General features: G+C 30.1%; 2 protein-coding genes across 3 annotated transcripts; one reads left to right on the forward strand and one right to left on the reverse strand.

The window, feature by feature from the left end:
* Nucleotides 1-2,280: 2,280 nt before the first annotated feature.
* Nucleotides 2,281-7,061, forward strand: LOC131849506 (uncharacterized). The gene is made up of 5 exons (XM_059199585.1): nucleotides 2,281-2,333; nucleotides 2,676-2,723; nucleotides 4,182-4,301; nucleotides 5,044-5,271; nucleotides 6,973-7,061. Exons 1-5 carry the CDS (start codon nucleotides 2,286-2,288, stop codon nucleotides 7,051-7,053), a joined length of 525 nt encoding a protein of 174 aa, XP_059055568.1. The 5' UTR covers nucleotides 2,281-2,285; the 3' UTR covers nucleotides 7,054-7,061.
* A 9,653-nt stretch (nucleotides 7,062-16,714) lies between these two features.
* LOC131849499 (uncharacterized) lies at nucleotides 16,715-31,615 on the reverse strand. Of its 2 annotated transcripts, none has more exons than XM_059199580.1 (5): nucleotides 31,468-31,615; nucleotides 19,639-19,689; nucleotides 18,638-18,763; nucleotides 17,763-17,990; nucleotides 16,715-16,869 (listed from the first exon to the last, which is right to left on the reverse strand). In XM_059199580.1, the coding sequence occupies exons 2-5, from the start codon at nucleotides 19,645-19,647 to the stop codon at nucleotides 16,789-16,791; spliced, it is 444 nt and encodes a 147-aa protein (XP_059055563.1). In that variant the 5' UTR covers nucleotides 19,648-19,689; nucleotides 31,468-31,615; the 3' UTR covers nucleotides 16,715-16,788. The 2 variants fall into 2 exon arrangements, with proteins under 2 accessions (XP_059055563.1, XP_059055562.1); XM_059199579.1 differs by lacking the exon at nucleotides 31,468-31,615 and adding an exon at nucleotides 30,425-30,499.
* Between the last annotated feature and the right edge of the window lie 40,474 nt (nucleotides 31,616-72,089).

Genomic DNA, 72,089 nt, shown 5'->3' on the forward strand with positions numbered 1-72,089 from the left:
TAAATTTAACAATTGTAAATTTTAAAATTATTATTAAATAAAAATAACTTCAGTGAGTTCTTCCAACCACCATAAATTTTGCCTAAGTTTTTGTATCTGGTAGGGGACACTTAAACGAAAAGGATAAAATTAGTAACTTCTGCATTTGCCAGCTGTCAGTGGCATTTTTTAAACTGAGAATTACAAATTTATAAACTGGCAACCCGTTTCGGCTTCGCTGAGTAACAAGTTGGTTTTTACTAAGCGCTGATGCGAACTTTTCCTCTACTTAATTTATTGATCTGTTACTTTCTTACAACGTCACTTTTTATACACTACCTATATAACTAAAATATGTATATTTTTAGTAAGACTGAAAATAAAAATTTTGTTTATATCTGTCTGTTACCTTTTCTGTTTTAAAAAAAAGTAGATATATTATAACGAGGAGGGACATACGCTTGCTTACCTTTATAAGAAACAGGCGAATACACGAGTAACTATCTAGTCATAAATAAATATTTGTCATTATCATCACTATTATCATTATTTCAGCCCTTTTCAGTCTCTCTATAAAATGCCGTAAGGCGTTAAGTCCGCCATATGTGCCTTGTACCTTAGTATTATGTAGATTGAAGTTATATATAATAATAGTCTACTCACATTAACTGAGATGACCATACTTGAGGTTTATCTAGTTAGAATGAGTGGGGTGCTTTCCCCTCTAGGCCTATATGTCGCCATTCAAGATTATCCTTCACTAACGGTATTGCGGTACAGAATGTACATGGCGCAGTGGTATATCCGCTTGTCAATCATCGATTATTCAAATTATATAATTTAAAAAACTAGAAATTTAGAATTGTTATTTCTAAATCAGAAATATTATTTAAAGTTAGAAACATAATACTTAATCAAGTTCTCAACTAAATCGAATTCTCAGTAAAGTCGAGTTATAACGACATGAGTGAATCGCCACCTTTAAGATCATTCGACGAAACGACGTCATATTCTCGATTCGAGAAATTCGATTTTATGACATCATCCCGTTATCTTCCCGTGGCAGGCTCAAAATGTAGAATTTCATAAATCTTTGTTACAATTTATCTAAAAATGTATAAATTTAATATGGTTCTAAAATAATTTTACATGTCAACTAACATGCAAATTACCCGTTATATTATTCATATAATACAGCCGTTAAATTTCAGATAGATTTGTAGATACAAATATTAGATGTCAAAGAAGCGAATATAACTGACTTTTTAATAGCAAGATTTTCAAATAATTACTAACAGAAGGAGGTTATATACATATATATATTTTTTTAATTGTAGGTATTTTATATTAAATTGACAAAAAAAATTAGGTCATATTTTTTTATTACAGATATTTTATAGTAATTTGTCGGAAAAAAATGTGTTACTACTTCTGTTTACTTCCACAATGTTAGACTAAAATAACAAAACCCATCAAAGTTTGAACATAATGGAAATAATGAATTGTCATTATGACACGTTTTTTTTTGGCTTAATTTGAACAGATTTAGTTGATTATTTTTGCAATGTATAGGGTTGACTCATATATTACTCTTGTATAAACTAATTTTGTCACAATTCACAATAGGATTTTTTTTTTGTAAAATAAAATACTACCGTATGCTATAGTTGTTAAAATAACAATGTTTGTGTGGCCTTACAGTTGTTGCTTATTCAAACAACATATAGTATAATTTGAGCTTCCGTTACAAAGGTGTTATGTATGGACGAAATTGCACAATTTTCTCTAATGATTGAACAGGATCATTTAAATATTTGATATAATTCATACTAACAACATTATGCGGTTTTGCTTGCGAAATTCTTGAATGTATCAAATAAAGTAATAAATATAGTGTTAGATATGTTAGTAGGTAGGTAGTATCTACAATAAATTAGAAATTAGAAACAGACATAAACAGGTATAAATAATAGTATAAAACAATTAAGAATTTGGAGCACAAGTAATTTAGTATGTCTGCGGAAAAAGTGTTTTATGGTCTTTTTATTTTCCCGCGCAAATGTAATGCGCCACAGATGCACAATATTGCGCGGCGTGCAGACGCAGTAGGATGACGATCGCGTCATAGCTGTATACGATATTAACACTAGTAAAAATCTTAAATTACTCATTCAACATTACATTCGAACACTTTAAATGTATAGACAAACAAACAATCTGAACATTTATCTATTTAGATTCTAAGTGCAATGGGTATAAAATGCTTGTAACATGAACAGATTTATCAGATATACTGTACATACATCATGTATTGTGCGTTGTTGATTGTGACAATCGCCCTCGCCGGGGTATGGGTAAGCATATTTTAAAATTTCTTAAAGCATATTTTAAAGTCAACTTAATAATGCAATTAACTATTTAAAAAATCATTGTATAATAATTAACTAACTAAATTTATTTATAAATTGAATAGTCTTAAATCTTGGTCACTATAACAAATGTTTTAAAATATATTCTATTTTTATTTATAATACGATTTTTATTCCTTTCGTAATTATTGTAAATTAAATTAGATATTCTAAAGTTTGAATAAATTATAGGGACAATATAAAATTATAGCTAAATAAAACCGACCAACAGCCGTAATGGCACTATAAATATAATATTTATTAAATAATATTTTATTTAAAATTTAGGCCGATGCTGATGAAGATAAATCAAAATGTATACAAGCGTTGAATCCTGTAAGTAACTTCATGTAATTTTTTTATTCCAATAATATTAAATATCTGTTTGACAACATTACAGTCAAAAGTCAATAAATGCCTTTTATAATAATGTCTAGAAAGCTAATCTGCCCGTCTACTACAGTAGTTTTCGTACTTTTGTTGTACTCTTATATTAACCACTAGTCAAAATTGTCTAATATATTTATATCATTTAACAGTTTACTTTACAAACTATGAGTAAGATGTTGTTGTAAAAATACAGGATACAGGGGTAATCCTATGGAATGACAATGCCTGAAAAATACATTGATTTTATTGGATTACCTGCTGTCCTGCTGTTCATGCTAATAGGATCAGTTCCAGCAGTAAAATTACAGGGTAAAAAATATAACATTGTAGTCCTCTGGAATGTTACCATCAGGTGAGATGTCAGCTTGTTTGCTATTCAAATTACTTAAAAAGCATATAAATTACAGGTAACATCATTTTAAGTTCTCCACTAAGATGGATATTATTGCAATGAGTGTGTGACATTTTTTTTTTCGAGTTCATTTCCGAATTATTATTTTTTTTATTACTTGTCAAGTATTACTTGCGTCTACTTGTGTTTTCAATTGTTTTTAGCCTAATTTCGTTTCAATTCCAGCTGTTTTACGTGAAACCTTAATATACAAAAATTTAAATAGCGAAATACCTTTTAGCTATCCACGCCTCTTCGATTTGTTTATATGTAAAGATAATGTCTTTAATTCAAACATTTATGTCCGTCGGTATAATATATATCAATGATATTCATTAATAATAAAGATATATTTGTATAAAATAAGGATTAAATGCAATACGGATATTAAATAACATGGTATTGAGTGATGGTTCCCTGAGGAACAAAGCCTCTATTACATAAAAATAATTATCGAACAGTCGAACCATTTTGACAATACGGTATGTATACAATTAAATAAATATACATATATTCTGATGGGACTGTATATTTAAAGGGTTCCCTAGACTATGCCTGTAATTCACATAGGTCCTTGTGTAATTAACAATGTTGGCCAAATTATACTGCATGAAAGCAAATTGTCAATCAGATGCCTGTAGTGATCAATTGAGCATACCTATTCGAATAAGGATTCAAATCATCCTAAATTTATCATTACATATTATATACCTGTATCTAAAATATAAAATTCTCCTGTCACGGTATTTGTTACCAAACTTCTCTAAAAAGACTAATGAAATTTTGGGTGCATATCAGATAGGTCTGAGAATCGTATCAACGTCTATTATTATTCGTACCCCTAAGTATTTATTTTATTTTTATTTCATTATATTTTGGTATAATCAGGATGGGTAAAGGTTATCTTTTATTTCAATAAAGATATGAAATCACAAATAACGGAATGTTTTTCATAAATTTAAAACTTACATCAGTAATGCATAATTTTTCAGTTACTTACTAATATTTTCCAGGGTACTTTCCGTTGTTGCAACAAAGGACCTAACAACATGGGCTTGCCTATATCACCAGAAGCACTTCATCGGGATGAGGCTCTTAAAGAATGTTTCCAATTACCTGAAATGATGGAGTCTGTAAGTTAAGAAGTATAAAGTTGCCACTAGTCTAACACACCATCTTACTTCCGACAGTCACGAGTTCAGTTCATCGCATCATTCAATCATTTTCATTTTTAATCATCATTAGGTTTGTTTGTACTGGCATGGTTGTTTTATATTTTATGTAAGGATATATTAAAAGAAATATCTATTTATGTTAGATGTATAATGAGTATTACTACTTATACAATAAGTTGAGCTTAATTTAAGATAAGGTGGCGCTGTATGATTTGTTAAAAAATATTTATTGTGTTAAATAACTTTATTTTTAAAGAACAGATATATTTAAAACTAAAAGTAGTTCATTCATAGGAAGTATGGCGTCATCTAATGGAGGACTTAATTAAATAAATTAGTTATAATTAAAATCTTGATTATTAAAGTTTTGCCTGATTTTGCCTCATTATTAAGTATTAATTTATTAGTCCTTTCACGTGTCATACTGGTAAACTGACGTTATCTGTCGTTTGATCTAGTTTTTGAAACTTATCGTACTATCTTCATGTTAAAATAACATTTGACTTATGATAAAGTAAAGATTTCATTTAACGCAGGTAATAACCTTTTAATTTTTTTAGCTTTCTGAGTTTATGAATTCAATATCAGTTGTATAAATAGAGTAAAATTCATTTCAGAATTTATATATATATTTCTAGGATTATTTACTACTAGAAATCTTTACAGACCTTTCAAATGAGCGTCATTTTTATAATTTCAGTGTGCACGAGAAATATGCATTGGAAACAAAAGAGGAATTGTGTCACTGGATGGTAATGTCGATTTGGCTTCCGTGAAATCGAATGTTGAGAGAGATTTTAAAGAATCACCGGAACTTGTTACTAAAATTGTACAAAACTGTATTAATAATGGTTTCTCAAAATTTGGATCGGATGATATGTGTGACATAATGAAGCTGAAACAATGTCTCGAGCTGCAGATACTGAGTGTAAGTACTGAGAATGTTAATCACTGTGATATAGACTCGAAAACAAATACTATCGATTGTAAAATGGTTTGTAGAAATCTGATAAATAAAAATTCCACGGCCTCGATGATCCAGCGGTTTAGCACATCGTATTACTTTACGATGATCGCGGGTTCGATTATTTGCATAATTCAAACACTTGTATCAATGAGTATGATTATTTGTATTGGTCTGGATGTCTTCTATGTATCTATTTACAAAACAAATGTATTTAAGTATTTATATCAGTTCTCCAGTACCCATAACAATAACAACATACAAGCTTGAGACTAGATGGCTCTGTAAGGATTGTGCAGGGTTGTTAATGTTATTGTTATTATTCAGAATTCGCAAAGATATGTTTTCTTAAATATATTTTTAAACATATTTAAGGTATTTGTAGGGTATTTTATATTTAAAATTAAATAATGACAATATCTACAATCTTAGTTACAATAATGACTAACCGAGTCCACGTATGTATGTTAGACCCATATAATTATTTATGTGAACGGATTAGAATAAATTTGAAGTGAAGCTTGCCACTATATATTTAGAGATGAAATTAGCGCTCATAATCGCAGAACATGTACAGATTTTTTATTATATAAAGTACAGTAAAATAAACATACCTTCACAATTGCAATCCAAAAAAGAATAGTCATCAGTTTCAGTTTTCGGTATTTCGAATAGGTTCGGTTTAGTAGAAGCATAAATACATGAAGTTTGATATCAAAGTAGTGATAAAAGTACATCGCTCTCTGTATAATATAAATTAAATCTTAAGACATTCAGTAATAAATACAAATTAGGAAGGTAAAAATCACAATTGAAACCAACCAAATAATAACTTCACTATTTTTCTTTCTGTCTATTCCTCAATCTCTTGCATTAACTTTGTACAGTGTAAAGAAATCTTAGAAATATTTTATACCTCATTGACAAGAATGAATAAAGCCTTCGCAGAATTACAATAGCAATGATATTCCAATAAGGTCGTTATGCATTATATTTTGATTTTCGCTTTTGTTTTTCAACAACACAACAATTTGTTTATAATTTTAATGAATTACAATAGTATGTAAATTATAACTTTAATAGCAATAATAATATACTAAATATTGGTGTCATACAAAGAGTTTTAGCCCATCCTTCGAATAGGGGTCTGAGGCAATTGGCTCTATGAAGTGATGAAGCTATTAGTTTTAAGGTACAACGGGACTGGCATGTGCTTTTAATTTGTACGAAAGTCCCTAAATATCAAACAAACATAAAAAAAATTGCAGTAATATATATTTTTAAGCGTTATTTATTTCGTTGTATGTTATGCTTATTATAATTCACGTTTACTAGTTTAATGGTTTACTCGTGGTATCTCGAATTCTCGGCACACATTCTTTCTCCATTTTGTACATTCATATTTCTTCGTGCAAACCAGCAGTAAATAAATTAACCCAGATAACTTAGTTTTACTTAGTTAATGAAGAGTGCAGTTCATATTTTTAAAATATTCAAGTATAACTTGGCACCTTTTTAAAAATGATAGTTAGTGCGCAGACAGATATTCTTTAGTTTTCCACCACTTGGACTTAGAGTTGTGAAAACTAATTAACATATTATTACCATTTATGTTATTTCAATCTATGTGGATATTTTAATAATTACTGATTTATTTATTTTCAGATGTGTACAGAATGGAACAATGAACCACCATGTACAGGATCAAAAGATATTATCGATAAGTGTTCTGAAATATATGCGTAATTTCTATTAGACTGTATCTTGTAATTACTTGGACAAACTTTCAAATTTTATTAAACTATTCCCGCATAATGTATATTTTTATTTAAACGTAAATTATGTTAAAATATATTATATAAATAAAGTTATGTGGAACTGTAGGCACTGGGTACGGTACACCTACAATGGTGTTAAAGCTTAGAAGTATAAGAAATATACTATTGTATACATAAAAGAACAAATCAGAGGAGACTTTACTGCAATTATAATTTAAAATGGTATATAAATAAAGGAAAATATGAGTAAGTAAATCTCTGAGGAGATTTCTTCTAGCCAACGCAACTCAGTGACTTAGTGGGTAATTAGCGAGCAAAAGTAGTACTATAGTCAAGTCTATATATATACTAATAATATAAAGTTGAAGTGTTTGTTTGGTCGCGCTAATCTTAGGAACTAATAGTTGGAATGAAAAAATATTTTTGTATTGGATAGTCCAGTAGTCGAGAAAGGCTAACTTTATAACAGCTATATAGCTAACAATACGCTACGACCAATAGGAGTGGAGCTGCAATGAAAAATATTGCAAAAAGATGGGAAATGAAATGCAGACGGAATTATATATAAAATAAATATAAAAGTATAAATACTGAAATAAAATAGAGATATGTCTAAATAAAACTATAATGAGAAACAGAATACGAATAAAGTGTAAAGTATCATACCAGGCAACAATTCTAATTCCTGAAAATATGTACTACCTTCATACCTATCTATAATAGTCCAAATTAACCTCTTTACATTAGTTTGTTTTTTCTAAGGGCATAAAGCTATCGAGAAGTTTATTTAAAAAAAGACACATACAAAGCCTATAACACTGCGCTGCAATATTTTAAACAAAATGTTGTTACTTTTTTTCTTCAAATAAAAAAATTACAATTTGTAATAAAATCCTACCACTTTTTTATTTTTATACTACATTTTTTTAGGCGCAAGTAACACATTTGTATATTTAATTTATGTGTACCTGAAAAAAAGACTGTATGTGACTGACACGTAAATTTAAATTTACCCTAAAACAAGATTCCAAAATAACGCAGGAAACTTAACCTTCCACCTCTCAAAATGAAGGTCTGAGTGACGTTCTTTGAATAATTTAGACCAAACCATTCAGGTTATTTCGACCACACGTCATGTGAAAACTTTTGTACCCGCCTCGCCTCAAACGAGTTAAGTTTGCCGCTCAGAAACACTTCATTTTATGGCATTTCCCAATGACATCTTGTGTAGTTCTCGTTCTTATTAAGAACTTGGTTTATATATAAGTTTATTATTGCACGGTGACTTGCGAGTGCTCGAGACAAGATTCATTAATAGAAAATTCCTGAAGTATCCACATTCCAACAATGACGTTCTCATAAACTGAAAATAAGTTTTAATTATATGAGTATATTTTTTAAAATTATTGATCAAAGAGATCGCCTGTATATAGCCCCAAATTGAAACTACAGTTTATATATGTATATCTATCAGTTATATATCTATATTAAAAACATACTAATCAGATCTAATAATATAAATATGAAAGTACTGCATCTGTTTATTACGTTTTCACCACAAAACGGTTAAACTTTGTTTTATTTTATACGTTAAACTTTCACACTTTACAATGGATATAAGGAACCCTTCAGTGAAAAAAAGATCTTATTTAGTTGATTCTATTGTATTCATATTTAGTTGGGTAAATAGTTATCTATAACATTGACATTAAAATTAACCCCTAACAAGATCATTTCCAGTAATACAAAACATTTTTCCTTTGAGTCGTAATTTTAATTTAGTGTCATTCGCTCCAGTGGCTCCAAATACACAATTATATTCGATCAGCTATCAGGTCAGCCGTAGCATAAAGATCATGCCATAGTACTTGGGGAGTATTTCTCCGAATACCCCTCCTGTAATGCTTTAGGAATGTGATGTTGAATGAAAATGATCTCGCTTTCAGAATATAAGGTATCGTGCAGACCAAATTTATAATATTCTTAATTATTATTATTAGATTTTTATATATAAATATTATCTAATGATATATACCGCGATATAATGAAGTATACCTACTGTAGTAGGCATACTTCATTATATCTGTCTAGTCTGTATGATCGTCAACGTAAAGACTAGTAAAGGTACAGTTGGCGGCAAATACCTACCAACAATCTACAATGAAAAATCATAAAACATGTTTAATATACTATATTATATGAAAAATTGTTTACAGCGCAGATATAATTGGTAATAAGGCATGTTCAAGTTATCATTTCCATTGGCATTTCTTACTTTCAAGGGGCCGGAAACAGTGTACTAAGCAATTTCAATGTAGCTTATCCTTAGAACACAGTATGCAAGCAAGCCGCTTAGCATAAGAATTGAGGTAGATGTTCATACAGAAGACTTTGCATGAACACTTTATCCATATGGCATATTACGATCTTTATCCTCATAAAATAAGGGTAATCACACATTACACACACCGAGTATATCTTATTTGAATTACCGACCGGACTTATCAATTCCAATCGGGAAGAGTATGGTGGCTCATCCTTTTTCTAAAAGATTCCAGTGTTTACAATTACAATTGCCTTCTTAAGAACACAATAGAATCAGCTAATCTATGACTGCCTTAAAATATCACTTTTTCCGATATAGTTTGTGTACTTTTTGAAATTAAATTGAAAATACATAAATATTTCTTGCCATAGTAGAAGATAACAGCTGACAATTTATTAGCTTATAATAAAGACAATAAAATCAGTCAGTGTGACCGAAGCCTACTCTCTACTTATTGTGAAGCCCCAAGTTAACGCCTCATACCCCTAAGCATTTCATTGTAAAGCTGATCTTTTGTTGTTATCCCCTAAATAAGAAATACAAATATAAGCAGACAAATAATACGTAAATAAATAAACATGTTATGTACGATTATGATTCATTATATAATATGTTTAGATAAAAAGAGAATGCGAGAAGAGAGGGAAGTACATGATATTTTTCATTTTATTAGAGACATACAGGTTCTTTCTCTCATCTGCTCACATATCGCATTATCATATGACGTCCGTGATACTACTCTTGCGTTGCCATTATGAAGGACTAAGATGTCTGCCTCTTCCTGAAATTTCACTGCGTTATAGCTTTAAACGAAACACATTTTACAGAGCAAGCTACTTAGTAGCTCAAATAGACCAGGCTGAGGTGCAGATCATATTTGTACCTAGTCCAACTCGGTAAATTATCAGTTTTTTTTATAGTTCCGTTTACAGTGGCAGTACACATAAATACTCTTAGGGTGGTGTCCTTAACATAACGCCATAATACTAAGCCAGAAGATGACTTTATTATGTTCTAGTGTTCCTCTTCAGCTTTGCTGTAATGGTCTTAACTTTGTTTTTAATATATAGCTGGTACCATTACATAATGCCCTTTTTGAAATGATAGAGTCTCTCACTACAGTACATTACCTCCGAAGTTTAGTTTCCTCATACCAAAAACCGTTCTCTTTTTAGAATAAATTTGTATAAGTAATTAGTATTATAATTCTTTATTTGTATATATTACTAATATTTTAAACTCGAATGTTTGTGAGTATTGATGGATAGATGCATAAATGGAGGGAATACGGTTAGATGTTTACTCTTTCACGCAAAAACAACTTTTGTAACGGATTTTGATGAAATCAGAATAACAAATAGGTCTAAATAATTTAAAAACATATTACGTAAATTAGGCGAGATATACTTAATGATAAGTGACAAGTAAGTATGATGCAGTACCACATAAATTACATATAAAGGAATAAGAGCAAAATATAACAATTAAATTAACACTAGGTTTTAATTATATAGTAGAAAATTGGGTACTCCAATGTTCCTCACATAGAGTTCCTCCTGTGTTTACCTATAGGTGTTACTCCTTTACTTAGTACCAGTAACGTGTAACAAGTGATTATTTCTCAACCTATTTGCCTACCTAGTATCATAATAAATTAAGCTTATACAATAAATATTTACTACTCTTTCCGTTATTATTTTTCCAACTAATAATTGAATACGTAATTAGCATATCATTAAAGACGGTATTGTTATACGCAAGATGCAATATCCGGTTTTAATATAAAATTCTTTATCATTCTTGTAGCATTAGAAGTTCTTTATATTTTCTCATAGTACATATTTATTACACTCATAATAAAAATGGGATGTAATACAATACAGATTACTACAATAAAGATGCATTTGCAATTAAGTTGCATTTCATTGTACAAAAAAATATAATAATATACCGGCTATATTCCAGGCAAATCCACTAATAAATCCGATTCAATTAAGCAGCATTTATAATTCTAGACATGTAGCAATATATCCAGTTTTACCAATGTTGTAGTTGCTTCAGAATCAGTGCAATTTTGATAATATATATATTATTATATATATTGATATTCATCATAAACTAAATCCAAAATGATGTGAAAATAAAGTATTGCCAGAATTATCTGCATTATCCTTTTTAGGACAAAGAAATGCCTACTATTATTTTATTTCCCATTTGACCCTTTGTTCTATTGAAAAGTTTTAGCTCCAAATATTTTGAGCGTGCTACCACCATTCTCTATTGCCATTTAGGCGCGGGACACTTAAAATAATTGCATTTTAATGAACGAGACTAGAACATGCTAAGTACTCATTAAACTGCCAAGCATCCATTAAGACCCGTTCCCTATTCAGCTCAATGCAAACGAAACAATGGCTTATCACTTTCGGTTTGTTTCATTGTTTATTCTTGAGCGGCCTAACTAAAACATTAACGCGAAAACGTGCCGAGAAACAGAATGGAGAATATTTTGATTAACCTAAATAAATACAATTTTATTTTGAAAAACAACGACTTTTACGTAGACCCGTAATCAATTAAAGCCTGAAGTTCTATTTTAATTACTGCATGTTCATTTAAAATAATTAATGGTATTTTAATATAGTTATATCAAACTCGTTTAAATTCGATATTTAACTGTATTCCATTTCCCAAATTTACTATATTTAGTTATTTATTATATTCAGTTTAGAGAGTAAATACTCTGTTTCGCTTTCGTTTGAAATTTGGAAGTGAAGTCTTCTGGTGTGTTGCGAACGCATGAGTGGTATCACGGGTCACATGATAACCTGATGCCGGTAGTGCAGTTAATTTATATAGACTACGTTTACCGTTTAACTTTAGATAGGCCTTTAACTCATTTACCACTACAATTACCAAATACATATTGCATTATTATTTATATTAGGAAGATATGCGGTATTTTTACATGTAACTTATTACATAGATTATCCTATGTTAATTATATTATTATTAAAAATATTTTGCTCATGAAATATATATTTTTTTAAAGTAATGTACGTAAAAGTATATAAGCAAACAAATTCATGATTCATCATCATCATCATCTCAGCCCGGAAGACGTCCACTGCTGGACAAAGACCTCCCCCAAAGATCTCCACGACGGCGACGATCGGTCTTGCGCCGCTCGCATCCATCGCCTACCAGCGATCTTGAACAGATCGTGAGTCCACCTTGCTGCGTTTTCCGGTCCGTAGTCGCCACTCTAGCCCACATATTATTGCCTCAACGGCCATCTGTCCTACGAGCTATGAGCCCTGCCCATTGCCATTTAATGAATATATATGTAATAATATATCAATAGACACAATATTATATAAGTAATTATTATTATTATGAAGTACCCGAACAGAATAAAGTGATTAAATATTATGTCATCCACACTTATTCTGAATTTAGGCAATATTATTCTAGTAGTATTGGAATAAATCTGTCTATCTAAAATATAATTTGATTAAAAATAGCTACAACATTTTCAATATCTTCCAAGAATTATATAAGTATAGTCTCATTGAGCGCTCTTTGTAACTGGTACTAAATATCAAATAAACTATTACTACGTTCTCCATTTCTCATTTCTCGTTTCACGGAATAACAATTTTATTCATTCTATTGAAGAATATAATAGACTGTATTTTAAGACTCAACATCCCACAATAAATGTATATAATAGATTTATAAGTGTCAAACTATTTAATATTATGAGTTATTATTAAACGTCCTACGATTGTGAATTCGAATCCTGGCACTGTACATAACATACATTTGTATTCATTAGTATGATTATTTGTATTGGTCTGGATGTTTTCTATGTACATACACATATGAATGTACTGTATATTTACCACAGATAACATATTACATAATATTTACAAAGAAAAATGTATCTATGTATTTATATCAGTTGTCTAGTACCTACAAGCTATACTTAGCTTGGGACTATACGGCACTGTGTGAATTATCCTGAGATATTGTTATTAATTAATTAAAAAAATATATTGATATTCAACTAGTGTTATTCGCAACTACGTATGCATGTTTCAGATATCACTGCCTATTGGTGGTATCAAACAAAAAATTGTAACACTAAATCATTATTGTTTCGTTTAACATAGATAAAATAACTTTTATTTGTTTAAAAATATTACTTTAAAGACTAAATCCTTACTATTGAAAAATCACACTCTAAACAGTGTGAAACATGGAATTTTATTGTAATCTAAAATTGTTAGCTGTGTTCATATAAGTTATATATGTCATGTAATTATTTTTCAGGAAATGAATTGTCATTTTGTGATCTATATTGTATGATATAATAATTAACAATGTTTCAACTATCTTAAAAAAAGGACATGGTTCTAAATTCAACTACATTTTTATTTGTAACGCTATCAGATTTTTTTTCTACTTTAACCGACTTTGACGAGTTTTGTTTTCAAAACTAGTGCTTCTTATATAAATTTAATAAATATCTATTCAGTGTTAGTACTGAATAGATATTAGTATGTTATATATGTTGACAACATATAATATGTTGAGTTATCCTTAATAAGGTGTGTTAAAGAAAACATTTTTTTTATACTTAACTATGATAGGTATTGTAGTAAAAGGACAGATTTGTTAAATAGCATATGTAATGACAATACTAAAACAAATTAAGGCAGGTAGAACCAAATTTGTCAATATTAGAATAATATTCCTTGCAACATTATTCGGGTACTAATTAACGGTAGGCGCGGACAATTAATCATCTGTACAGACTTCATTAGATTCCGTTTGTATTATGAATAGAAGTGTATACACTACGGTAATAGAATATTAACAATTTGTGTAGCTTCAATATCTTGTTCGTTCATTATTTATTACTTATGTGAAATTGACTCATCAGTATATATATACATACTATATGTAGAACATTCTTTAACTTAATAAACTAATTGTATATTATTATATAAAAATAAACTTGGTGTTCAAAATTAACACGAGCAGCCTGTATTATTTTATTACTAGCTATATCCGCGATTTCACCCGTAGGAAATTTATACTGATGTATAAGCTATGTTACTGTAAAGTTTCAATCATATCCGTTCAGTAGTTTTTGCGTGAAAGAGTAACATACATCCGTACTCATAAACTTTCGCGTTCATAATATTATTAATTAAAGAAATAAAAATTGTAGCAGCATTACTTCTATTTAGTTCGTTTATACGACAAATGAGAGTATTTATGTAAATTTTTACTTTTTAGTGTAAGTTATAACGAAGAACTGTACCTAATATTTAACCGATAATGAAAAAATATGGCAAGCATTTTTTAAAGATTGCGTAACATTATTGTTTTTTTTATGCTATTATTGTAAATAAATATTAGAACATTGTGATTCTAACATTCCCTAAATATACTTATTTAGATGTGAAATGTACGTAGGATGTCATAACAAGATAATAATTATTCAATGCTTATTTTAGATAACGTCGGCGGACTATGAATAATGTTTATTAATTAACACTTTATTCTTTACTAGCTGTTTTCATTGACTTTACCTGAGTTTACATGCTACAGTACCTTAGCCATTTGTTATTTTGATAATTTCAAGGAATCCTTTCCTGAATTTGTAAATGTAAATGAAATCCACACCGTACATTAAACCTGAATGCTATATTTTAACGAATAGATTATTATTTTTCAGCTTAGTTGTTTGATTAAATGTCAACTCATTTTTTTCTTGTCTTACATACATATTATACACGGAAAACACCCAGACCGACACAAACACTAATACCTACTCATAAATACAAATGTTTGTGCCGTGCGAGAAATCGAACCCGCGACCATTGGAAGTAAAGCGGTATATTAAACCGCTAGACCACCGAGGCCGTCAAATACATATGAATACAAAATAGAGTGATAATATAAGTATTACCTATACCGTTACTACACAACACTGCAAGACTGGGGGAAGGGGATTGTTATTAATGTGGACTCATCACCCAATTACTAGCAATGTACAATGTCAGGTAGACCTCCACGCGGTTCCCCCTGGAAACCATCGTGATAAATTCCTGGTGAATTTGTCACGATGGGCTGACTGACCTGACCTCATGCTCATCTTATCATCCTCCACTGGTGCCCTGCCAGCGTAAACCGTTAGCGCAGGCAGGAACACCATTCCATTATCATCCATAAAAAAAACACTGCAAGACTTATCACTTCAATTACTAATTATTATTATTAAGGTGTTCCTAAAATCAAAATTATAGAAAACAGTAGCTCAGTTGAATTACATAAAATGAAAGTGGTAAACTTTCCTCATTTGAGGTGTGACAAGCCGAAAGCGACTTGGCGTGTAATGTTACGCTATAAATTATTGAAAAACGTCACTCACTCAGACCTTTGTATCCTGGTGAAGGTGTAGCTGAATATATTACTTTGAAGACTCGTGTAATTCGATTAAATAACTTCCAAACAATCACAATAATTAAATAATATGATCCATAAATTAGGATAACGCCGTAACCGCTTTTTTATGGAAAATGCCAGAGTCTGTTCTAAATCTGCCTGAAAAAAGATTCAAATTTCATATAAAATACTTAAAATTTATAGTGCTGATAATATTAACTGATTGCACAAAGAATGAGTGCGCAGCGGTTTCTATGTTGATTATGGCATGCCTCCTACTTATTACTATGTTTTTATTTATTTAAAATAACTTTTATTCAAAAGAACAACATCAAAGTCTATTTTCCTAATGAGTGATAGAATAAAAAAAAAGGTTATTCAAAAGTGCTTGTAATGAGTTTATTTGAATAATGATTATTTCTATTTATACTCTTATTTCATAAATATCTTTATGAAATAACAGTATAAATAGACTGAGTGTCAGTATGTAATCCTCATTCGGCTTCCTTCAAAATTTCTTTCAAAAATCCTTTCGACATTGATTGTTACCGAGCTTCATTTTTTTGTTTTCCGGTAATTGGAAAGTTTGTATCTAAACTTTCCAATTACCGGAAAGCATCAATAATTTACGGCGCCCAATGCAATAATCAATCATTATAATCTCGTAATTAATTAAATCAGAGAGATGATTACATGCCCAAAGGTATATAAAAAAATTAGATTAAATTAGAAATGACATTCATAATTTATCATTTTCTTCCTTCCCTGATACCATATTAAATTGTTATTTTTTGTTATATTTATAAATTAATTAAAAACCAAAGATAATGTTGCTTTTGTTTAATTTAAATATAAACCAATTCCATAACATTTTAATTTATTGCCGTCTTCAGTAATTGTATTTATTTCATATTTGCATTAGGCTGACAGTTGCATGCAATCTTCTACTAATTTCTTCGTTCCTTCGCATGGTACCTCATCGTCCCACTCAACGCAAGCCTGTAAATATCAATATTATATTATAATAAATTATTAAAATAACATGTTCCTATAAATTAATCTATGTCTGCATACTAAACGGAACCTATGCAAAAATATGTACTTCCTAGTTTTAATGATTTGGGTGTAGGTGGTAAACAATAGTTAAATGAAAACTTTTTTTACATAATAAGTCAAGACATAAATATAACTTATAATAAGAAATAGATTAAAAACAATTCCTATCAACTCCCTGCCAATGTTATCATCATGGAGATATACTAATAAATTTTACTTAATTCTCCGAAATTTATCTACAATTTCTATAACATTAATATATAATAAATTTGTTAGAAATTAGACAAAAAGTTGGAAACTGGCTGCAATTGGACTGTGAAAAATAGATTCTCATTAAAAGTTAAATTAATGTCAGTAATTAGGTCTCAGAGTTAGAATTCAACAGCCATCCAGATCGTAAAAACTGTAATCGGTATAATATTTTATGAAGGAGATTCAGAAAGACAAAGATTCTAAAATCACATTGTTCGCAATTACCAACTGATTAAATTTTACAATTTTGTTAAGAAATAAGTATGTTTTCTAGAACTCTTTGAGAAAATAAAAACTCGAAAATTACCTCCAGACTATTATACATACACTATTGCCTGTAAGATACGGGCATTTTGCTTGCTATTATTTTCAATACTGATTATAATTATGTGATTTTGTAGTAGTTGGATTGAGATTAAAGATTATCAGTATATTTCGGAGTCATACATGTTTCAAAATGTAATGTTTTTGACGGAAATGGTTAATGACAGATCAACATTATAATACTATAGTTTCTTAAATAATTTTAAAATATTATGTAACTATAAATATAAATTCGTCTATTTTCTGGTATAGGTACTCACTTTAAGATGCTGTATCTCGATACATAGCCTCAATTTCAACACATCGCACAAATCTTCAGGACCGAACTTGGACAAATCTTCTCCCACGCAGTTCTCTTCAATCGCTTCCTTCAGCTCACTATTTTCATTAAATTCATTTTCAATGACCATAGCTAAAGCATCCCTATCTATTTCTCCATCAGCCGAAGCGAAGCCTTTCTTATTTGCAATACATAGTTCTTTTTCACACTAAAAAAAGAATGTAGAACCAAGTCAACCTAGGTATATTGAAAAACAATAATTTGAGGTTTATATAATCAATAATATCTTTATAAATAAAGATTCAAGTTTTTGGTATGGCATCATATAATGGGAATAAATAAAAGGCATGACTTTAGTCGTAAAAATCATGATAATCTGGCAACAGAAAATGTCATTTCGTAATAAACATACAAAATAGACAGCCAAATTGTAAATCTAAACTTAAGGGTTTAGGTTTACTATTTTTATTATATTATAACGTTGTCCCTCGTAATGACATACTAATAATAATTAATAATGTAACCCAGAAAAAACCACATAGTTTAATTTAGTCCCAAGCTAAGTAGAGGTGGTGTTATGGGTACTAGTCAACTGATATGACTATACCAGGCCCATGCCCAGGCCCTCTAACTATAATATATTAACTAAATAATAATGAATATGTTTGACAAACTTAATTACGTTTTAATAATTTATTATTTTCATATTTACAATACCCAAAAATTAAATAATTTGAAGTTTAAAATACAACGAAGTCATTGCATTTCAGCATTTTACATCGACTTAACTGCTTATTGTAGTTTTGGTAATATACCCTTTTTTAGCGAAAGTTTAAAGAAACAAGTAAAACTTACGGGATCCGATTTCTTGTGGTGGAAACATTCTTTCAAATTCAACTCATCGTTGTGAGTTCGTCGATGTATGGCCATCGAAGATTTAAAATGATGATGAATACCCTTTTTGCAACAATATTTCACGGCCTGAAACATATTAATATTAGTAGTAAATATGCTTAACAAATATTAAAACTATATATAAATTACAAAATTTGGCAAAACTGAATATACATTTAAGTAAAAAATATATTAAATTTTGGTATACATAAAGAACTTTATAAAATCAATCTTATTTTATAGAATAACAATAGAAAATTGACGTTGGGCCCATGGAGCCCGGAAGCCAAATTGTTTTTAACATATATTTCAGCGCGGCTCATCGAGGTTACTTGTGACCCGAGAGCTGGTAGCTATTTTGCCCAAAGGCTAAGTATGGCCATTCAAAGAGGCAACGGTGCCTCGATGTGCCGCGTTAGATTACAATGATTGTTTTTTGTAATTGTTTATATTAAATATTGACTTATAAGTAATAGAAAATTAGTTGTTCAAATAAACTTAAATTTAAGCACTGAAGCGATACATTGAAATAAATAAGTGTGACTTTGTATCGCTCATTCCGAAAGCTACCTTATCACAAAAAGAAGAAAAAGCAAAAAACTTGCATATTGGTCTTTTAAATAATTCTTTACATTATTAAGTTGAAATGTCTGAATAATAACTACCAACTAGCACTAATTGATTAGGGTCAAAATATTAAATAAATTAACAATTTACACAGCACCTAGTCCCATTATAAGCAGCGCTAGTGTTGAGATTTTCGAGGAATCGAATCCGCGACAATCGGAAGTAAAGCGGTGTGCTAAAATCGCTAGATCATCGAGGCCATCAATAATAAGTAAAATCAGTACAGACCAGTGCCTACAATATTACTAATTTAACTTATTAAGCTTTGGTTTTATTAAAACCAGATAACAATTTGTACCTTAATTGAAATCAGTAAGATTTTTTAGAGTACTTACAGGGTGCATCAAAACTCTTGAGCATTTTGTCTGTTCTTCATTGCTAGCAGCCTGTTGATAAAATAAAATAAAATCTATTAATACATATATTTAGATACTTACATAATCAAAATTATTAATGTAATTAACCGAGTCTTACCACAAATAATTTTATGGTAAATAAAGGTAAATAAATTTACCTCCATCGACGTTTCGACTAGATTGTACTAGCCATGGTCACGAGCGGAGTGGTATCCTAAATCCTAAATAAAGATATACCTAACCAGGTATATCTTTATTTAGGATTAAATTGTTCGTTTTAAGACCCGATTAACAATAGAAATAATATACATTAAATACAAAAGATTAAAATAAGTATATAATTAAAGGATTACGTTAAAGAAAAATTGTTACCAAAAAATATTCTTTAACTTTATTTTATTAAAAGGATTTTATTATTTGTTTTATTGCAATTATATTAATATAAACTAGTCCTAAATAAATTAAAAGTCATGTAAAATACTTTAATTATTACGTAACTTGAACTTGCTCCCGGTTAAAGCATTATTAAGGATAAATATTGTCAAGAGTAACCCTATCACAAAACATGATATTATATTATTTACCAATGTTACAGCCACTGCGAATAATACGAAAGCAATTACACGATACATGATGTCCGTCGATCTAGTGTATGTGTACCAACAATATCAATTTATATAGTGACACGAAACTAAACCAAATGAGTAAACATTGAGATTAAATAGCAGAAAATTATGCTTATTCTCACCAATATAAAAGCACATTATAAAAAAAATTGTTAATAACGTATCGGACATTCGTTACTAGAGTTCCGTAGTTTTATATTATGTCACTTACGTATTACAACAGCCAGGTGGCGCTTCAACGTGTAGACATAGCTCTCAGTCAAATTAATTCTTAAAAATATAAAACGGATGAATAACGCACAAACTACAAGTTAATTTAGTTACTTATGTTATAAAAACCAAGTGATACTATTCGCACATCAAACTATATAGAAACAATGAATAAATAAGTGATCAAAGTGGAACTAAGTGACAATTATGAAACAAACTGAAGTGACATTTTAATGCAATATTTTTTACATTTAAGTGATTATAAATAGCAACTTACAATAAAACACTCTAATTGTGAAATGAAAGTGATTAATTAGTGACTTATCTGTATATTTCATTTTTATAAATGTGCAGGGTATAATAAATTTAGTAGCTTTTGGACATTGCATTCAAAAGAAAGATTGTAACGGCAAAGCATTCTCGTATTCCGATATTGATACAAAATTTTGAAAAGTTGATTATCAATAACATTGGCCTAGTTTGGTAGGCATCTGCTTTTGATCCGAGAGGTCGTGCCTTCGAACCCAGACAGCGGCACATAGATTTTGTAATAAATAATAAGTATATCAGACAAGATTTGGATATGTTAGAATTGAAAATATTAAATTATTTGGATAGTGGTCCATAATTTCATATAGGTACATAAAATCACTTAATACAAATAGGTGATTGAGGGTAGTGGAACTGGAAGATAAATATGGACGAGGAATTTGTTACATTACGATGACGGCGAAACACTTCGCTATCGTATTTGGATTTATCAAGCTGTAGTCAATTGAATGCTACAATAAGGAGTGCTCCAAATGCATCATTAGAGGATAATGAAGAAATAAATGAATATAAAAAACAGATAGAAACCCTTAATATTGAACTTCAATCGGCCAACAATGAAGTAGAAAATTTACTTTTAGAGAACAGGCAACTAAAATTACAGTTACAGTCAAAGGACAAAATAAACAAAATATATAAGAAGATAGAATCTGGGACAAGTACACCAATTTCGAATAAAAAAATTTCAAATAAATTAAATATTACAGGATGTAGTATGCTAGAAGCCAGTCGATACACATTGAACATAAACAGAAAGCTATATGTGGGACCAAGAAAAGTGTCGCACACGGAATGTCTTTCTCCACAGTTAAGAAATAATAACTTTGAATATTGTAGTGATATGTTGAAGTCGTCACCAAACACTGTAAGCAAACAAAATGACATACTACAACAGGGCAGTCCGTGTTCTGTTACTTCTTCGGTAAATACTGAAAAACAAATATTAGAAAATAAATCACATCAGGAGAAGAAAGTAATTATTATGGCAGATGAGCAGGGAAGAGGACTTCAGAAGAAAATGCAGGAATTACTGGGATCACAATATAAAGTTTATAGCTTTTTTAAACCAGGTGCGCGTTTATCTAAAATCATTGATCACTGTGACCTGTTACAAAATTCATTAACTGAGAATGACTACATTATATTGTTAGGTGGCATTAATGACAGGAATCCATATGAATGTATATCCCATTTGTATTGTTTTCTGAATAATCTAAAATGTAAAGTGAATATACTAGTAGGGGAAGTTCCTCAAAACAGTGTATTGAATGAACTTAAGTTAAATAATAAGCTAAAAGTCACTTGTAACCAATTTAAAAACGTAACTTTTGTAGATATGGATTTCTATAGACGTGTACCATTTAAAAAGTTCTATACAACTCATATTAGTCAAAGATTACTTAGAGATATTTTAAAAATTGACTATAAATTAAAATCATACACATCTAAGGCAACACAAACAGAAATTAGAAATATAGTCCAGGCCACACAGGTAGAAGTAGAAAATCAAGATGCAGAACCAAATACTTTTTTTCGTCCCTAAGTGGAATAAAAGTACTTCATCTACATGCATACCAATAAACATATTTTATCAGAATATCTTAGGAAAAAATTTGATCAGCTGCAATTATATTTCGAAATGTTACCTTGTCCACCTGACTTTGTTTGCATTACAGAACACTTCTTAAACACGGAATCTGTTACATCAATAAGTTTTATGAATTATGACATTGTATCATGCTATTTTAGAATTAGTAAAAAGAGAGGAGGTGCTTTAATATTAGTTAATAAGGACAGACAAGCAAATGATATCACAGAATGTAAACGATTTGGTATGGATCAGCAATTTGAAATATGTGGAGTGCAGGATTCAAACACTGGAATTAAATATTTTTGTTGTTATCAAAATGGTTCTAACATTGAGATTTTTATGGAAAAATTTGAAATATTTTTACAACAGTACTTTGATAAAAAATGTATAATATGTGGTGACTTCAATATAGACTTTTTAAAAGAAAATAAAATGAAAAGTGACTTTTTAAACCTCATAAAATGTTATAATTTTCGGTATCTTGTTAACGACATCACCTTTATAAGAAATGACTCCTACTCTTGCATTGATAATATATTGACAAATATTCCTGACAACTCATTTATCAACACCACAGTTGATAATAATGGTCTTTCAGATGGGCACGCTGCTATATTGACTCAAGTTCTAGCGGAAAATATACATGAGAGGAAATGTAAGCAAAACTATGTATACATTAAAAGAAGGATTTTTAATACATACAACAATGCAAAATTTAGGCAAAGCATAAAAAAAGTAAAATGGCTTGAATTAGGTATAAATAACTTTCTGACAAAGTTCTTTGGAATATTTAGGAAAAATTTTAGGTTAAAAACAATTAAAATAAATACTTGCAAAACTGGAAAATTGAAATGGGTGTCAAAGGGAATAAAAGTATCTAGCAAAATGAAACGAGTTCTTTGCACACTGGATAAAAATCAAAATGACGAAAGCATATACAGCTACCGAAAGAAATACATAAATATTTATAGGAGGGTAATAAGGAAAGCAAAAACATTAACAGTACAGAACGAGATAAAGAAATGTAGTAACTCAAATAAAGAAATCTGGAAAGTTGTAAATAGATATAAAAGTAATAAAGCACTTAGTAGACATGAGAAGCTTATAATAATATCAAAAAATACGACCATCTCAGATACAAAAGAAATTGCGGAAATGTTTTCAAAAAAATTTGATTATAGTACAAAAGACACTACAAATACTGAAGATGCAATGAAACTATTATATAATAATGTTACAAAGCATGATATTAAAATGATATTTCGATTAACAACTGCATCAGAAATAATTTCGATAGTAAAGAGAATGGAGAACAAAAAGTCAACTGGTTATGATGATATGCCCTTAAATATAATTAAAGAAAATATAGATATATTAGCGAACCCATTGTCGTATTTCTTTAATATATGTATTGATCAGGGAGTTTTCCCAGAACAATTAAAAATTTCAAAAATAATTCCCATACATAAGAAAATGTCAAAAATAAATATTAATAATTATAGACCAATTGCTCTTTCTCCAGTGTTATCTAAAATATTGGAAAAAGCTATTAAGATACAATTGATGTCCTATTTTAATACAAATTTAATTTTAAACGCACGACAGTTTGGATATCAAAAAGGAGTAGGAACACCAAATGCAATTGATGCCATGGTTAATGATGTAACAAGGCAATTAAATAATAAATTAAAAGTTGCTGGAGTATTTTTGGACTTGAGCTCAGCCTTCGATACAATCGAGCACCAGATTCTGATAAGTAAACTTAGCCACTACGGTGTTACAGATAAAGCTCTTTCTCTACTAAAAACCTATTTAATAAACAGAAAACAGTTCGTAGAAATTGTCGATATGGATGAAGACGGCACGAGGAAGGTATATAAATCATCATTAGTAACTGTAACAAGAGGTGTGCCTCAAGGTTCAGTACTGGGCCCTATATTTTTTATTATTTTTTTAAATGATTTAATTAACTTCATGCTGAAATTGTTTTCTGATATTGGAATGGTTGTATTTGCGGACGATACAAATGCAGTAATTGCTGGTGCAGATATCAATGATCTGAATATCAAAGTAAATGCAGTAATGGCAGCCTTCAATACCTGGTTTGTAGCAAATAAACTGGTACTAAACACAAATAAAACTAATATTATGTTGTTCAAAACAACTGCTAAAAATAAACAAACTCTCAGCACACACCTAAATGGAATACCCGTAAAAGTAGTTGAAACAGTAAAGTTCTTGGGAATACATTTAGACTCACTATTTAGCTGGAAAACAGAAACAGGTGCATTAGATAATGCCATAAGCTCTGCATGTTATGCCCTTCGTTGTCTGAGAGAAGAACTTACGGAAGATCAATTACTGACAGTATATTATGCTTTGGTAGAATCTCGGTTACGATATAGCATTAAATTTTGGGGAAATAGCTACAAATACAATACAAACAGAGCATTCCTCGCACAAAAAAGAGCGATTAGAGCCATAGTTTGCATTGCACCCTGGGAATCATGTAAAGACCATTTTAAAAGATTAAAAATTCTTACAGTACCCAGTCTTTATATACAGGTTTTGTTGACAGACTTAATCAAAAACAAACATCTGTATGAATCTGAAGATAACATGAAACAACGTTTAATAACAAGGAGAATGAATATACAGAAGGTAATAATTCCTACACTAAACGTAGTAACACACTGCCCAAGAAATCAAGCGGTGATACTCTATAATAAGTTACCGAAGGATCTTAAATTATTGAATAGTTTGAGTTGCTTTACAAAAAAATTGAAGTCACTACTAATAGATAAATGCCTGTACTCAGTTGACGATTTTTGATGTTTTTTTTTTTGTTATTAATGACATTCTGTAAAATGACAACATGTAAATTTATTAATTTTATTAACCATCGTATCAACATTCAAATACAATGTACATTGTTCATGAATAAATAAATAAATAAATAAATAAATGCAAACATGATACATGATGTATACTCATTTATATACCTTTTTCATGACTTTATTTAATAATCGTATCCAAATTAAAATAGTGACTTATGCTACGAATTTTTTTTTAATTCAGCTATATTTCACGTACATATTACATATCTCGTATACCTCGGCTAATACTCAACAGATTTCGATGATCTGTCTATATTTAATTATGATAACAATACTTCAGTGCAAGAGTAGTAAAACACTCATTAACATACAAATTGTATTGACAATATGGACCTTTGTATGGAAATAAATACATACCTACTAGTGATTAATTGCGAGTAAATTGGTATCTAGTCTTGATATTAGCCGACAATTATTTCACATTATCTTTTTTAGTTACAATAGAATAAATTGAAGTATAATTTGACATTTAAATATTTAATCGATCTTAAACAACAGTCTGTAAGTAAATCAGCAGACAATACCACTCAATATTATGTTATGCCAAAGTTCAATATTAAGTTGTTGATAACATTTCGGTTTTCAGTTTGATCTCTATCTATATGAGGTTTCATATTGCTTTACAAAATATTATTTGAAAGACGAAATTTTATATATTAAGTTTATCTTAAATTTCTACTACTGAATCCTAAAAATAATTTATTTTTTTAATTTTTATGTTGTTTAAGGTCAGAGACGTCATTATCATATGTACTTTAAGTATTATAATATGACATTACATATAATAGTTGTAAAATCACAGGAAGCGACAAACACTAACTGCTCTTTTGTTATGTGTCGTGTAAAAGGTAATTTCCCTTATTTTATTAATTTAAGAATATAGTTTTTTGATTCAAAAACAAAACACAAAAGCTTTTACTTATTTATTAAATTATTAAAACAAATCTGGTAACATTTTTATTTTTGTTGAACTAAAAGTAACTAAGTGTATTTCACAATATTTCACAAGTTTATTCTTTTTATTATCTTATGGCAGATTAATACATTGGTCCACCTAAGTAGTCGTAGGTTTAATTCAGTCACAATAGAACAATTTGTATGACCATTTGCGTATATTACTCTAAAAGGTCTAATAATATTTTCTAGATACATATATTATGAAAGTAATGATAAACTTATTACAGACTAAACTATTTCTATAATAATAAAAACTATATTTGATTTTGATTGTAGTCTGCCGAAGATCACAGAAGCCATTCAAAAGTATCTAGAATTTTTATAATGTTTATATTATGTAATAAAATATGTTATGTTGTAAATTGATATATATATATATATATATATGTATACTGTACTAAGTTGCGACACCGATTTGGATATACTGTAATGGTGTTGTAATATTGAAATAAATAAATATAATAAAAAAAAAAATATTTATATATTTCTGTCAGTTATTTACCAAAAACCAAAAATAAACTACTAAATATTCATATCGCGTACACATAAATAACGTTCAAATTGAATCTACAAATATCCGTCTTATTAATGTCGGTTAAAAAGAAGTATAGTACACTAACAATGTTTAAGTACTAAGTACAGTTCAGTGAAGTTTAAAGGTTAGGTTGGGTATAATTTAAACTGCTCTACAGCTGACAGATTCTCAGGTTCAGAATTAATTACACTCTAATTGATTTATTACCACTAATTAAGCTAATTCAAGTTTACAATTCCTGGCAAAGTTGCTATCGAAAGTGGTAATTTAATAAAGTGCCTATTATCTTGTTCTTAGTAGGTATAAAATTAGTATATTAGTTAAAAATAGACCTGATACAAAAACAATCTTAATCAGTTTTATTAAGATAGAAATAGACGTGTTGTAAATTAGTATATGACTAAAATGAAACACGTCTATTGGAAAAGTAATCATAAAATCTGGTCATTACAGTAATGGTATATAGGCTGGTAGCCCACCCGAAGAACTGACATACGCTAATAACATTAAACTTCACATAGTAATAAAGTTTAATGAAGATATATAAACTATATTGAATTTCTATTACCTTTGTTATATATATCACACCTATGTATATTCATGCAATACAATTAAAAGAGCTACCTAAGAAAAATAAACAAGCGTGAGTAACGAGGGTCGTAACGGTCTTTTAGTACAACAAATGTTTCATACCTACATATACCGACCTATACTATGATAAATTACTACTGTTAAATCATCTTAAAGAAGAAAGAATTTTGTAATTGTCCGACTTTTGTTCTCTAATTCTTTTTTTAAAATTCCGTAACATTATCTAAAGTCAAAATATAAAGACAATTATTTAGATAATAATCCAAATGATTATATTCATTAGTTTCTAAAAAGTAAAGAAAATATAACAAAATAAGTTTTTTTTAATATTACATAATGATTATTTTTGTTAAGATCCATATTATGAAAGATTGTACACTGCCTATCTATGCTAGATTGATACATTTATCATTGACATATACATAAGCCAATAAATATGCCTATCACTGGAACCATAGTTAGGATAAGGGTGAGTTACAAACACAACTTTTTAAATATATAATTACCGTACTAACGTAAGAATATGTCCCGGCAGTTAGTCCCATTTAAAAACTGCGCTTGTCTGAACATAGCCTAATAAGGTCACTCGCTTTAATCACTAGATACTCGTACATGACAGTCAATTATCTGCTTCGCTTATTTTATTCGCTCGAAAAACTAATTATTACGAAAAAGACCGAGTAACACTCCGTCCCTTTGCTAAGAGAAATATAAACGGAAGCATTTTCATTAATGATTTTTTGCCCTTAGCATGTTTATTTAACATTAATTACTCGGCTATTACCATAAATATTATTTTTTATTTTCCTTTTTCCGAAATACGACGAGACTTAACACTGTTTTAACTTTATTACGTTGGTTTTAATACGCGTACCTACCTAATGACAAATAAAGTTACCTCCCAAAAATCTATCACAAAATCTACGGCAAACCTAGAATAGTAATAAACCCAGAACAGAAGTAATAAGTCATATCGATTGAAAAATACTCATCGAAAACAGAAAAGATATAATTCAGAATTTACCAATGTTTTTGACAGTTCCTTGTAAAATAATGTGTTGCAATATTTTTGTCATTATCCAATAGATTTTATTATATTTCTGCTATGTTTATTATTATTAGTACTTGTTATAAATAATATTACTTAGATATATATTATGTCGCACTAATACAACACGATTGTTTTTGTAGAAGAAAAAAGAGCATGGGAAATACTACTAATTATATGTTACACGTAGAAAATACCTAGATCAAAAAAAGAGTAATTACCAAAAGATTACTGATATATAGTAAGGCCTATATTTTGAATATGATTATTGTTTGAATATTGAATCCACGACCTACGACACGACAAAGTAGTGACGCAGTGTGTTTAACTACCCCTCCATTAAGGTTTTTACTGAGATTTCATGAGTTCATAGAGTTTTCTACACATTTCATTGAGTTTTATAGACGAAAGGAATTCTATTTGTTGGATTATATCCATTTTAGTACCTGCCCTACTCATCTGTATGTCCACAGAACTGAATAAGTTATTATTAGCCATAAACATAAACTGTCGATAAAACCAAAGGTAAGACATTAAATAAGCACGAAAACTTTGCTAACTAAATATTATAGACCGTGAAGACTATACTTGAACTAACCATGGTACTTAGTTTTATGGCTATAGAAAATTAAACTATACTGATATTGCTATAAACCGTATATATATAATTTAAGTACAAAAATAGACGAATAATATCTGTAACAAAATAATCTGTATAAATAAAGTGACAATCGAAAAATAACTATACAAAATGGACGATTGTGTAATCGAGAGTCAATTCAGTATGAATTTAGTGGATCTTTTCAGATTCTCTTTTTGCTTCTTGAGGAAAGTTATTCAGTATTATCACATATAACATAATATTACAGTATTATTATATAAATACCTACTATCACTGGCTCTTGGTTACCCTAACTGTAATAATCCTAAAAAGATTAAAATAAACATTAACTTAATTAGATACAGTAAATAATGTGAATATGAGCTTTTACTATACATAATAAATAATTGTATGTCTGATGAAATGATGTATTAAAATAATATCTTATACACATTTATTGTTATATTGATTGTAATGATGTACTATCTTTACGTGGTATAATATAGTCTCTTCTAGCGCTGTCTATTCGCTTAGATCTTTTAAAGTACACGACGGATTTTAATGCAGTTTTTAGCAATATATAGAGTGATTCAAGAAGACACGTATGTATGTTATGTAAACCCATGCAAAGCTGAGCGAGTAGCTAGTAGTATAAAATTTTTGCTTCCTTCAACTTGATTTCTATATATTTATAATGATTTTACTGGAACAGTATAATGTGGCTTTACATAAAAAAATCTTATTGTCTATTTACTGCTCAAGTCATAGTAATATGATAATAAAGAACCATTTTATTATGAAGCTAGTTCATAAACTGAAAAACATCATGCTAAGTAAGGGTGACCCTTATTTTATAGTGTACTCATAATATATATTACCCCAAAGTTGTTAGGCATAATACACTGTTATGATAATGAGGGTTTATGCTATGACTTCAATATATATAACAACATTCAATATATTTTTATACACTTTTTTTTATACACTACACGCCATAACATTTTTTGTACACTTGCCTAAAATTATAAATACAATATAAAAATATTCAAATAGATATCCTGTATTGTGACAAATTAATAATATAGAACAAGAATATAACAAAATAATTTATAATAATGATATTAAGTGTTAAGTAAAAATTAAAATTCTAATATTTTTTTAATTAAATTTAATTATAAAGTTAAATTTTAAGCTACGTATTATTTAAAAAATCTTTTTAAATAATACGTTTATTTTAGCATGAATTAAAATTTGTATCCTGGATAAAAAGTTTTTTTTTTTAAGAATTGAAAAAGAACACAAATAGAAAATTATGTAACTATAATACTAGATATTAAATAACAGCTTTTAACTAAGTGCAAAATAATTGAAATCTTTACTTTTCGCATATAATATTCCACACATACGCGCCCCGGCGAAACGTCGTGCAAAGCCAGTACATCCATGAGAATTTCATTAGCATAAGGCGAGTAAGTCTCTTGGTTGTGGCCTGCACATTTTATTTGCATAACTGCCCGGAAAGCTTCCTATGTGCACTGGCGTCCAAAACTGTATGCATTTTAGTTTAAACAATTTCAAATGTGCTGAAAATCTCAGATGTGGGAGAATCCGATAGCAAATAGCAATACAATATTTCTTTTAGTACTTTTGAATTCGCCTCTCTTTCAACAGGAAAATAGGCAGATCCGTAAAATTATATTCTTTATACTATTACTATATTATTACTACGATTTCAAAAATGAGGACATTTCCAACTTCATCGTTTTTTTTTAGTGTATCATTTGGCCTAGTTTTATCTATGTTGTCGCGTATCATATGCGACAATATGGAATAAACTAAGCCAAAGAAGTTCAGTACAGACAAATAGACGGTAAACAGTCAATTTACTTTATAATATTAATTAGTTACTCTGGCAAACCTTAATTTGCCGTAGAAATAATTTCAGAAATACCCTACCACTAATCGTATATGTCATAAGAAATATTCGATTTGTGGTAGGTTATTCTGAAAAGGTAAGGTTATTCGAAAAATTCAAAACAAAACAAACTTTTCATAAGAATCGGTCAAGTCGTTTTGGTTTTATTCTAAACGACTGACAACGATGACAAGCACAGTAACGCGAGATTTTTATACACAAGCTTTTCATTTCCTATTACGAGAAAAATTAATAAAATATAAATGTTTTAGAGTTTACATGTTACTATAAATAAGTATAAAATATTATTGTAAATTATATATTATAACTGTTTGTCAAATTGTTTATATTATATAAATACGTGTATGTAGATAGAACATACACGTGTACGTTACGTGAAGGATCAAACAATAGCATAATAATTTTATCGCGGAAATAAACAAATCACTGAAGCGAAAATATATAATATTGTTTAATCATCTAACAAGTAACTTCAATATTACTTACCCTTCAGCATAATTCCTATATATACCAACGATGGCCTATTTTCTATTTTTTTATAAATTTAGTAGCATTTAATTAGACTCATGCTATAAATAAATGTTAAATATCAGATCTACTTTACTGAAGTGTGGTTAACTAAGAGATCGAAGAACTAATATTTGAAGAAAAATAAAATTTAGTAAACGATATTAATATAATAATACTTATTTAATAACTAGGTATGAAATTTATTATGTTTTCATTTTCCGCCCTATAATAATAAAAATGTAAAAATACATCAATAGCTATTGACAGATTCGATAGTCTGGCAATTTAGTTTAGATGGTCGTGGGTTTAATTCCTCGCACGGTGCTAACATTTGTATTCATAAGTATGTACTGACTGTATTTTTTTCGTCAGTATGTACAATAATGTACATACTTACAAAAAAAAAAACTTAGTAGTTATATCAGTTCTCTAGCACCCTTAATACCGGCTCTGCTTAGCTAGAGACTAGATTACGCTGTGTGAGTTCTCACTATAGTTATTAAAAGAAGTATAAGAAAGTACAGATTTTTAACCACTTTTCGAATCTGCCGCATAAGCCATATTCAGACTGATGAATTTTTGTAAAAATAATTAATAAAATTATAAACCATGCCAAAACAAATTGTAAATATTCAAGGTTATGCGTGTTACATGCACAATGTAACACGCATAGACATGCATATCTTATATATAAAATTTTCGTATCACAATGTCAATTACAATACTTTTCCGAAACAATTTTTCAAAAATTTTGTATGCATCTTAGAATCGGCTACTATATACATATTTTACATTTTTCTAAGTAATGAGGATTATCCAGTCATTTTTTTTTCATTTTTTTACAATTTTCTTTTTTATTTCTTCTCACCCTTGTACTATCAACCCCTATTTTGTAATAGCGATTTTAATTTATATGACAAAACAACATTTGGGGGGTTATTTAGTAATTTATAATATCACATCAGAACTTCTGCCTGGTAAGTTATGCTCCATAGTAAGTTTGGCTGGACATTTTCACAATTGCCTCAAGAATTATGCAAATGGCGCCAATTTGTAATTATTCATCCCATCACCTAATAGTTTAAATATTCCGTCTTTGCTACAGTCCATTCATTGTATGGACCTTTAATATTCCGGGCAATGACCCACAATTGTAAGTGGCATTCGTCAGATATACGAGTACAGATACAGCATAGGCGTCATTATAAAATGGTACTAAGTAATTTGAACTCTATCTATTACGAACAAAGCAACATTTTCCTTATGCAATATTTATTACTTATATGAATCCTCCTCTCCAATGAATCCACCGTCCAGTCAAACGGGAATCCAAATTACGACGGCCTGAGCCGAGGTTCGAACCCCTAGCGGTGCTCCAGACTAAAGTATTATCCGTCTGGTAAAGACGGACTCCTCAGGCTAAAGTATTATTCAGCTACTATCGTCCGGTGAAGATGTAAAAGTCAACTGCAGCCAGCAGCAATAGAATCCGAAAAAAAATTTAAATCAACATATTAAAAATATTAACAACCTTTTAGAATTGCCGTATAGTCATACTTATTTTATTAATCTAACACTTATTCGAATGATAATGATCTAAAAAGCCTTTACATGTTAAAATTTGTGAATACAAACTACTAAATTGCACTAATTCATTCGAATAGAAATATTAAGTATATATATATAAACACCTATATATATATATATATAAATATCCCCTTGGGCACTTTGTGGCTCAGACGTGCCGTATAGGTAGTTTTTTGTTGATCCATTTTCACTTGTTGATCCGGAGGCCTTTTGTTGATCTATTGCCAGCTGACCATATATAAATGTTGATCCGTTTTGAGCCACAACTGTCACGACGAGTAATAATAATAATTAAGCGATTTATACACGATTTTATACAAATCCACCTTTTTGGCATACGAGCAGTTCTTGATCCAATTCAAACGGGCCAATCAGGGTGCAGCATTTGCCAAGGGCTTCCTCATTGGCACGTTTGGGCTACTACATTATGGCTACAGTAACTTAATAATGTCTAGCTAGTATTTCAAAAATAATAGTCTACCTAATCTAAATATTTATAGAAATCTGTCTGGAGTAACGTGACTCCAGATCAAACCTCAATACTTGTTATTTTTTGGACGGGAATCTTTTCTTTTGTAACAACGTTACTGAGCGAATAAAGAGAAGACGCAACGGCGGATCCAGGGGGGAGCGTCATGGAGGTCATGGGAGCGTTATGACTCTCCCCCCCCCCCCCCTTAGCCCAGGACTTAGGTAGACCACTAATTGAACTAAAAAATAATGAAACAGCAAATTTTTTTGCACGATCGGAGTGTTGGTGCAGTAGTATTAATTATAATTAAACATTGTTACTTAAAACATAACAGTTAAAGTACTATAACACTAAAAGCAAAATAGGTATTTTCAAAATACTTTTTCAAAATAAATTACCCTTTGAGTTTTTGTCCAAACCTCAGATATTTTATTTATTTTAGGTATATCAATCATTACATAGTATAGCATAGTATAGTCTGTCTGTCTGTCTGTTTGTTCCGGCTAATCTCTGAAATAGCTGGACCGATTTTGACGGGACTTTTTTTGGCAAGTAGCTGATGTAATAAGGAGTAACTTACGCTACTGTTATTTTAGAAAAATAAAATAAAATTTCATGCGGACGAAGTCGCTGGGGCCAGTTAGTCTATAGATATACCGAGATTTAATATTTAAGTTGCTATTATGTTGTTGACAAAATTTTACTGTAATGTTACTATTACGTTATCCTACACAATTTTTATTATTTTGGATGAATAAATAAATAAATAAATAATAATCTATACATGTAAATAAAATTGGAGTGTCTGTTTGTAATATTGAAATAACCGTTTTTTACTACTTACATATGAATATAAATATGGTACATACACCAAAATAACATATTTTACAATTTTTGTCTGTCTGTCTGTTTGTTCCGGCTAATCTCTGAAATGGCTGGACTGATTTTGACGGGACTTTTTTTGGCAAGTAGCTGATGTAATAAGGAGTAACTTAGGCTACTTTTATTTTAGAAAAATAAAGTTAAAAACCACGTGGACGAAGTCACGGGAACAGCTAGTGTATAATATATTAGAGATACCTACGTGTTTTTTTATTGATGACTAGCTGTACACGGGATTTCGTCCGTGTGGAATTTAACTTTATTTTTCTAAAATATAAGAAGTTAAATTCCACGCGGACGAAGTCGCGTGTACAGCTAGTTGTCGGTAGTCTAGCGATTTAGCTAGCACACTGCTTTGATTCCTGCTTGGTGGTCGAGGGTTCGATTCCTCGCACGCTGCAAACATTTGTATTCATGAGTATGATTGTTTGTAACGGTCTGGGTGTTTTCTATGTATAGATAATATATATGTATTTACGAAAAAAAATCTTTGTATTTATATACAGTACCCATAACATAATCTTCAGCTAGCTTAACTTGTGTCTAGATGAAGCTGTGTGAATTGTCCTGAGATTACTATTATTACTATAATAAATCTTTTCAAATCAGCCGATGTTTATTTTTGCCATAATACGTGCTGTTACCATGTGATAATATTACGTACGTACTTATTAAACTATTAACTTATTATTAAATTATTAACTATTTATACTGTTTTAAATGTGATGCGTTCATTATTTATATTTCCTTTGAATTAAAGACAAATGTATATATATATATATAAATATACACTTGCACACTTAGTTGATCCAGCCACGATCCGTAGATATTACTGATTCCACTGTCTCTCTCTTTCTATCACTATCTTTGTATTCTAATATGCGATGTTGCCGTTCCGGCCGAGACCATGCGTTGTTGCCAAATGTATTCGTCGATAGTAGTAGATACCTATACTCGATATATATTTTTTCAACAATTTCCTGCGAATTAAATAGTGAATCCGTATCGGCAATTTTTTTTAAATGCACAAAGATTTTTTGGCTCTGAATATATTTAAAAATCATTTACTTGTGTGTTGATGAATTTATATACTAGTACATGAAGTACCTAATACTTGTTTTGATTTGAATATGTAGCGATATTATGAATTTATTATACGTAATCTAAAGATTTTGACGAAATAAAAGTAGTTAGTTATCTGTTAACCTTGACTTCATGCTGGCACCAGTATTATCAGATGATGAACATACTCTTCGAAAACTTACAGCAGAAATATCGTGTTTGGACTCATTAGATAGGTCTCGATGAATAGAGTTTAAAAAACTTAAAATAAATGGTAAATTAGAAATAATGTATAAATGCCCCTTACGTAAAATTCAACCACTTTAAACTTAATAATAATAATAATTAGGAAAAGAGAAAAGCTACATGCACTGAAAGTAATTGATGCCTTCCACACAATATTTTCAGTATTAAACAACTCTGTTTGTTCAGTAAAAGTGTAAATACACTGGTAACCTTTAATCGTATTTTATATGCAAACATTACATATACAAACCCTAAAGTTTTATTTCAGAATAGCCAGTAGTTTTAAAGAAATAAGTCTTTGAAATTGTACGTGTAACTTATATATATACTAGTTTTTTCACCATAACAAACAACACCAATATGGCCTAGTTAGTAGTTTACCTGTGTACCAATTAATAATAATAGTAATCTCAGGACAATTCACACAGCTTCATCTAGACCCAAGTTAAGCTAGCTGAAGATTATGTTATGGGTACTGATATAAATACAAAGATTTTTTTCGTAAATACATATATATTATCTATACATAGAAAACACCCAGACCGTTACAAACAATTTAATAATAAGTTAATAGTTTAATAAGTACGTACGTAATATTATCACATGGTAACAGCACGTATTATGGCAAAAATAAACATCGGCTGATTTGAAAAGATTTATTATAGTAATAATAGTAATCTCAGGACAATTCACACAGCTTCATCTAGACCCAAGTTAAGCTAGCTGAAGATTATGTTATGGGTACTGATATAAATACAAAGATTTTTTTTCGTAAATACATATATATTATCTATACATAGAAAACACCCCGACCGTTACAAACAATCATACTCATGAATACAAATGTTTGCAGCGTGCTAGGAATCGAACCCTCGACCACCAAGCAGGAATCAAAGCAGTGTGCTAGCTAAATCGCTAGACTACCGACAACTAGCTGTACACGCGACTTCGTCCGCGTGGAATTTAACTTCTTATATTTTAGAAAAATAAAGTTAAATTCCACACGGACGAAATCCCGTGTACAGCTATTCATCTATAAAAAAACACGTAGGTATCTCTAATATATTATACAGTAGCTGTTCCCGCGACTTCGTCCACGTGGTTTTTAACTTTATTTTTCTAAAATAAAAGTAGCCTAAGTTACTCCTTATTACATCAGCTACCTGCCAAAAAAAGTCCCGTCAAAATCGGTCCAGCCATTTCAGAGATTAGCCGGAACAAACAGACAGACGGACAAAAATTGTAAAATATGTTATTTTGGTGTATGTACCGTATTTATATTCATATGCAAGTAGTAAAAAACGGTTATTTCAATATTACAAACAACAGGCTTCAACATTCTCAAGTACCACAAAAAAGATGTTTTTTTTATCAAATAAACCGTTTTTATTAAAAACAAGCTGTTTCCGCGACTTCGTCCGCGTGGAATTTAACTTTATTTTTCTAAAATAAAAGTAGCCTAAGTTACTCCTTATAAATCAGCTACCTGCCAAAAAAAGTACCGTCAAAATCGGTCCAGCCGTTTCAGAGATTAGCCGGAACAAACAGACCGACAGACAGACAGACAAAAATTATAAAAATTGTTATTTTGGTATATGTACCTTATATATATTCATATGCATGTAGTAAAAAACGGTTTTTTCAATATTACAAACAGACACTCTAATTTTTATTAAATGTATAGATTATTGTTTATTTATTCATCCAAAATAATACAAATTGTGTAGGATAACGTAATAGTAACATTACAGTAAAATTTTGTCAACAACATAATAGCAACTTAAATATTAAATCTCGGTATATCTATAGACTAGCTGGCCCCAGCGACTTCGTCCGCGTGAAATTTTATTTTATTTTTCTAAAATAACAGTAGCCTAAGTTACTCCTTATTACATCAGCTACCTGCCAAAAAAAGTCCCGTCAAAATCGGTCCAGCCATTTCAGAGATTAGCCGGAACAAACAGACAGACGGACAAAAATTGTAAAATATGTTATTTTGGTGTATGTACCGTATTTATATTCATATGCAAGTAGTAAAAAAGGGTTATTTCAATATTACAAACAGACACTCCAATTTTATTTACATGTATAGATGTATAGATTAAAAAAAAAGTAACAGTCACAAGGCTAGTCGTATGCCTAATATATATAATAATGTAATAAATTCATTTAAACAGAAATTGCGGGAACATTATTTAAATTTCTAACTTTTTTACTGTCCTCCTTTTTTCACATCTTTCTGATATATCCCTATAGTTCTGTCTATATTTTCTGTTTTTCTTACTTTCAATTTGAGACTGTACTTATAATTTGATTATCGGATCATTATATATTTATTTATATAGAATATTTATACATTTATGGGTTATATTTACATATATATTTATGTATGTATATTGTTATTTTTTTATAAAAATTTATATTTTTGCTTTGTATTTATATATCTTTTTTTGACATTTCTTATTTGCACTCATAGTTGCCTGGTAATTAACGCGGCAAGATATTACGTCCACCACATGTACAAATTTTTTTGTGCATTAAAGTTAAATAAATAAATAAAAATACACTACTGTTTAATGAAAATGCGTATTGTCTAGTGCTTTGAGATGTATCAATATAAGGTCAACAAAAAAGTCCGTGATGGTATATGTCTATCTCTTAAGGATAACCAACAATAACCATTTTTTATCTTTTACATTTTACGGGAATTTTTTTTATCGTATGTTTCCCTTAAAATCATGTAAACTATGTTATTACGTCATAATCTAAAGAAATAATAATATTTTATAGTGAAATATCCACTATAAAATACTAAAAAATAGCAATGTAATTCGTTACGCGCGAATCAGCTGTTATAAGGTCAAAGGTCGGTGCACTCCGCGTATTTGATAAATAGTGCTTCTCTGGATGTCTTTAAGAGAAAATGGCAGTATGTACGTGTATATGTACAAGTCCTTAAGTGTTAAGTTTTTCAAATGTACAATAAAGAATAAATATTTTTAAGTACAGTACTTACGTACATTAATATAATACCTACTTTTTACTTGTATCTATTGTCATCAAAATTAAATTATAAGTTCTTAACTTGACCACGACTATGTGACCCTCTCTTGGCGCCAAAACGAGTGAAAAAATGAACAGCATACGACGACGACGCATACCTATAGAGTGGAGCAACTGCTTATTCAGTTTTATTCAACTATTTAGTCCCTCCACCGTTACAATGAATGGAGGCGGATATTACAATGTATGTAGCATTGCGAATATAAAATATCTAGATTAGGTATAATAAATTCATAATTGATAGACCGTTACGGTATCAGAGCCAAAAAGTCTTCTTTCTTTATTTATGTACTGTTAGATGCGACATCGACTTTGTTTTATACTACACTATGTAATGATTGATATACCTATGTAAAATAAATAAAATATCTGAGGTTTGGACAAAAATTCAAAAGGTACTTTATTTTGAAAAAGTATTTTGAAAATACCTATTTTGCATTTAGTATTTGAAATACAAAACTATTTTTGTTTTTAGAGTGACATTTCTATGAATTCACTGTCGATAGCGAGCGGTGCGATGGAAAAAGATAACCGTTTATAAAAATATAATAAATAGCGCTGGACAATTAACACAGACTGATACTGAACTGATATAAATAGATATTTTTATCTTGTAAATACATATATAATATACATATAAAACACCCAGACCGATGAAATCAATCGATGACCGATGAGTACATATGTTTGCACCGTGCGAGAAATCGAACCCGCGACCATCGGATGTAAAGCGGTGTGACCACCGAGGCAGTCGAAATACATAAATAATCTTATGAATTTAATTTGTTCTAATTTGTTTGTGTGCGCGGGGTGCGGTGTACGGTGCTCCCCCCTGCCTCCACCGTTGCTGGAGCTTGCATGTATGGAGCATTGCGAATATAAAATATCTAGATTAGTAAATTCATAATTGATAGACCGTTACGGTATCTATATATATTCTGATTAAAATAAGTATCGCAGTAAGGACCAGTATATAAAGTGATCAACACAATTAATTGATTTTTGAAATATATATACAGAGCCAAAAAGTCTTTGTGTATTCAAAAAATATCTAATTTGTTTGTGTGCGCGGGGTGCGGTGTACGGTGCTCCCCCCTGCAACGGTGGAGTTACTATGTATGGAGCATTGCGAACATAAAATATCTACATTAGTAAATTAATAAATTCATAATTGATAGACCGTTACGGTATCTATATATATTCGGATGAAAATAAGTATCGCAGTAAGGACGAGTATATAAAGTGATCAACATAATTAATTGATTTTTGAAATATATTCAGAGCCAAAAAGTCTTTGTGTATACCAAAAATTTAGCCGTTCGGAGCCAGTCAGTCACGAATTATTAGTAAAAAATGTGTCGAGTATATCGTACTATCGACGAATATATATGGCCACATCGCAAAATAGAATGCGACGTTGCCATACCGCCTGAGATATACGCGATAGGAGTCAAGTTATTCAGTGCAAAAGGTGGAATCGGCAAGTGTTTAGGTTGTGGCGTGATCAACAAAGTGCCCAAAGAGGTGTTTATATATATATATATATATATACATATATAACTTAAGTATTAATATTATTATTATTATTATTAGTATTAACAATCGTAGCAATTAGAGCAGACCAGTCCCTACAAGCAGCACTCGTAAGTTCTCACAAAAATGTTTTTATACTATCAAATAGTAGTATCAAAGGCGTTCTTAAGTTCAATCATCTTTGAAAGTTCTTTTAAATTTTCTTCACGATATTTGCTCTATAAACAAGAGAATGCTGTGTGCCAAGAATTTTAAGGATATTTGATATTTGTTATACATATCTCTAAAGGAATATTAAGAACTATATATTATAGTTTTTAATATCCCACAATATATTATTTGAAATTCTTTTGAATATGTAAGTAATAGTATGTAATATTATGTTATCTGTGGTAATAGTAATAATATGTAATACACACATAATACTACTACTTATAACATTTACTTACTTCGTCACGATACTGGATTAGGTAACTGAAATATATGTTATCTGTGGTTAAATAAACAAGTATCACAACCTATATATTAATAAAATAATATAATTAAAATAAAATTTGTAATAACAAATAAAGATCAATGACCACTAAACCTTTAAAACCTCTCAAAAATATCATTAAAGTGTTAATTATATTCAAATAACAAACGAAAGTAAACCTAATACAAAGACATAAGAGAGCTCTTAAAAGTATGATATAAAAGCATATTGTTCCTCTTAGCATTTATTATGAAAAGTAAATGTCGCTATTCTACGTAAATACAAATACTGTAACATTTAGAAGGAAATGTTAAGCTAAAAATCCCTTGCTGCGTACAAATGGCTATTTTCCCATTACTTAGCAATAACATTAAAACTCTCCAAATGTCTGTATGTACGAATTGAATTGAAATTACACGTTCAAATCTCTTGGTAATTTCGTTTTATATCTCACTAGCTACTCATGCGGATTTGCTTCGATTTCTGGCGTATTTTTATAAAAATTCTTTCTCAGTGATTACTCTATACCATTAATTAGGAGAGTCGTAGTTGAAAGGTCCAATTACATAATTTCATGCAAATCATTAACGTAACCACAATATTATTATTAATTTTATTCAGACAATTATATATTAGATATTATAGACAATTATATATTAGATATATATTGATTAGTAACAATCATGTATTAAGGCGTATAACTTCATCTCAAGTAGATGACCGTATCACCCCACGCTGCTTGCTTTGTGAGTTGTGTTTAGATTGTAGGATGCGATTAAGCATAAGAGGAGTGATCTTTGTTATCTGGAATGATTGTCATTCCAGATAGCGAAGATCACGCCTCTTGCAGGATTGGTATCATGAGTGTTAAATTATAAAGTGATACCCGTAGTGCTATCTATATATATAGGCGACCGTCTTAGTTAACCATCAAGAGGATCGTCACTTTGCAAGCCATTCTGATTACTTAAGGGGGTCTTCCTATGTGATGGGTTGAAAAAATCGTTTTTTTTTTTTTCATAAATTGCTCCCTTAACATGTCTAGAATACGGTAGTAAAGCGATTTTAGAAAATTCGAAGTCGTTTTAAAGATACAGCAGGTAAAAGAAAGAGCGGTTCGGAGCGGTGAGTTGGCAGTTAGAGACCGGGCCTATTGTGTACCGTCGGCTTTATACCTGGCCTCCCTTTTATTAATATATTTGTTTATACAAGTTTAGACACGTTTCTACAGACTTAAACAGGAAAAGGAGCAGGTAAACTTACTGATAAAATTATCCAAGAAATTACAAAATTCTACGGATTAGCAATTCGACGCCATCCAGATTCGCTTGAAGATATGAGAAAGGAAGTTTGGGCAACGTACTATCACAAATGTTCTTCTGATGAAAACCCTCAGCATCAATTTTGTCCAGAAGGCGAAGACAGTTGGTGTAAATGGCGTAAGGCTGAAGCTAATAATGAACTGGACCAATTTCATCACGATAAACCACCTCTAATTCCGCAAGTCCAAGAAGCTATCAAACCGGTTTTCGAAGATTTATCGAAAGACGAATTATTAATTCGTTGTTTAGGAGCAGAGACACAAAACAATAACGAATCTTTGAATTCTTTGATTTGGACTTTCGCTCCTAAACATCTTCATTCTGGTCCCAAAGTTGTTGAAATTGCTAGCTACTTAGCAGTTATTATCTTTAATGAAGGTTTTCAAGGTATTTTAAAAGTTATGTCGATTATGGGATGCCCTGTTGGTCGTGAAGCCCAAGCGTATGTTGAGAAACGGGATGAAAAGCGAATCTTACGCTCTGAGCGGCGCGTAAGTGATGTCGTTAAACAAGCCAGGATTGACTCAAGAGCTGAACAATCTGCTTTAAAAGAGTTTCACGAGGAAGAGAAAGGAATACTCTGTGGACCAGGCATCGCAGATTGAGAGTAAGTTGATATTTTAATAGTTTTTAACGGACTTGAAACTTTAAACGCGTTTTTCTCAAAACTGTGTTTTTCAAACTTTCCTCCATTGTATCTCAGAAACGGCTGGACCGAATTACTTGAAATTTACAGGGCACACTCAATATCAATGGAATGAACTATTATCAATCGAAAATTTTCAAAACTTCGATTTTTTTATAGCAAAAAACAAAAAAAAAAAACGCCTAATTTGCAACTTTTATTTCAAATGTCTACCAAAAATCCAATTTTTTTTATATTCATTTGATTATAGGTCATTCCGTGCTTTTAAGCCTACAAATTAAAACGCCGGTTTTTTTTTTTTTTCAGATAAGCCGATCAGCCGGAATCGTCGAGGAAGTGGGAGCTCTTGTTTTCGAGGCGGGGTGTTCAGAGCGCTGTAACTCTAGTTTGACTGAATATTTTTAGCTGAAATTTTATATTTATACTGTCCAAATATGTGTTAATAAATGATAAAAAACTTGAAGCTCTAAATATTTACTGGTCGTAGAAAAAAAATCCTAAAATATCCCTAAAAAACAGGCCGTCACATAGGAAGACCCCCTTAAAAAAATAAAATAATCTCGATACCATAGTCTATCACTGAGTAGAGAATCGTCTCGGAAGCAATTAATTATTCTATTTACCCTTTTCATAACCTTTATTAGAAAACCCTTTTGCATTAGAAGACTATGATGCATTATTTCAGTAATAACCCGGTGAATTATTAAAAACTGTTGTTTGTACAGTAAAATAATCCAAATTTACTCTGCAGTAGTCCATAGAATAAAAAATAACTGTTCATAAATGTCACTGCATGAAAAACTGCTCTATGCAGTATGTTAGACTTTACTCGTATTATTAAGGTATTCGTGATTGTAAGCGATAAATAAACCAGTTAATATTTCTTTTGGTGTCTGTCTGTTGTACATGAATCACGATAAATGTCCTGTACCCAGACTTAAGTTAAGGACAGAAGTTATATTCCTAGTATTTATTAAGCAATGGTATGTGATATGCTAAATAGTAGCCTGTATACTCAGATATTCACAATGGGAAATTAAATGACTTTATAATAGTTTGTGTCATTTGTAATAATAAACTATCTAATGACTATATGGTATAGAGAGTCGCCAATAAACATGAAAAAATTTAAATTACAACGGTTTGATCCAAGGTTGGAACCTATAGCGGTACCTTTAAACTAGAATTATCTTTCAGCAGCTCCATAAGTCATAAGGAATTGAAGAGCCTTCTGCACTCGCTTCACTTCCATCCGAGGAAGCTCTAAAGGCCAGTTACGATCTATAGCATATGAATTGTTCGAAAAAACATTGTAAACATTAAAAATTGTGGTACCTATATTTATCTATTATTTTTATTATTGACTACTAAATATAAACATGTCTTTAAAGCATCTTAGGGAATATATGTTGCCCGCCAACATTCTCCTGATTCCTCGAATACATCTGAGGATAGACGTACATTATGTTGCGCTTTATTTCGTGTTTCTAATGCTAAATCGTCAATAATTAAACTTCCTCTCCCATCGGTTGTCGCTTCTTCTACTAAACAAATAACCATTACGTGTTAACTTTTGCAAGCTAGAGCAAGTGTTATAATTGGGAGCTATTCCAATCATGTTACACTTTTCGAATTTGTGAAAGGAAATTTAAATTTAGATGTCAATCTGTTCTTATTATAGCGAGATGTACATAATATTTTTCCTTGTGGTAATTTTATGAGAGAAGATTTTAACTTAGTGTCAAATCGTGAAATTTTATGAAAGATTCTTAGTGTCAAATCGTAATTGGGTTAGACTTAAGTTCTATTATGTTGAAAATTCTTTATGGTAATTAATATTTGCGCTGTCTGGTAGTGTACATGACATTTATTGCAAGACATATCATACTGTCATCGTCACAGGCACTTGTATACTGCAACATCGGATCGCGAATAATTGAAAATTTGTACATGACATGAACATTCATAATAACACATTGTTATGTCCCGTAATTTGTCATCTGGTTCAATATATTTAGATAATCCATTTACCGTGCTCAAATATATGATTTCAACATAAAATAATGATATTAAGACTAACTTTTTTTTTAACTTTATTTAATTAAGAACTTTTGTCCATTCTTAATACGCCGTACCTTAATCTTTTTTCGGAAACCACATCGTGATGAGGTTTACTAAATATTTAAAACTTAAAGCTTAAACACTAGTAAAATATTAGCAGCTTACTTTAAAAGGATGTAAATATAACGTTTAGTAATAATATATTAAAAAACCATTTTTTACTACATGCATATGAATATAAATACGGTACATAGAATAGAATAGAATAGAAAATCATTTATTCAAATAAACTTACATTGAAGCACTTTTGAATAGTCATTACATTTTTTTTAATCTACCGCTCGTTCGGAAAGCTGTCTCATCACAAGAAAAACAAGCAAGAAACTTGCGTGTTGCTCTTTTAAATAATTTTATTATTGCTTTACATTTTTAAGTTTAAGTGTGTGAATACAAACCACCAATTAGCACTAATTCAATTAAATACTCAAAAAGAAAAAATATTGAATAACAAACTGATTAAACAAATAATAAGAGGAAATCAGTCATAGTGATTAGAGCAGACCAGTCCCTACAAGCAGCACCCGTTCACGAGTATGACGGATGAGCCAGCCATCACTGCGCTCGACCATATTTTAGGGAGTCCAATGACCCGGCCCACCACGCCGCCACAAGTCTGGATATTTTAGTGAGCATGACTACTCAAAACACTAGACCACGTCAAAGCTACTCACAATTGCCATCTGATAGTTATAGTATTCACATTTTACATAAGAATGCATACGGCAATTAATACAAAAACCGCTGCGCTTTCATATTTCTAAAATCAATCAATTAAATCAAGAAAGCAATGAGAAAATAAAATTATAACGTTGTATGCTAATAAACTAATTATTTACATGATATGTTGTCATCTATGAATTCGTCTATCCTGTAATAGGCTTTCTTACATAAAAATTGTTTAATATAAGATTTGAATTGCCTTTCTGTCAGATTTAATGCAGATTCTGGCAGTTTATTATAAAATCTTATGCAATTACCATAGAATGAATTACTGATTTTGTGCAGACGGCATTTAGGTAAAATAAGCTTATTTATATTGCGTAAGTTTCTACTTGTACAGTCTTTGAGTTTTTTAAAACTCTCTAAGTTCTTCCGTGTATACATAATATTTTCATAAATGTATTGTGAAGTATATACCTAAAAACCACTTTTTACAATTTTTGTCTGTTTGTTCCGGCTAATTTCTGAAATAGCTGGACCGATATTCACGGCACTTTTATTGGCAGGTAGCTGATGTACTAAGGAGTAACTTAGGCTACTTTTATTTTAGAAAAATAAAGTTAAATTCAACGCGGACGAAGTCGCGAGTGCAGCTACTTATACATATACCTTCCTCTTGAATTAGTCTATCAATTTTTAGAAGATATAAGTAAACAGACAGCAATGGCGACTATGTTATATACTATGATTATTATTTTTATTAGTATACTACACATATTGTAATAATAATAATATTTAACGTCTATTTCTACGTTTAAAAATACTTCGTAATTATATAAATTAATTTACAAAGAAAAAACAAAACTGTTAACAATATATTTTCGGGACATCCTACTCTCATTTTACCAGTAACACGTAGATTGGCTGTATAACCATTATTCATTGTAAACTAATTTTCTTTCTGTCTTATTTTACGTAATGAAACTAAGTGTATTGCTAACTCAAACGACGCATAATAAAAGGGCCTTGTCTAACCGGCCCTAAATTCGTCCAACGGAATGGATCGCTCATACTACCTCGAAGGAAATTGGATTGGGCGATGTATTTATTGCGACGCCTCGCTCCCTCTGGCCTAACTCGGCCATTACCCAGATAGATAGGTACTTGTAAATTGTCCAATACTTCTGTTGTATGTATCGGTTCGCTTCGCAACTATTCCCAATTTGTGTACCTATTTTTTATCCGACTAATAAAGAAATAGGTTAATGTAGAATGTAGTAGAGTATGCATGTATTCAGGAGTTGATATTTGAAGTTTTTGGTGTAATAATTTCTAGTAACTATTTTTCTACCTCTATAATGTAACTGACGATTCCACCGTTATGGCGATGAAGGTTATAGTCAGTGCTCCGTCGCTCATATATAATAGCAAAACAGACATCACGTGACGTCCATGATACCACTTATATCTTACCTTTTCAAAGAACTAATGTACTTTCAAATACTGTAACTAGCTTTTGCCCACGGCTTCGCTCGCATTAATTTATCCCCTTAGGAGTGGAATTTATCAATATCCTTTCTTAGGGGATGCCTACGTCATAGTAGCTTTATGCATGCAAAGTCTCAGCCCGATCGGTTTAAAATTGACAAAGTTTCATACAAACTTTCATCCCCTATTATTACTACTATTATTACTTCTACCCCCAAGGGTATAAACCCTTGGGGGTAGAAGTAATAATATAATAAAAAAATTACTTTCTTAGCGTATGCCTACGTCATAACATCTACCTGCATGCCAAATTTCAGCCCGATCCGTCCAGTGGTTTGGGCTGTGCGTTGATAGATCACTATGTTAGTCACCTTATCTCGACCTTTAACTGAAACATATTTTACAAAAAGCTGCAAAGCGACTGAAATAGGAAAGACAGAGTTGGCCACTCGATTTTGTATGAAGTCTATCTCGATAATAATTATCGTACAAATAATATGATAACTTGACTACACCATTATAAAATAAATAGGACAATCAAAAATTTCCAACTAATAACGAAATACGGCTAATAATGTTTACTTGCTTGCTTTTACCCCACTGCATAACAAATGAGGCTATAACATCTTTATCCACGTTTTATCCATTGTCAAAAATATGTGTATCAATATTGAAGAACATAACTGAACGGCAATAATCTTCGGACGAGAAATGAAGTGGGGTGTAAATAGATTAGGCGATATCATTCACTTTATTCACTACTGACTTTTATTATCAAGATGACTCAGCAGAAAATATTAGTAGCGTTACTTCGCAGTGAGATATTTCCGGGGTTTTTAAACATGTGGTACATTAAGTGCAAATACTGGTAATATCTTTAAATAGTACAAAAAGGTGTTCTTTTCGTCTGTATATGTATTTATATGAATCTTTATTTATATAATCAAAAAGAATTCATATAAATCACTGTTATGTACACTACACCTGTATAAAACCGACATATGTAGTGATAAATAAATAAAATATATATATTATCTTTCTATTAATAAAAAGGTACAATATTGTTACTAGTATACCTACCATAAAATTATGGAAACCATAATTTGTGTTGTGGTATCGAGGGAGTAAAAGTATTTTTGTGTTGTGCTTCAAATGTGTTATGTTCAAACAAGTAAATTCTTTGATCTTTACCGCAACCTCTCCTCTTTAGGAGCACTTGCGTATGTACACAAATTATAGACACAGTGATTACTGAAGCAAGAAGTTTACTTTTAAATTTTCAAACCAAATAAACATTATAACACCATAGATCAGAAAATACATTCCTGTGAACTTTATTTTTGACTTACTTTGCAGGCATAGTTTTATTTAAAAGACAGTCTCGATTCTATCTGTTTCGATTAGCATTCATTATATTTTTTTTGCTAGACTCCTAAGGATCATAGTGTAATGTTAAACAAAACAACAGTATCGTCTATAATTAAGTTATACATACCAAAGAGTCTTATTTTATATAAGTTCTAGTGAATAACAAGTTCTACGAATTCAAACAAGCGTTTGATTTTCATATATTCGTATAGATATATATAATCTAATATTGATTGTGAAATAACAAGCAAGCAGACAACCGCCTCACCGTAAGCGCTTACCACAACCTATTGACTCAGTAATTGACATAATGTAAATGGATAACCACAGTAAATAGGTAACTATTCAGTAAATTCATTAGGATAACAAGTCGCCATAGCCAGATAAATAGTAGATGCTACGTGCCTTACTTTGTTTCCGTCTAGATTACACCTTCTTCTGGTTACGACAGGACTAAAATGTGCTACAATCACGGCAAAGCGCAAGCCAAGTAGAAAAATCTGGAATGAAATTGTGTGGCGAAGTCACGAAAATAAATTGAAATGTGTGTGAAAACGCGAAAACTCTAAATTAACTAATTTTCTCTGTAATTAACTTTGAAATGGAATACAATGACGGGACAAACGATAAAAGAACAGTAGAAGGTAAACTGAAATAGTGTTTAAGCCGATATATCTTATCACTTGTCTGTTGAAATTCATGCTTTCCTATTGATCATGTCTTTTCATAGTCAGGAATAGCAAGATGACGGCCCACATGTTAAGTCAGGTAATAGTGTGACACCATTGTACTCTCATTTTTTCCTTAAGAACTATGATACCATGCCTTAATACTCTTTAATTTGAGTGCCTTATCCTTCCGAAACACATCTTACAAAGAAAATTGCTTTTTTGACTAAAATAGTACAGAAGTAACCATGTAGACATCTTTATAGTATATCTCAGTAAAAATAATATAAAAATGCGTTTTTTCTTACTAATTTTTGACAGTATAAATTCACAAAGTAGCCGCTAGCTATATTTCCAGTAGTTGAAACGGAGTGTGCTAAATTCAATAGTAAAATGGACTGGTTCACACAATTTCAGGGTCCCTAATTATGTAAATAATCATTGCCACAAGCGTTGGTGCTTCTGTAAACGTATGCTAATGCGACCGAAGCCACTGGGTTCGTGTATCTATTCTGCGCTAAGGAAATGTAAACTCATAAATGCAAATATTTAAAGGAGGCTTAAGTTGAAGCGGTTATGGGATATTTAAGTGCTTAAAGATGACCGACTGAAAACTTTAACCACTAATCAAAATAATAATGTTCATTTTTATCTGTCTACCAAAAGGATATCAAATAAGCGGATTATAATAAAAGTGTATATTATTGATATCATTGATTCTTTTTGCAATTATTGAGATTTACCTCTGATTATTTTGGAACAAAACGTTTTTTTTTTAATAAATTGCAGCTTGAATTTGACTAAAATATCTGTCGAATTCAAGCTGCAATTTATTTAAAAAAAGTTATGTAGATTTATGAGGTAAAATAAGTGTAGTACTGGAACAGTTCCTTTGCGTCTTCGAACAAAAAATATCTCCTGGGAAAAGTGTTTTAAAATCGGTCTGAATATTTATTTAATAATGTGAGTTCCAAGAAGCAATTACTACTAACAAATAAAAATTCTTTATCAAAACCTTGCCGTAGACATAAATGTTAGAAATCTCCTCGGAACGAGATTATAACATGATCCACGAAATCGAATCCAATGAGTTTCCTTCTAACACTATTAATAAAGGGAAAAATGAAGTAATAAAATGACTCATCATATGAGACTAAAATAGCTGAAGTTAGAAATATGAAATTTAGAACATCAGTCCCTATTATGGTGTTAGGCAAATAATAAAAAGGAGATTTAATAAACTCCACTACCAAAACATACCTATACAAGATACAGGTATGTTTTGGTAGATAACTTAATTTAAGTCTCTGAACGCAAATACAATATAGTTCTACACTCAGTCCTAATCTTATCAAAAGTAGAAAAATATACAGCGTGTAACGAATATTTCACTCAATACGCATCGCGACGGGTAAAATAAAAAAAAAATAGCCAATTAAGTTTGATAATAAATATAAAAATCAGCCGATATCTATGTACATCATCTAAATTGGACGTGCATACATCACCGTAATTTTTGTGTAAATAGTGTTTTCAAAAGCACAATTACCGCATATTACATATTTGTATTCTTACACGCCGGGACAACGAGAACAACGATTGTCTTTACATCGCCTTCTTTACACTCCTTAACATGTATCCAAATTTTCATATACCAACAGTCACCAGTGCTAACAAAGGAAGAAAAGACTTCTAATGTATTTTGATTCCAATGCATATACAATAATATTAAATAAATTTAATTGCTGGCGAAGTCATTTTAAACACAAGATCTATATAATCCAGAACTGTACTTTGACAATACGTATAGGTATTTAACACTAAGTACGTTTCATGTTGAATTTTGAACCGACTGAATTCAAAGTTTTCATTTGCCAATATTTCATGAAGCTACCTGAGAAGTGAATGTTGGAAATATTTATGTGTATTGTTATAAAAATGGGCAAAGTTATGCGGCACAGTCGTAAATCACTACGGCGCATGGTGTCGGCGTTTGAGTGGCAAGAATATTTCGCGAAGTAAAACATACATTTTCAAGTTCAAGAATATATTTTTTAAGTACCGACAATTCATAATCATAGTCTATTTTATGTCTGTGTAAAAATATTACCTAATTTTAATATAATTAACGTTTACAACTTGTTCCTTCTACTCTAGTAAACTAACTTATATACAGCATGAAATAGAATTGTATGAAACTAAGACCAAAAACCGCTCTCACATAATAATTTGGAAGCAGTAATTAATTTTGAGTCACAGTGAATTGTCTATTTCAATGTTCGTATTGCGTTTTCTTCTGCAACCTGTTTCAGAATGTTTCATGACAAAATATTTCTATATATTTTCATCTGCTTTGTACATCTAGAATATGAGATACAGCAAAAGATTCGCGTAGTAACTTATACTTTATGTGTACAAATAAAATACAAACATGTTTTATTTTGTTTATACGAAAATAACATATAAATAGAAATAATCTTTATTCAAATAAACTTAATATAAACATTTTTGAATAGTCAAGTTTTTTTATTCTACCGCTTATTCGGAGTGCAGATTCATCATAAGAAGAATAAGCAAGAAACTTGTGTATTGCTCTTTTAAATAAATATTGATTTACTTATATTTAATTAACAACAAGGGTTAGGCATGCGACAATCAACATAGAAACTGCTACGCACTTAATCTCTGTTCAATCAGATAACATTCTGAGCGATATGAAAAATAAAGAGAATAATAAATTTTTAAAAACACAAATTATTTTATATTGTATATTTAATTTATATTTACGTAATAATGCAACCATCTGCGCTAATGGTAACGGGGCTCCAGTGCAGGATGATAAGATGGGAGTAATTTTATGTCAGTTAGCCTATCGTAATCGACCTAATAAACCTCAGTAGTCTAACAAATTAGCACATAGTGTTTTCTATGTATATTATGTATGTATTTACAAAATTTTTAACACAAACTCTGCTTCGCCTAGTACTAGACGATGTTGTGTAAATTGTCTAGGGTTATATTGTCATTTCTAGCAATGGAGTCACTAGCCTCCACTACTAAGAGCTGCTTTCCCTAGGATGAATATAAAGGATATTATTAGTAGACACAGATGTATTGTAACAGTTAAAACTTATACTCCAACAAACTACTAGCCATCCGGATCACTAAAATATTCAAAGCTTAAGGATTTACATACATATATTTACATAGTGATGTCCTCGTTCAAGTGTTATGTTAACACCATGAGATATTAAACTCGGTAGGTCTACACCTAATCCAGGGACGGATAACTTAGAATGTTAAAGCTACACTCGGATCTTGTTCACCAACATTTAGAGCGTGGATATGTAACGTTGTATTAATCCCGATAACAAAAATAAAAGCTAGTTTACTATGAATAGTAGAATTCTAAAGAAACTGTGTATTCTATATTTCTATCAAAATATACTATGTTGATAAAATATGAAATTATGATTCCAGATATAAATAATATTTTGAACACAAATTAATGGATAGTTAATTTTATACTTCCGAGTCTCGTGTACATTATTCATTTAGTTAATCGCATCTTAATATTTGGATCTTAATTTTATAACTGATAATTATTGCACATTTTACTATAGTAGTGAAATTAAAAATATATTTATAACATATAATATTTTTTACTGAACCCTTCAATATAGAAGTGTCAGCCACTAAGAGGAAGTTGCAGTTAGTACTATATATACTATATATAAATTTGGAATTTATTTGTCTATCTTTACATTGAAAATTATAATATTTTACATATCTTGTACAATATTATAATGATGAAAACAATATTACAAAGAGTACCTAATTACTGATATATCAGATTATAGACAAAGCGGCATCATATTGCAAGGAGGGGGAAATTGATGAGGTCGAAACCGTCAATCAAGTGTAAAGTTATCAGCTTTCAGATAGAGCCCAATTGACAATACCGTTGAAGATTTCAGCGTAATATTAAGGAGCGAGACAAGGTATGCTGTTTTGTTCATTCAAAGACTCAATGGTAGAATGTCCTACTGACTGTGTGAAATACAGTTTATTAAATTCCTAAGTAAAATGAATGGCCTTTTGGCTGTCATGAATTTTGAATAGACAATGTATTGACTGAATTTCTTTTAACATTTTATCTTTGAAGTTGTAACAATTATAAAGGCACGAAATCTAGTATAATATTTACGTGCATTAAATTTTTACGAGTAATTTTCTATTCATAATGTATAGGAAATAATTATGACTCATAGTTAACAACGATTTCTTAAACATTTTAAGGGTGTTTTTCTTTAATATTTATTTTAGAAAAGTCAGAAAAAATATTATCCTTTCTTCGTCTGTTAGGTACTTTTATCAAGAGACAAGTACAATACAAGTACTTGTCTAATTTTCTCAAGTTAACGCGAGGAGGTAGATACGAAAATAAAATTTCAGATTTAGTAGTTATAGTAATAAATATAATATGAGTCACTGTAAATTTAACTTCATTATGATACTGTTAAAAAAAATAAGCTCATACACATAATTAGTATAAGCTTATTTTTTCAATTAAATAGCTACATTAATTCATTCAACATCTTACTTCTTCGTCTTTATCATTAAATTAGGTCAGAGGAGGATTAGTCTTAAATCGCCCTTAAGCTTAATCTCATCATATCTCCCAAAAAAATGTAATATGGATTCCGGATACACTCTGCATTATTGGCATATTATTAAAGATTCGACCGAAATATAAACTAGATAGAAAAAATTATGCTCTTGGCATGTACTCGTACATTCATATTTTTAAACAGGGGTTTTTATTTAAATTAAGAACATATTTTTAAGTATAAATTTTGTAGAGTTTAGTAACTCAGTTCCGTAAATTTCTGAGTTCTGTAAAAAAATTACTTTATTTAAGATTATTTTTTTCTGTGTCTCCTTTACTTACAACTTATATATAAATTAAAAAAATAGATTTTGTTTTATTATTAAATAAACAGCAATAACATTTTATACAATAATCGCTTATTCCATTGTAATTGTTCCATCTCGCTGCTTGGAGATTATGTTATAATAGAGGTATTATGATTTTAGTATAAATACGAATTGTAAATATATATTCCCAGTTGCCTCATAAGTAGTAATTGACTTGGCTATACGACATTGATATTATGAAAACTTATCAAATTATGTCCAACGGTACTATGTCAAGATATTATATAAACAGTAAAGATAGATGTTGCGCGATGTTGAAATGAGTATTATTGCTCTCACCGTCAGCGAGCTAAAACTATTTTTAGAATAATATGTACATAACCAATATTAGTAGTAAATACACAATATACCAAATAATTACATACTGAAATACTAGATTTGAAGCTGCAACTCTGTTATGTTTAAAATTCATCACAATTATTTAGATTGAAAAGTTTAATTTTATTTAATACTGTTCTATTTTTATTATTTCCTGATTATTATATAAGGTACCATATCAATAACCACATACGTTTAAACAGTATTCATAAAGGGTAAGCCAAGCCGTAAACCATGAATGGTATAATAAAACTGAACCATTTTCAGCAAGAAATAAAGTGGAAATCCGAAAATAAATTTCCAACTGTTGTTATTAAAGTGATTACGTGACTGCCTGGTTTTAATGATAGGTTGAAAATTATTTAAATATATTGATAAAAGAGTTAAAAACGAATATTATATATTTTGGTGTTTTCTTTAAGACTAATCTCGATATTGATAAAATATCGATTGATTATGATTTTTTATTAAAATATTACTTCTGTGGGACCTATCCGCAAAAAAATTTTCGCAAATGCCAAATTTTATTTTTAAAGATTCAACCCAATAAACTGCGAAAATTTAACTAAGCGAGTCACTCTCGCGTTTATTATACTAATTACAATAAAGTATTTTTATAATACGAATGTATTATGTGAAATCAAAATTGACTTTTAGCTTACTGGTTTTAAGGCTAAGTTTCGTTATCAGCTTCTGAGTACTTTTTCATTTATTTTTCTCGTAATTTTCTATAAATATACTTCTAGGGTGTATTGATACTAATACTATAAAGAGAGAGGACAGATTTTGTTATGTTATATACTCCAATAGCACTGTACAAATTTGAGAAATTATTTCTATATATGAAAGGTACATAATTTCTGAATGGCATAGACTATATGTATATATCTAAGTTATGGTAATATATACAAAACTGACTAAATGAGAGAAACCGGCGCAGGTTACTATTCAAAACATAAAGTCGTTGTCGAGATAAAAAAGTATACCACATTGTCGACCTTAACAATAACACTTTTACAGCCCATCCTGTACCTGTTCATTAAAAATGTCGATTAAATTTAAACACTAAAATATGTTGAATGAATTCTATGTATTGTATAAAACGAGTATAATTATTTTTAAGTTCTTGTGAAAATTATTTTATTTTCTGGTTAAATTCGTCAATAAACAGATATCATGGTCAGCCATGAAAATTACGAGCATAAACCATCCGTGACAATGATACGTTTTTAATGTCAGCGAAACCTTTTTATTGAAATTACATAAATGGTAAACGTGAAAATAAGCCACATATCCGGATTATCATAAACAACTGTGCTATGTTACCATGTAATTTATCACCGACCGTGGCGTAGTGGTAACCCATTTGTCTACAGTTTTATAGTTTCCAGTTCGAATTCCATAGGGTTAATTTTATACTCAATTATGTATATATAGAATCTGTACAATTAGCTATAAAATATTTGAGAAAAGCTAAATGTACTCTCATGAATATAATATGTATGTATTGTGTAAGAATGAAATAATTTACCAGAGGTAGTCTCTAAAAAATGTCACTGTAGTAAAGTCTCAGTCGTACTGTGATTATGTCACTACCCCGGTCTTAGTGATTTCATCCGCCAACGAATTTGATTAATAAGCTGTGTTACGATTAGAGGGTGCAGACTAAGCAGTGAAATTACTGGATAAGGGGTATGACATCTTCGTCCTCTAGCATTCCAGATATCGTAGGTGTCAAATACTAAAGCTATTTCCGCAGTGCTGTCCATATATGTACATAGGCGATATTTACCTCTTATCATAAGCTTGCCCGTCAACCCTTTACCACTCCAAAAACATAAAATAAAGAATCATACTTGCGTCTATAGCAAGTTATATGTATACTACTAAATCGTAATAAAAAAAACATAATCTGCTAGTAGTTTAGCGAATTAGCACGTCAACATACTTCTGATGGTTGCGGGTTCATTTCTTGCAGATACCAAATATTTATGTTCATGATTATATTTGATTGTATTAGTCTATGTATTTTCAGAGTATATTATGTAGGTTTTTATGGAATAAAGTGTATTAAAATATTTCTATCAGTTATGCAATATCCATAAGCTGTGCTTCGTTTATCCCAAACATATGACGATGTTCTAAAATAATTATATTCGGTTATTATGTTACATTACTTTTGTATTCTGTATAACATCTACATTTATATATTACAATATAATAAATAATATTTATAATATGCCTAACTGCAAAGTCAATAAAGTCTAAACTGGGAATGGAGATAAATTTAATCAAGATGCGATTTAACTAACCCGGTATGCTTACGACTGTAGTAATTCCAAAATGGAGTAGTCAAAGGCATTAGCGATTTGCAGTTGGCTTTGCGATATCATCATGGTTCTCAAAGTGCATTCCGAACAACATTATACGTTATTTTATTTACGTATTGAGACGCGTAACTAAAAATATATTGATCTGTTATTGTGTTCATACATATATGGAACATTATGTATTTTGTGAGGTTAAAATACTGTTTTGTGTGACGGCATATTCGCTCACAACATAGGAGTATATCTATTTTAACTTATAATGAAATGCGTAAGAATTTAAACAGAAATTTAAATACAAAGAAAAATGTACTTTATACCAAATAATTTTACACCATTTTATGTTATTAGAATATAATAAAATTCTAGTACTTTATCTAGATATAAGTAATATTACCTAAAGAATTGACCTAGTCTTTGTGTATATTGAACCATCTATCTGAAAAATTATGTTGCACAAATTCGATAAAATAAAATTGATGTACATCGATTCCCCACCTAACGAAATGATGCTTGCAAAAATTATACTGAATATGATTCTGACGCAGTCAAAGATTCATAGTCCTCAATCACGAATGCTGAATGAGGGTTGGAGTATGACACATCACGTTCCAAATGATAGATGAAGATGTCTGGACATACCGATTACTCATGTTCGCCGCCATATCTCGAGATCCGTGTGTAATTCACGGTTATATCCGTAAGTTATGTCCAACTCTACTACTCCACTATTCTGATAGTTATCGATACGCAATCGAGAAAGTTCGATGACAGTTTTTTTTCTATTTGGTCAATATTACATAACTTCTATACTTACAATTTATATTGGTGACGATAATATATATAGGAAAGGTGTAAACAATGATTAACCTAATATTTGTAAATTAATCTTTAGAAAGTGCTTATGTTTATTTTATTTATATCACCTTTGGGTATTATTATAATACAAAATAATAAACATGTCAGTGCCAAAAACGAACGTAACGCTTATTTGAAAATTTAAAGATTTTGATGTATCTATATTTTTTTTCGAATGACTATATATATACTAATTTTATAATTAAAAATAAAAACTACGTATTTTATTTACTACAATATTAATGGCCATTGTATCCACTTTACATTATATATATATTCATAGGAAAAATATGTTCTTTCAAAATTATTCTCATAAACGCTGAAGGAAAATACGCGACATCTAAACAGTTCAAAAACAAAGTTCTCTTTATGGAATTTCTGGAAGTCTATAAGAGTTATAATAACGTTTCGCACGACTCGTTTGCACGAAATGAACAGTAGCAAGAATAATGTGACAAAATTTCGTTTCTGTACAGACACTGCACCCTAATTGAGTAATCAAACAGGCTAATTAACTCGTATGTGTCCTTTGTAACACGACGTTGTCTTAGAATATACAGAGAATATTTACTTATACAATAATAAGTTCAAAGAAGTCTGAAAGTAGCTATACAGACAGAGATATTGCGTGGAAATGGTTATTCACTCATTCGATCAAGTCATTCGAAAAAAAGGAAAGTAATGTTTCTAAAGAAAGTTCTGAATGTAAAGGATCTATGCATAAAAGTAGTAAGATAGTAATATCAACTATATGAAAGGTTAGGTTAGTTTAGCTTATACAAGCAGTATGAAAATAAAAATAGTATTTTCAAACAGGGAGTCGAAATAAAAATGCTATAACGAATAGAGATTAAGAGGTAGAATAAAGTGTTTAAAAAATTGGAAGAAATGTATAAATATTACTTCTCTTTGTACAATACATTTAGAAAAGGTAATTGCTTAAATACGAACAATTTAAAAAGTCTGCGTACATGTTACTAAAATCCTGAACAAAATTCGGAATAGGTACGTGCCATCAGCATTCATAACCTATCTTGGGTTATGAATAATTCAAAATTGGAAATAATTTGTGCTGTTGTTGAAACCTCGAACGGCGAGTTACTGTTGTTATGAATCGATAAAACGATGCAAAGATAACATTGAATTACAATCGACATCCATTTGAATGTTGCCATGCAAATAAGGAATTAAGATAGATCGGTGCTAATGTAAAGTTTGGCAACATCTGTTTGTGAGAGCTGATTGCTTTTCAAAATATTATTCTACAATGTCGAATATATTATACCTATTCTATTTTGACAGATAATTTATTCAGGACTTCAGAAACATAGATATAATACGAGAATAACTAACCTTGTTGTATACTGATCACGTAAGTATAGCTAGTTCTTACTTTCGTTGAAAATTGGAGTACAATTGATGATAAATACATTTTACTCAATGAAATATTACAAATACTAGTACTAATAAGTATTTATGATGTTAAAGATCATAGACCACCGAACTGTGACCTTCCTTGTTTTAAGAGTAGATTAAAACATATCGTTATTTTTAATAAACTCTGGTCAAATTATGTTTAATTAAAGTTATCCATGTTATAATGTTATAGCAGTAAGCAAATTCATTGACGCCACGGATACAGGTAGTAAATTATCATAATAATAAAACTTTACTGCCCATTGAAAATGCTAGGTACAAGTAGAATATTTTATGAGCATTTGCTGTACAAAATTCAGTCGTATCGCTAACAGAAATCTCTTGAATTATCTAAGGACAACACGATTTGGAAGTCGATCTATCTGGCCAATATATTGCATTCTGACAAATTGGAAAGAACGTACATATATACAAAAGTTACACATAAGTCAGGCCAAAAAGGTAGTGTAATGTGTGTGCGTATACAACGTCGGAAGAGAACAATGATCTCAAATTAACAAGTCAGTTAATAGAAGCCTAAGAAAATCCATAGTGTATAGCTGTTAATGTATATATATATATATATATATAGGTAACGCTTGCCATAAGGTGAAGCGTCAGCTTATTTGCTATTTCAATTGCATAAAAACATTTCATGCATATATTATAATGAAATTTAAATGCGAAAGAAGAAGAACATAGAGTGGTCTATTTGTACAATTCATTATAATTCTGTCGTATATTCCTAAGAGCCGAACGTCAATACTGTGTCAGTTGTGCGCGCCTAAAATTTCTTGCCGTACTCAAGGCACTTGTTCTCAACCTCCATCCAAACGAAAGTTAATAAAATTTACAAATCAAAAATCTGATTCGCTCACTCAAAGGGATGAGAATTGTTTCACTCGGGGCGGCAAGATTTGATTTCCAACAGGGTGATTTCAGTGAAGTAGACTAAAATGAAAACGTAATTTATCTTGCTTCAGTCGACGCCTGCTTGACAGGAAACACTTTTGCGGATTTTTATGAATTCCCGCAACTTATACAGTGCCCATGGCAATGAGGATTTGGTAGGCTTAAATTACAGAAATGAGTTTAATAAGTAGATAATAGATTAGTGATATTTTCGTATCATCTTATAAGCATTTGAACAGAGTAATTTATTAGAGAGAATTATCAACATAGAGCCTAGCCCTACTTTGTAATAAACAAATAAATAACCCCGAACAACACACGATTATCTAGTCCCACGGTAAGCAGAGCTCGTGTTATGGGTACGAGATACCTGATATAAACACTTAGATATATATTTTTTTGTAAATACATATACATAATATACATAGAAAACACCCGGACTGATACAAACACACTCATAAATACAAACTGTATAATTAAATTATATTTTTTTAATGTGCTAAAAATGTACCTCAAATAATAACATGGCTTAGGTTACTGTAATTTATAAAAAATCATCCTAGACCAAAATAAATTAGATAAATCAAATTTATTCATCGTAGTTTGCTTTCGGACTGCTATAAAATAGGGAAAACTACCGCCCCTACTTTACTCTAGTCACGGGTTCCGTTCACACTAGTTACGGGTAAGTTCAGGAATTCTTAAAGAGTTGGCTTCACTAGCCACATATTTTAAAACTCATGTGCACAAGCAAAACTTAAGTTGTGCACTCATAAATAATTTAAACAGTGCGGTATTGCGTGGCTAAGTTAATGACACATTTTAAATTCTTCCCATCCATAGTCGCTTGGGCGTATGTGTAGAATACAGTATATGAAATGTATTGAATCTTTTCTAGACTGAAAAATTACCATTATCATCTGCCGTAAAGAAACCGCCGCAAGTCGTATCCCTCTGCTCTGGATTCGTTTATTTATTCCAAAACAGAAAAATATAGCTGCCGCACTTAATTATACAAAACTTTATCCAAATAAAATACTAGTCAACAGATTTGAATGTTCTTATAAATAAATCAAATCAAAATAAAACTCCAAATTGAATATTCAATATTTAAGAAACTTTCAGTTAAAATAGAGCTCGAAGCTTGAATCTGCAAATGATGGGACCGTTACTTCGCAATCGAAAATCTCGTGAAAGTCGAAAACTTTTTGACAACAGCTGTACAATCAGCTTCATATGAAGCGTTGAGTTCAGAATATAGAGCACACATATTCAATATTCATACATATTCATCAAAATTGTTAATACATATATTATTTAGTGAATACCGTCAAGAAATCACAAAACAAATCAACGACAATAGTATTCAGGAATAACCAATAGTCCACTAATAATGTCTTACAATGTCCTCTCTCATCGGAAGAGGGTCAAGTACTTGTAAATTCTCCACCATGGCCTATTTACCTACTCTTTCATCTTTTATTGTTATCCCATTGACATGTATGGGATCACAGCTGTCAATGAAAAAAAAATCCTGATATCATAATTCTCACTCATTATTTCAAGCATAATAATTTATTATTTGTTAAGTATGTTTTTTAAAAAAACTCTTTCATTAGACAAATTAACCATTCTTTTATAACACTATAAGGTCTGGATATGTAAGATCTTAACGCAATGATGGGATTTCATGGTGCACTTGACTTTTATAAGTGACTTTATGACATATGTTGTTTACGTGAGAATAAAGTACTTTTCAAACAGTGAAAGAATTTCTCAATGCAATACCAAAGTTTACTTTTCTCATAACAAAATCCAGTCTCTGTCTGTCTATAATGTTAATATAAATCTTTTCCAGTACATCGTCGGTGCTAAATTTACAAAGTATGAGGTAAATATTGTCCACAAATAGGAGTAGATAAAAATGTGTCATCATTAAACTTTATGACATAAAGTAAAATGTTATTTTACTTCAGTGCTTATTTTTCTGAAAAGTTGAAATCAAAATTTCAGTATCTCCACAACTTTCATGATCATAATTTGTGTTGAAATTTTCCCTCTTGCCATCTCCGCTTTAAAAATCTTGTTTCATATTTAAAAGCTTTACGACTATGGAATGTACAGTCTAACATCATAAGCAATTTTTAACAATTATGAAGTTCTAGAAAGATATTAAATGTCCCTTAGTTATATACAGTTCAAATATTATTATTGTTAAGTATTTTTCACTATTTATAACAGATATCAAAAATAAGTTTATTAACATCTAGAAGTGATGTATTTTAAAATTTAACCTGTGACAATTATTTAAAAACCGTAAGTGTTTATTTTACATACTAATTAAGACGTTATGCCTCCATACTCTTTAACTAGTCTTAGCCTTCAATCAAAATAATGCTAAAAACAGATCAAGCTACTCGATAGGTGACAGAGAGATACTCATGCAGGCGACTTTGTTAAAAGTATCCCTTGATGCTTGCCTCGGTTTAATACCCAGATAACTGACCGACTACGCTCATGTATCTATGTAATAGTACACTACACTAAGAATGAGATTATTATAATATTATTCTACATTATTTGTACTATAACATCATAATACTTACGTTTGAAATTAAGTTGCCCCCACACGGGACTGTATTATGTCTATAAAATCCAACCGCCAATCTTTTCGGTCATTCAACCGAATATCAACGAGTTCTTCTTCAAATTTTACATCTCATGAATATTCATATCTTATATCAATCACGTTTTAATCCCTAAAGAGAGAAAGGAGCTATTATTTTGATTTACCACCGCTATGCCGGCGTGCGGTAATCGGAAACATCCACTCTTTATTCAGATGTAGATACATTATTTCACAATATTTTACCTAAATTGTATTACCCAAAATAAACCCTATTGTGAGCTAAATAAAATTTGTTTGCTTATTTTTATTGTTGACGAGAAGTAATTTTTTTTATTGAATTACGTATATTTCATTCTAAGTTCATAAATAAAATATGTAATATAAAATGTGGAATATATGAGAATGTGATTTTACATAGAATGGATTCCAATATTGATTTCGTACAATTTTGACTTATTGAAAGTTAATTAGTTTAGTATATATATATTTATATTATACAGTTTTAACTTATGAAGAATAGATAGTTTGAACAGGAAGTGAGATCAGTTAGCCCAACATGCCAAACTCAACACAACAGATTTCACATTATCAACCAGACATGGTAAGTATATTGCTATTAATGTAGCAATCAATATTATTAACAATCGTTCCACTCTCACCGATTCATTGAATTTATTGATACAATTTATAAAAAATAAATTATGATTTCATAAATTGTATTTTTATTCATGCAGGACATTTTATCCGCTTATGAACCTCAAGATTTTTGTATTTTCTCCTACCGTTCAGTTCAGTATGCAAATTCAATATTTTTAGACAATATATATATAGTTATAAGAACATTTTTATATCTACTTTATAACTTGTAGTTGGTCATGACAAGTCAAGGGTTACGTATTAGAAAACATCTCAATGGTAGCTAATTGTCGGAACGATTTGTCACTTGACTAATTGCTATTGATCCCAAGTGCTTGTCTCATTAATTCTATGATAGATCATTATGGGGTCTTCAAATTATGGACTATTAAGCAAGGAGCGTTTATTCTAGAGGAAAACTTTATATACCAATTTTAAAAGTATTATCATTGTAAATTTAATAATGATCTATTTGTATTGCTCTTTATTATTCTGTTAGCATTTAAATATGTTAAATATTTACCACTAACTTTCTTTTCTTTATTTGACATTTCTCCTTAATTCAGTGACCATAAAAGGATCAATATATGACATGATTTGCAATCGAATAAGTAATTTCACCGCCATATCTCACTCTACAGCTTTCGTAATAAAGTAAGTAAAAGTGTATTGTGTTTTTTTTCTTTTTATATATATACTTATTGTATTATGTATATACTTCCTTATAGAATTTTGTATATAATATTTTGATACGAATAAAGATTTTGTCTATGTATTAATATGTTGATTGACAGCATAAATATGTGAGACAATTAAACCCACGCTCGGTCTTCTTACTTATCAGCACTATTGCTGTTCTAAATGCTAAAATAACTGTAAACGAGCCTAACTTATAATCTACTGATGCGGTCGTTGTAAGCGAGGTAAAAGGCTGAAGCTCTTAAGTAAATGAGTACGAACTATGTCTAAACTGAAAATTAGGTCGCGTGTCGCGGTCTCTTACATGAACATAGTTTAAATTTTATTCATTCACTTACGGAGCGCCATAATACACAAGCTAAGTATGTACTGGATCTTAGAACATTTACATCGTAATCGGTATAACATTTTATGAAATACGTTCAGAACGAGAAAGTTTTACGGATCACAGTATTCGCAGTTATCAAACGATTCCATTTGTGAATTAAGGAGTAAGTAGGTATTCTATTACGCTGTGAGTTAAATATAAAATCTATCGTAGTGGATTTACATAAATCTTAATAGAAATATAAATTATCTTTATTCAAATAAAATCAATACAAGCACTTATGAATAGTCATATTTGTTATTCTACCACTCATTCAGAACGCAGACTCATCACAAGAAGAATGGGAAAGAAACTTGTGTGGTGCTCTTTTGTTGTTTTTTAATATAAAATATAATTTTTAATATAAAATAAATAATTAGACAATAACAGGTAAGAGGCATACGATAATCAACATAGAAAGCGCTACGCATTCTATCTTAGTGCATTCAGATAATATTGACAGCCGTTATGAATTTAAAGTTTTTCTACAAAAATATGATTATCGTTTACAAACTCTTCAATTTTATAACAAGTTTTTTAACAAGGGAAGTATTTTATACGACAGTTGAATCTTCTTTCAGGCAGATTTAGAACAAGCTCTGGTAGTTTGTTGTAAAACCTTACGCAATTGCCATAAGAAGAATTACTAACTCTAGTTAAACGGCATTTAGGTAAAATCAGTTTATAATAATAACCAGAGCAATTCATACAGCACTATCTAGACATAGCTTAGTTTTAGAAGATCATATATTGTGAGTACTGAACAATTGATAAAAATACTGCAATATATTTTCGTTTGTAAATTCATAAACATATATAGTTTATGGTTTTACAAATAAACTTCATAATACAATACTACATACTACATAATACAAATAAAATACATAGAAAACATCCAGACCAATACCAAGAATCATAATACAAATGTATCGTGTGAGAAGCGAAATCACAACCATCGGAAATAAGGCGCAGTACTAAATCGTTAAACCATCGAGACCGTATTATCGTTCCTTTATTTATTTATCTAATCAATATCAGTGCTAATAAAATACATATATTTATATATTTAGTAATAGAAAGTAAGGAATCAAATCCTGAAAAAGATTTCCTAACCATTTATATTTGTAAATATATACAATTATATAACTAAGCGTCCTTATTGATGAAAGCAATTTTTAATTAAGTGTATACAGAAATGTCTATAATAAATAATTCCATTTTCGATACGTATATAAAAGTTTTTATTTTCTAATATTGGAAACCTAGATTTAGAAAAGAACACAGGCAATATAAATTCGAACTGCAAAATAATGGGTATGTCATCATTGGTTTTACTTCCGTTGTACTGTTATACTTTGTCACTGAGCATAGATCCAATGTGAAATTGAAATACAAAAATCGGTTATTAGATATGAATGGAACACTTGTACACATATACGAATACTTATGTAAGTAATTTTAGATTTACTTAATTACGTAATAATTTTATTATAGTACTAGCTGACCCCGTAAACGTTATTTGCCATATAAATTAAAATCGCTATTAGAAAATAGGGGTTGGTAATATAAGAGTGAAAATTTAAGGTTTTATTTATTTTTAATACCAAATTATAAAAATACAGCCACACAGTCTAAAACATAAAAAAATGTTAGGGGTAGATAACCTTTATCACTTAGCGATATGAAAATTAAATAATAGCCAATTCTCAGACCTACTGAATATGCATGTAAAATTTCATAAAAATCGGTCAAGCCGTTTTGAAGCAGTGTGGTAACTAACATTGTGACACGAGAATTTTATATATAAGATATTATTTATTCACCCATATTATTCGACATTCAAAATACTTGAAAATGTATGCAATATACGTCCTCTTAGCAATTATAAAGGCCAGCATCTGTTATGATTATCCCACCTTATTTGCATGCGGTCTTCATTCGGTCGTCTGTGGACGGGCACCTATATTATTATGCTAACAAGATTAACCAACATGTCCTTTAATAGTAAGTGCTCAATTAGTGAAAAGCATATATGTCTTATCTTTGGTCAATAATATAATAGTCTAAACACGTCTATTTCTATAGACATTGACGCTCTATTCGAAAATTGAAAAGTAGTACGCAGTCAGTTTCACATAATTCGAAACGTCAAATATTACTTTAAAGCACTCCAGTTGAAAGTGTAACATGTTTCTCAATCAAAGTTGATAAACACCAAAACAAATAATATCTTCATAAAACATATTGGAATGTTAAAAATCTAAGGTGTATATATATTTTTTTTATAGATTCGACGTTTGACATTAGACTAGAAAGACTAAATTGTGCAAATTTGTATATAATTATTCAAATTATAAAAGCTTAATTAAAGATAAAACATTTAATTAATTGATATGTCACATGATATAGATTTGATAAACATTAAAACCGACTGTATTTATTTCTTTTTTTAATATAGCAGCAGGTATTATACTTGTGAGTATTAAACCAGTACTGACAAATAATAAATAATTACCTAATAATAATTTTAATAACCCTGGACGATTAACGCAGCGCCATCCAGACCCACGGTAAGCAAAGCTTGTGTATGCGTACTAGAGAACTGATATAATACTTAGATATATATTTTCTGTAAATATATAGATATTGTACATAGAAAACATACAGACCGTTACAAACAATCACACTGATGAATACAATAATTATTATATGATGTTTATACCGTGCGAGGAATCGAACCCGCGGCCATTGGAAGAAAAGCGATGTCCTATACCGCTAAACGATCGAGGCCGTCGATGCTTATGAATTGTGATTATTCACTATACTAATTTTTTTTTAATCATATCAGGACAATTCCCGCAGCGCCATCTAGACCCAAATTAAGCCAGCTAAAGCTTGCGTTATGGGTACTAGATAACTGATACATATACATAGATATTTTTTTTGTAAATACATACATATTATACATAGAAAACACCCAGACCGATACAAACAATCATACTCATGAATACAAATGTTTGTGCCGTGCGAGGAATCGAACCCGCGACCATCGGTCGTAAAGCGGTGTGCTAGACCGCTAGACCACCGAGGTCGCCAACTCATATATCGACTAATATGAGACAGATAAGACACGTAATTGTTGGTATTGTGGTCAGATTTACCTAGTGTCTATGTATAATAGACACTAAATAAATCTGACCACAATAACACCGCAATCTAGAGAGAAGCTTCATTTGTAGATATTCCTAGATGAATATTTCTATAATTCAACTAAGGAGATCGGCATTATTTCATAAATTACCAATCTAACATAGACTCCATTTGCAAATAGGTTCGAAGTTCCGAACGGTACGTATTATGTAAATTTGAATCGGTTCACCAAACAGGATTTCAAAATAAATTTCTCTTTGTCAAAATTTAATTTCATTGTTAACGCAAATTGAAAGGATTTATCTTCACGCCATGTTCCTTTCAGAGTAGACAGATATCCAAGTACATACAGCATATATACTTAATATGAACTTTAATTTCTTCATATACAGAATTATTCTCAGAATCATACGAAGTAAAAAATAATGTAATACTCTTAGAACACTCTTGAAATATTTATGATATATATGATAATTTTTCGTAATAATAGACAAAAAAAATATTTTTTACTTGTGGGAGATATTTATTAAAGTTCATGAATACTTAATGTCTGCTTAATACAGCACGATTAATCTTATATGTAACTGAAACACACGTTACTATTGAAAACCTAGATATATATTTAAAGTAAATATATTATTTCATCACTGGGTTTTATTGTAGACGTTATTTTGGTTTTATCGCAGATAACATAATGTTTTATTAAATTGTCACTCAAAGAAACTAGAATATGGATTCTATTCTTAGATATATTTAATATAATTATGAATTTGTAATAATCATTACTATACTACTACTGTTTGTACTATTTCAGTGCACAATTATTAAAATAATGTTTAACCGACGTTCGTAATAATAAATAAAATAATTATTTAATATAACACATACAGAGTGACAATATCTACAGACGTAAACTTTAATTATATATCAAATTTAACACCGAGCTGCTAATCCTCAGAAAGCTAAACTATATCAATGCATAATATCCCAACATAATTTACATTCATTAATTAAAAATGAATTTTCAATGAATACTATACGAGCAGAAAATGAGCGTTGAATATTTAATGAATTAATAACTGTAATCCTGTCACACGTATTTTCGAATTTACTCTGCATTTTTATTACATCCAAAAATCATTGGAATGTTAATTGGAGATTATTATTTTTACGTCAATTATTAATTTAATTGTGCAATGTAGAATTCATACAGTTCATACTTTCTTTTTATAAAAAAAATACACTCATGGACGCGTAGGCAAGTTCGAACTGGTTCATATTATAAAATAATAAAATGAAAAGTAATTTTGTAAGTATAGTAAATAAACACAAAATATATATACATATATTACATATAGTATGCACTTTGATACGACCATATAATGTTTTAAAAAAAATTGTATATGAAACTTAAAATGTACTGCCAAATAATAAAATACAAAACAAACTCATTGTATTAACAGAAAATTTTACGAGTTATAACAATTGAAAAGAATACAGACGCGGAACAGAAACATTTTTAATCAGGGGAATTATAAAGGGAAGACGAAAATAAGTTTTAACGATTAAACCGCTCGGATGGTCGGACTACAGGTGGACACGATTCCGCGGCCAACCATCAGATTTTGCATATAATTTGACGAAATTCCGTCGAAAAGTTTATTGCCTCCGCAGACCGCTCTCGTTAAACTTGTTCATTTTCGGGATACCGCAAAATAAAGTTTCGTGGAAATATTGTATTTCGAAGTTACGATCCAGTTGAAACTTGCCCTAAAAGTTGGATGAGGCGAAAATTGTGTACGGATTTTTTGCGCCCTCTTAATGTTGTCACTCTCAATTTTTTGTGGCTTACCAAGATTAAGTAATTCGGTAATGCTTCTTTAAAATAGACTAATAAAACAAATTCTTTTCCGTTGCAAATAAAGAAACTGGGTGATCGTTACCTGTATATAATATCAGAATCTATTTTCTGCTTTATAAAAGTCATGTACGAATTGAAGAAATCTCACCCTTGCTTTTAATTTTATTCTCACATCTATATGTGAAATAAATAATAATATAATAAACAGGCCAATCCCATTAATTAAATTTTCTTTTGAGTTGTTATAATAATTATTAAAATATTTCATGTAGCTATATCCACCTGATTTTGTAATTTCAGAGTCTATCTTTCTGTGTTCTCGAGAGCTTACCATAGACTAAGGAAATGTCAATTTTTCATTGGTGGTCTTAATAACTGAACAAAAGCTATAGGCAAAGACTAAAAAGAAACACTGCGGTTTTCATCGTGCAAGCGCCCCGTTTTCTCCCGTTTGCGTAATTAATTCCAAAAACCTTTTCGTATTTTTAAACGTTAAGGAATGTTTCCTTTGAATAAAATTCCCTAACATATTTTGCTTCCATCACCCGAATTTTCCTACCGTGTACATTTGACTTTACGATATATTCTGTGAGCAAACGGTTGTTGATCGTTTTCGATCATAAGACCCATAGAAGTACTTTTTTCTAGTAGTATAAATAACTCCTTGCCTACCATGTTTATAATATATAAATATAGAAGTATAACTATCTTTCAGCTTTTATTGTATGCTCTTTTAGTTTAAGTGTACCTTACTAAATAACACTGCCTAAAAACTTTAAATACCCATATTAAATAGTCACATATCCATCAGTTATACTTCTATATTTATATATTCATCAAGCTGTACTTCCTTAAAATATTATCTAATACTATGATTACATAACACTATACATTTTCCTGTCAATATTGTTGTCTTTGTAACCGAGGACCTACAAATTGTCAAGCGGACTAGAAAACAAGTAGCTCATAAGAAACTTGTAAAGAAAAATGTTATTAGACCTCCGTTTTGACGTGCCCATGCATAAGATAGTTCTGGCGAAACTCCAACGAATTGGACCACATGTTACGTAGAGAATTATGAAATCACAAGACGTTTTTCAGGAAAGGGACCTGGGGATTAAAAGGCCGCTTTACATGAACCGTAAGTAGATTCATTACAAATAACGCATGGAGTTTAAAAGGTTTATCAAATTATGCAATTTTAATACACCGATAGTCATAAATCGGCTTTATTTAATCCCATTAAAATACTTTTAAATACCTACGTAACTGTGTTGGCGTTTGAATGAAAATAATGTGTAGGTTTTCATTAATCTATTGCTTACGTAAGTTGGAATAGATCTGGAATTAATCTACAAGAATATCAACCCTTGAGATAGATTGTAGCACGAGGATGCTATCTTTTACCACAAAAAAGCATTAAAAGGCATGAGTAACAGCTAGTACAACATAAATATACTATAATACATAATTATATATCATACCTACTCATTTAGAGTTTAATTAAAAAGCAGCTATATTACATATTCTCACTTTCATGATATTCTAAATATATATAACTCAAAGGTGACTGACATAGTGATCTATCAACGCACAGCCCGAACCACTAAACGGATCAGGCTGAAATTTGGCATGCAGGTAGATGTTATGACGTAGGCATCCGATAAGAAAGGATTTTGATTAATTCTACCCCCAAGGCGATCAAATAGGGGATGAAAGTTTGTATGAAACTTTGTCAATTTCAAACCGATCGGGATGAGACTTTGCATGCATAAAGTAAATGACGAGGCATCCTGTAAGAAAGAATTTTTATAAATTCCACCCCTAAGGGGATAAATTAACGCGAGCATAAAGTAAATTCATAAAATTATGCACTCTTAAACATGTAATTCATAACTCAAATTAATTAGAAAAAATCTAAATTAGACCTACCTACTACTACTAATATTAATAGGACAAAGCACAAGTAGACAGTAATTATTAATTGAGTACGACGAGTATATATGAAACACACTGTAAGACTCGTTCATTATTTCCTCAATTATTTTGGTATGTTTTGATCATTATTGTGACTCAATATAAACAAGTTCTACCTCAATTGGTCTAAAAATACACATTGTTTCTTTATCTTATTCTTTATATTTCTACTCAAATAAAATAAATATTGTATATAAAGCGTAACATTGTAATAAACAACTCACAGAAATACATCCGCTTTATAAAAGAAATATTGCGCTAGACAGGCAACCCAAGCCAAGCCAAGGTGACCAAGCTTAATATGTGCTTTTAATGGTCTGTTTTCAGCTTATATTTTTCCTGTAGCTCACTTCGTTTTGAAGACATTTTATTTATTAAAGATATACCTGTATGTTCTATATAACTTCATTGCATCACATTTTCGCAGTTTTACAACATATTTCATTGATGCATCAATACTATTGGACGTAGATCGACATTGTATACCTATGTCTATAAAAATATATTTTAAGCAGTTGTTTCTAAACTGAGCGCGATCAACCAAACATAGAAAAATTAGTATAGATTTCTCTTATATATTAATTTTAATTTTATATGAAACTAGTTTCACTGAATATCACATAGGAGGGGAACATTACAAAGCATCTTATATCTATTCTACTATATCAGAATAATCTAAAGTAATATTTAAAAGAGTCTGCCTATGTATGTCTGTCTTTCTGTCTATCTTAATTACGACTGACGACGACTAATTAAATTTTAGCATGTAGATAATGTGTACCAAAATATAATCTTTCATATTAATTCAGAACATTAAAATAATAAAGCAGACAATGTCACGGGCAGAAGTAAGTAAT

The sequence above is a fragment of the Achroia grisella genome, unplaced genomic scaffold, assembly GCF_030625045.1.
Source record: "Achroia grisella isolate CSIRO2021 unplaced genomic scaffold, CSIRO_AGI_Agris_v1 utg642, whole genome shotgun sequence".
Classification (NCBI taxonomy): domain Eukaryota; kingdom Metazoa; phylum Arthropoda; class Insecta; order Lepidoptera; family Pyralidae; genus Achroia; species Achroia grisella.

Bases quoted from the DNA above. Each gene is read 5' to 3' on its own strand.
- LOC131849506 (XM_059199585.1), top strand. From the start codon at position 2,286: ATGTATTGTGCGTTGTTGATTGTGACAATCGCCCTCGCCGGGGTATGG. The intron at 2,334-2,675 runs GTAAGCATATTT...TTTAAAATTTAG, and splicing joins TCGCCCTCGCCGGGGTATGG to GCCGATGCTGATGAAGATAA. The intron at 4,302-5,043 runs GTAAGTTAAGAA...TTATAATTTCAG, and splicing joins TACCTGAAATGATGGAGTCT to TGTGCACGAGAAATATGCAT.
- LOC131849499 (XM_059199579.1), bottom strand. From the start codon at position 30,490: ATGGATGTACTGGCTTTGCACGACGTTTCGCCGGGGCGCGTATGTGTG. The intron at 19,690-30,424 runs GTAAAGATTTCA...TTTTATCAACAG, and splicing joins TGGAATATTATATGCGAAAA to GCTGCTAGCAATGAAGAACA. The intron at 16,870-17,762 runs GTGAGTACCTAT...TGATATTTACAG, and splicing joins TCGAGATACAGCATCTTAAA to GCTTGCGTTGAGTGGGACGA.